Source organism: Schistocerca gregaria, unplaced genomic scaffold (assembly GCF_023897955.1).
Source record: "Schistocerca gregaria isolate iqSchGreg1 unplaced genomic scaffold, iqSchGreg1.2 ptg000256l, whole genome shotgun sequence".
Taxonomy (NCBI): Eukaryota; Metazoa; Arthropoda; class Insecta; order Orthoptera; family Acrididae; genus Schistocerca; species Schistocerca gregaria.
The window spans coordinates 8,077,694-8,149,782 of NW_026061762.1; positions in this window are offsets into that span (position 1 = coordinate 8,077,694).

Genomic DNA, 72,089 nt, shown 5'->3' on the forward strand with positions numbered 1-72,089 from the left:
CTGGCTATTACTTCAACATAGAAGCTTCTTCTGTGTTCTACTATAGTGCTTTTAGTGTTTCGGTATACTGCAGCACGCGACATAGCTTTGCAGACGATAAATGTAACCGTTTCAGAGAGAAGAACGGCCAATGTGACGATCTGGCTTTAAGTCGATTCGATAACAAATGACGAAAACGGACGGATTTATCAGGTTTTTATTACATATGAACAATTTTCACATTCTCCCGTGCAACGCGGCTGCTACTCCTCCTTTCATGCAAAATCTTAAGGTCCTAGGTCATGTCCAAGCCACCAAAGCAGGCTAAAAAGTGAATAATCGACAACTAAAACTTCAATTGTACTACTTCTTACTGGCTATTACTTCAACATAGAAGCTTCTTCTGTGTTCTACTATGGTGCTTTTAGTGTTTCCGCATACCGCAGCACGCGACATAGCTTTGCAGACGATAAATGTAACCGTTTCAGAGAGAAAAGCGGCCAATGTGACGATCTGGCTTTAAGTCGCGTCGATAACAAATGACGAAAACGGACGGATTTCTCAGGTTTTTACTACATATGAACACTTTTCATATTCTGCCTTGCAACGCGGCTGCAAGTCCTCCTTTCACGCAAAATCTTAAGGTCCTAGGTGATGTCCAAGCCACCAAAGCCGGCTAAAAAGTGAATAATCGACAACTAAAACTTGAATTGTACTACTTCTTACTGTCTATTACTTCAACATAGAAGCTTCTTCTGTGTTCTACTATGGTGATTTTAGTGTTTCCGCATACCGCAGCACGCGACATAGCTTTGCAGACGATAAATAAAACCGTTTCAGAGAGAAGAGCGGCCAATGTGACGATCTGGCTTTAAGTCGATTTGATAACAAATGACGAAAACGGACGGATTTCTCAGGTTTTTACTGCATATGAACACTTTTCACATTCTCCCGTGCAACGCAGCTGCTAGTCCTCCTTTCATGCAAAATCTTAAGGTCCTAGGTCATGCCCAAGCCACCAAAGCCGGCTAAAAAGTGAATAATCGACAACTAAAACTTGAATTGTACTACTTCTTACTGGCTATTGCTTCAACTTAGAAGCTTCTTCTGTGCTCTACTATGGTGCTTTTAGTGTCTCCGCATACCGCAGAACGCGACATAGCTTTGCAGACGATAAATGTAACCGTCTCAGAGAGAAAAGCGGCCAATGTGACGATCTGGCTTTAAGTCGATTCGATAACAAATGACGAAAACGGACTGATTTCTCAGGTTTTTACTACATATGAACACTTTTCACATTCTCCCTTGCAACGCGGCTGCTAGTCCTTCTTTCATGCAACATCTTAAAGTCCTAGGTCATGTCCAATCCACCAAAGCCGGCTAAAAAGTGAATAATCGACAACTAAAACTTGAATTGTACTACTTGTTACCTGCTATTACTTCAACACAGAAGCTTCTTCTGTGTTCTACTATGGTGCTTTTAGTGTTTCCGCATACCGCAGCACGCGACATAGCTTTGCAGACGATAAATGTAACCGTTTCAGAGAGAAGAGCGGCCAATGTGACGATCTGGCGTTAAGTCGATTCGATAACAAATGACGAAAACGTACGGATTTCTCAGGTTTTTACTACATATGAACACTTTTCACATTCTCCCTTGCAACGCGGGTGCAAGTCCTCCTTTCATGCAAAATCTTAAGGTCCTAGGTGATGTCCAAGCCACCAAAGCCGGCTAAAAAGTGAATAATCAATAACTAAAACTTCAATTATACTACTTCTTACTGGCTATTACTTCAACATAGAAGCTTCTTCTGTGTTCTACTATGGTGCTTTTAGTGTTTCCGCATACCGCAGCACGCGACATAGCTTTGCAGACGATAAATGTAACCGTTTCAGAGAGAAGAGCGGCCAATGTGACGAACTGGCTTTAAGTCGATTCGATAACAAATGACGAAAACGGACGGATTTCTCAGGTTTTTACTACATATGAACACTTTTCACTTTCTCCCATGCAACGCGGCTGCTAGTCCTCCTTTCATGCAAAATCTTAAGGTCCTAGGTCATGTCCAAGCCACCAAAGCAGGCTAAAAAGTGAATAATCGACAACTAAAACTTCAATTGTACTGCTTCTTACTGGCTATTACTTCAACATAGAAGCTTATTCTGTGTTCTACTCTGGTGCTTTTAGTGTTTCCGCATACCGCAGCACGCGACATAGCTTTGCAGACGATAAATGTAACCGTGTCAGAGAGAAGAGCGGCCAATGTGACGATCTGGCTTTAAGTCGATTCGATAACAAATGACGAAAACGGACGGATTTCTCAGGTTTTTACTACATATGAACACTTTTCACATTCTCGCGGGCAACGCGGCTGCTACTCCTCCTTTCATGCAAAATCTTAAGGTCCCAGGTCACGTCCAAGCCACCAAAGCCGGCTAAAAAGTGAATAATCGACAACTAAAACTTGAATTGTACTACTTCTTACTGTCTATTACTTCAACATAGAAGCTTCTTCTGTGTTCTGCTATGGTGATTTTAGTGTTTCCGCCTACCGCAGCACGCGACATAGCTTTGCAGACGATAAATGTAACCGTTTCAGAGAGAAGAGCGGCCAATGTGACGATCTGGCTTTAAGTCGATTTGATAACAAATGACGAAAACGGACGGATTTCTCAGGTTTTTACTGCATATGAACACTTTTCACATTCTCCCGTGCAACGCGGCTGCTAGTCCTCCTTTCATGCAAAATCTTAAGGTCCTAGGACATGTTCAAGCAACCAAAGACGGCTAAAAAGTGAATAATCGATAACTAAAACTTGAATTGTACTACTTCTTACTGGCTATTACTTCAACTTAGAAGCTTCTTCTGTGCTCTACTATGGTGCTTTTAGTGTCTCCGCATACCGCAGCACGCGACATAGCTTTGCAGACGATAAATGTAACCGTCTCAGAGAGAAAAGCGGCCAATGTGACGATCTGGCTTTAAGTCGATTCGATAACAAATGACGAAAACGGACTGATTTCTCAGGTTTTAACTACATATGAACACTTTTCACATTCTCCCAAGCAACGCGGCTGCTAGTCCTCCTTTCATGCAACATCTTAAAGTCCTAGGTCATGTCCAATCCACCAAAGCCGGCTAAAAAGTGAATAATCGACAACTAAAACTTGAATTGTACTACTTCTTACTGGCTATTACTTCAAATTAGAAGCTTCTTCTGTGTTCTACTATGGTGCTTTTAGTGTTTCGGTATACTGCAGCACGCGACGTAGCTTTGCAGACGATAAATGTAACCGTTTCAGAGAGAAGAGCGGCCAATGTGACGATCTAGCTTTAAGTCGATTCGATAACAAATGACGAAAACGTACGGATTTCTCAGGTTTTTACTGCATATGAACACTTTTCACATTCTCCCGTGCAACGCGGCTGCTAGTCCTCCTTTCATGCAAAATCTTAAGGTCCTAGGTCATGCCCAAGCCACCAAAGACGGCTAAAAAATGAATAATCGATAACTAAAACTTGAATTGTACTACTTCTTACTGGCTATTACTTCAACTTAGAAGCTTCTTCTGTGCTCTACTATGGTGCTTTTAGTGTCTCCGCATACCGCAGCACGCGACATAGCTTTGCAGACGATAAATGTAACCGTCTCAGAGAGAAAAGCGGCCAATGTGACGATCTGGCTTTAAGTCGATTCGATAACAAATGACGAAAACGGACTGATTTCTCAGGTTTTTACTACATATGAACACTTTTCACATTCTCCCATGCAACGCGGTTACTAGTCCTCCTTTCATGCAACATCTTAAAGTCCTAGGTCATGTCCAATCCACCAAAGCCGGCTAAAAAGTGAATAATCGACAACTAAAACTTGAATTGTACTACTTCTTACTGGCTATTACTTCAACATAGAAGCTTATTCTGTGTTCTACTATGGTTTATTTAGTGTTTCCGCATACCGCAGCACGCGGCATAGCCTTGCAGACGATAAATGTAACCGTTTCAGAGAGAAGAGCGGCCAATGTGACGATCTGTCTTTAAGTCGATTCGATAACAAATGACGAAAGCGGACGGATTTCTCAGGTTTTTACTACATATGAACACTTTTCTCATTCTCGCGGGCAACGCGGCTGCTACTCCTCCTTTCATGCAAAATCTTAAGGCCTTAGGTCATGTCCAAGCCACCAAAGCCGGCTAAAAAGTGATTAATCGACAACTAAAACTTGAATTGTACTACTTCTTACTGGCTATTACTTCAAATTAGAAGCTTCTTCTGTGTTCTGCTATGGTGCTTTTAGTGTTTCGGTATACTGCAGCACGCGACATAGCTTTGCAGACGATAAATGTAACCGTTTCAGAGAGAAGAACGGCCAATGTGACGATCTGGCTTTAAGTCGATTCGATAACAAATGACGAAAACGGACGGATCTATCAGGTTTTTACTACATATGAACACTTTTCACTTTCTCCCATGCAACGCGGCTGCTAGTCCTCCTTTCATGCAAAATCTTAAGGTCCTAGGTCATGTCCAAGCCACCAAAGCAGGCTAAAAAGTGAATAATCGACAACTAAAACTTCAATTGTACTGCTTCTTACTGGCTATTACTTCAACATAGAAGCTTATTCTGTGTTCTACTCTGGTGCTTTTAGTGTTTCCGCATACCGCAGCACGCGACATAGCTTTGCAGACGATAAATGTAACCGTGTCAGAGAGAAGAGCGGCCAATGTGACGATCTGGCTTTAAGTCGATTCGATAACAAATGACGAAAACGGACGGATTTCTCAGGTTTTTACTACATATGAACACTTTTCACATTCTCGCGGGCAACGCGGCTGCTACTCCTCCTTTCATGCAAAATCTTAAGGTCCTAGGTCATGTCCAAGCCACCAAAGCCGGCTAAAAAGTGAATAATCGACAACTAAAACTTGAATTGTACTACTTCTTACTGGCTATTACTTCAAATTAGAAGCTTCTTCTGTGTTCTACTATGGTGCTTTTAGTGTTTCGGTATACTGCAGCACGCGACGTAGCTTTGCAGACGATAAATGTAACCGTTTCAGAGAGAAGAGCGGCCAATGTGACGATCTAGCTTTAAGTCGATTCGATAACAAATGACGAAAACGTACGGATTTCTCAGGTTTTTACTGCATATGAACACTTTTCACATTCTCCCGTGCAACGCGGCTGCTAGTCCTCCTTTCATGCAAAATCTTAAGGTCCTAGGTCATGCCCAAGCCACCAAAGACGGCTAAAAAATGAATAATCGATAACTAAAACTTGAATTGTACTACTTCTTACTGGCTATTACTTCAACTTAGAAGCTTCTTCTGTGCTCTACTATGGTGCTTTTAGTGTCTCCGCATACCGCAGCACGCGACATAGCTTTGCAGACGATAAATGTAACCGTCTCAGAGAGAAAAGCGGCCAATGTGACGATCTGGCTTTAAGTCGATTCGATAACAAATGACGAAAACGGACTGATTTCTCAGGTTTTTACTACATATGAACACTTTTCACATTCTCCCATGCAACGCGGTTACTAGTCCTCCTTTCATGCAACATCTTAAAGTCCTAGGTCATGTCCAATCCACCAAAGCCGGCTAAAAAGTGAATAATCGACAACTAAAACTTGAATTGTACTACTTCTTACTGGCTATTACTTCAACATAGAAGCTTATTCTGTGTTCTACTATGGTTTATTTAGTGTTTCCGCATACCGCAGCACGCGGCATAGCCTTGCAGACGATAAATGTAACCGTTTCAGAGAGAAGAGCGGCCAATGTGACGATCTGTCTTTAAGTCGATTCGATAACAAATGACGAAAGCGGACGGATTTCTCAGGTTTTTACTACATATGAACACTTTTCTCATTCTCGCGGGCAACGCGGCTGCTACTCCTCCTTTCATGCAAAATCTTAAGGCCTTAGGTCATGTCCAAGCCACCAAAGCCGGCTAAAAAGTGATTAATCGACAACTAAAACTTGAATTGTACTACTTCTTACTGGCTATTACTTCAAATTAGAAGCTTCTTCTGTGTTCTACTATGGTGCTTTTAGTCTTTCGGTATACTGCAGCACGCGACATAGCTTTGCAGACGATAAATGTAACCGTTTCAGAGAGAAGAACGGCCAATGTGACGATCTGGCTTTAAGTCGATTCGATAACAAATGACGAAAACGGACGGATCTATCAGGTTTTTACTACATATGAACACTTTTCACTTTCTCCCATGCAACGCGGCTGCTAGTCCTCCTTTCATGCAAAATCTTAAGGTCCTAGGTCATGTCCAAGCCACCAAAGCAGGCTAAAAAGTGAATAATCGACAACTAAAACTTCAATTGTACTGCTTCTTACTGGCTATTACTTCAACATAGAAGCTTATTCTGTGTTCTACTCTGGTGCTTTTAGTGTTTCCGCATACCGCAGCACGCGACATAGCTTTGCAGACGATAAATGTAACCGTGTCAGAGAGAAGAGCGGCCAATGTGACGATCTGGCTTTAAGTCGATTCGATAACAAATGACGAAAACGGATTTCTCAGGTTTTTACTACATATGAACACTTTTCACATTCTCGCGGGCAACGCGGCTGCTACTCCTCCCTTCATGCAAAATCTTAAGGTCCCAGGTCATGTCCAAGCCACCAAAGCCGGCTAAAAAGTGAATAATCGACAACTAAAACTTGAATTGTACTACTTCTTACTGTCTATTACTTCAACATAGAAGCTTCTTCTGTGTTCTGCTATGGTGATTTTAGTGTTTCCGCCTACCGCAGCACGCGACATAGCTTTGCAGACGATAAATGTAACCGTTTCAGAGAGAAGAGCGGCCAATGTGACGATCTGGCTTTAAGTCGATTTGATAACAAATGACGAAAACGGACGGATTTCTCAGGTTTTTACTGCATATGAACACTTTTCACATTCTCCCGTGCAACGCGGCTGCTAGTCCTCCTTTCATGCAAAATCTTAAGGTCCTAGGACATGCCCAAGCCACCAAAGCCGGCTAAAAAGTGAATAATCGACAACTAAAACTTGAATTGTACTACTTCTTACTGGCTATTGCTTCAACTTAGAAGCTTCTTCTGTGTTCTACTATGGTGCTTTTAGTGTCTCCGCATACTGCAGCACGCGACATAGCTTTGCAGACGATAAATGTAACCGTTTCAGAGAGAAGAACGGCCAATGTGACGATCTGACTTTAAGTCGATTCGATAACAAGTGACGAAAGCGGACGGATTTCTCAGGTTTTTACTACATATGAACACTTTTCACATTCTCGCGGGCAACGCGGCTGCTACTCCTCCTTTCATGCAAAATCTTAAGGTCCTAGGTCATGTTCAAGCCACCAAAGACGCCTAAAAAGTGAATAATCGATAACTAAAACTTGAATTGTACTACTTCTTACTGGCTATTACTTCAACTTAGAAGCTTCTTCTGTGCTCTACTATGGTGCTTTTAGTGTCTCCGCATACCGCAGCACGCGACATAGCTTTGCAGACGATAAATGTAACCGTCTCAGCGAGAAAAGCGGCCAATGTGACGATCTGGCTTTAAGTCGATTCGATAACAAATGACGAAAACGGACTGATTTCTCAGGTTTTTACTACATATGAACACTTTTCACATTCTCCCAAGCAACGCGGCTGCTAGTCCTCCTTTCATGCAACATCTTAAAGTCCTAGGTCATGTCCAATCCACCAAAGCCGGCTAAAAAGTGAATAATCGACAACTAAAACTTGAATTGTACTACATGTTACTGGCTATTACTTCAACATAGAAGCTTCTTCTGTGTTCTACTATGGTGCTTTTAGTGTTTCCGCATACCGCAGCACGCGACATAGCTTTGCAGACGATAAATGTAACCATTTCAGAGAGAAGAGCGGCCAATGTGACGAACTGGCTTTAAGTCGATTCGATAACAAATGACGAAAACGGACGGATTTCTCAGGTTTTTACTACATATGAACACTATTCACTTTCTCCCATGCAACGCGGCTGCTAGTCCTCCTTTCATACAAAATCTTAAGGTCCTAGGTCATGTCCAAGCCACCAAAGCAGGCTAAAAAGTGAATAATCGACAACTGAAACTTCAATTGTACTGCTTCTTACTGGCTATTACTTCAACATAGAAGCTTCTTCTGTGTTCTACTATGGTGGTTTTAGTGTTTCCGCATACCGCAGCACGCGACATAGCTTTGCAGACGATAAATGTAACCGTTTCAGAGAGAAGAGCGGCCAATGTGACGATCTGTCTTTAAGTCGATTCGATAACAAATGACGAAAACGGACGGATCTATCAGGTTTTTACTACATATGAACACTTTTCACATTCTCCCGTGCAACGCGGCTGCTAGTCCTCCTTTCATGCAAAATCTTAAGGTCCTAGGTCATGTCCAAGCCACCAAAGCAGGCCAAAAAGTGAATAATCGACAACTAAAACTTCAATTGTACTACTTCTTACTGGCTATTACTTCAACATAGAATCTTCTTTTGTGTTCTACTATGGTGCTTTTAGTGTTTCCGCATACCGCAGCACGCGACATAGCTTTGCAGACTATAAATGTAACCGTTTCAGAGAGAAAAGCGGCCAATGTGACGAACTGGCTTTAAGTCGATTCGATAACAAATGACGAAAACGGACGGATTTCTCAGGTTTTTACTACATATGAACACTTTTCACTTTCTCCCATGCAACGCGGCTGCTAGTCCTCCTTTCATGCAAAATCGTAAGGTCCTAGGTCATGTCCAAGCCACCAAAGCAGGCTAAAAAGTGAATAATCGACAACTAAAACTTCAATTGTACTACTTCTTACTGGCTATTACTTCAACATAGAAGCTTCTTCTGTGTTCTACTATGGTGCTTTTAGTGTTTCCGCATACCGCAGCACGCGACATAGCTTTGCAGATGATAAATGTAACCGTTTCAAAGAGAAGAGCGGCCAATGTGACGATCTGGCTTTAAGTCGATTCGATAACAAATGACGACAACGGACGGATTTCTCAGGTTTTTACTACATATGAACACTTTTCACATTCTCCCTTGCAACGCGGCTGCAAGTCCTCCTTTCACGCAAAATCTTAAGGTCCTAGGTGATGTCCAAGCCACCAAAGCCGGCTAAAAAGTGAATAATCGACAACTAAAACTTGAATTGTACTACTTCATACTGGCTATTGCTTCAACTTAGAAGCTTCTTCTGTGCTCTACTATGGTGCTATTAGTGTCTCCGCATACCGCAGCACGCGACATAGCTTTGCAGACGATAAATGTAACCGTCTCAGAGAGAAGAACGGCCAATGTGACGATCTGGCTTTAAGTCGATTCGATAGCAAATGACGAAAACGGACGGATTTCTCAGGTTTTTACTACATATGAACACTTTTCACATTCTCCCTTGCAACGCGGGTGCAAGTCCTCCTTTCATGCAAAATCTTAAGGTCCTAGGTGATGTCCAAGCCACCAAAGCCGGCTAAAAAGTGAATAATCGATAACTAAAACTTGAATTCTACTACTTCTTACTGGCTATTACTTCAACTTAGAAGCTTCTTCTGTGTTCTACTATGGTACTTTTAGTGTCTCCGCATACCGCAGCACGTGACATAGCTTTGCAGACGATAAATGTAACCGTCTCAGAGAGAAAAGCGGCCAATGTGACGATCTGTCTTTAAATCGATTAGATAACAAATGACGAAAGCGGACGGATTTCTCAGGTTTTTACTACATAGGAACACTTTTCACACTCTCGCGGGCAACGCGGCTGCTACTCCTCCTTTCATGCAAAATCTTAAGGTCCTAGGTCATGTCCAAGCCACCAAAGCCGGCTAAAAAGTGATTAATCGACAACTAAAACTTGAATTGTACTACTTCTTACCGGCTATTACTTCAAATTAGAAGTTTCTTCTGTGTTCTACTATGGTTCTTTTAGTGTTTCCGCATACCGCAGCACGCGACATAGCTTTGCAGACTATAAATGTAACCGTTTCAGAGAGAAGAGCGGCCAATGTGACGAATTGGCTTTAAGTCGATTCGATAACAAATGACGAAAACGGACGGATTTCTCAGGTTTTTACTACATATGAACACTTTTCACTTTCTCCCATGCAACGCGGCTGCTAGTGATCCTTTCATGCAAAATCTTAAGGTCCTAGGTCATGTCCAAGCCACCAAAGCAGGCTAAAAAGTGAATAATCGACAACTAAAACTTCAATTGTACTACTTCTTACTGGCTATTACTTCAACATAGAAGCTTCTTCTGTGTTCTACTATGGTGCTTTTAGTGTTTCCGCATACCGCAGCACGCGACATAGCTTTGCAGACGATAAATGTAACCGTTTCAGAGAGAAGAGCGGCCAATGTGACGATCTGGCTTTAAGTCGATTCGATAACAAATGACGAAAACGGACGGATTTCTCAGGTTTTTACTACATATGAACACTTTTCACATTCTCCCGTGCAGCGCGGCTGCTAGTCCTCCTTTCATGCAAAACCTTAAGGTCCTAGGTCATGTCCAAGCCACCAAAGCAGGCCAAAAAGTGAATAATCGACAACTAAAACTTCAATTGTACTACTTCTTACTGGCTATTACTTCAACATAGAAGCTTCTTCTGTGTTCTACTATGGTGCTTTTAGTGTTTCGGTATACTGCAGCACGCGACATAGCTTTGCAGACGATAAATGTAACCGTTTCAGAGAGAAGAACGGCCAATGTGACGATCTGGCTTTAAGTCGATTCGATAACAAATGACGAAAACGGACGGATCTATCAGGTTTTTACTACATATGAACACTTTTCACATTCTCCCGTGCAACGCGGCTGCTAGTCCTCCTTTCATGCAAAATCTTAAGGTCCTAGGTCATGTCCAAGCCACCAAAGCAGGCCAAAAAGTGAATAATCGACAACTAAAACTTCAATTGTACTACTTCTTACTGGCTATTACTTCAACATAGAAGCTTCTTCTGTGTTCTACTATGGTGCTTTTAGTGTTTCCGCATACCGCAGCACGCGACATAGCTTTGCAGACGATAAATGTAACCGTTTCAGAGAGAAGAGCGGCCAATGTGACGATCTGGCTTTAAGTCGATTCGATAACAAATGACGAAAACGGACGGATTTCGCAGGTTTTTACTACATATGAACACTTTTCACATTCTCCCTTGCAACGCGGCTGCAAGTCCTCCTTTCACGCAAAATCTTAAGGTCCTAGGTGATGTCCAAGCCACCAAAGCCGGCTAAAAAGTGAATAATCGACAACTAAAACTTGAATTGTACTACTTCTTACTGGCTATTGCTTCAACTTAGAAGCTTCTTCTGTGCTCTACTATGGTGCTATCAGTGTCTCCGCATACCGCAGCACGCGACATAGCTTTGCAGACGATAAATGTAACCGTCTCAGAGAGAAGAACGGCCAATGTGACGATCTGGCTTTAAGTCGATTCGATAGCAAATGACGAAAACGGACGGATTTCTCAGGTTTTTACTACATATGAACACTTTTCACATTCTCCCTTGCAACGCGGGTGCAAGTCCTCCTTTCATGCAAAATCTTAAGGTCCTAGGTGATGTCCAAGCCACCAAAGCCGGCTAAAAAGTGAATAATCGATAACTAAAACTTGAATTGTACTACTTCTTACTGGCTATTGCTTCAACTTAGAAGCTTCTTCTGTGTTCTACTATGGTACTTTTAGTGTCCCCGCATACCGCAGCACGTGACATAGCTTTGCAGACGATAAATGTAACCGTCTCAGAGAGAAAAGCGGCCAATGTGACGATCTGTCTTTAAGTCGATTCGATAACAAATGACGAAAGCGGACGGATTTCTCAGGTTTTTACTACATATGAACACTTTTCACATTCTCGCGGGCAACGCGGCTGCTAGTCCTCCTTTCATGCAAAACCTTAAGGTCCTAGGTCATGTCCAAGCCACCAAAGCAGGCCAAAAAGTGAATAATCGACAACTAAAACTTCAATTGTACTACTTCTTACTGGCTATTACTTCAACATAGAAGCTTCTTCTGTGTTCTACTATGGTGCTTTTAGTGTTTCGGTATACTGCAGCACGCGACATAGCTTTGCAGACGATAAATGTAACCGTTTCAGAGAGAAGAACGGCCAATGTGACGATCTGGCTTTAAGTCGATTCGATAACAAATGACGAAAACGGACGGATCTATCAGGTTTTTACTACATATGAACACTTTTCACATTCTCCCGTGCAACGCGGCTGCTAGTCCTCCTTTCATGCAAAATCTTAAGGTCCTAGGTCATGTCCAAGCCACCAAAGCAGGCCAAAAAGTGAATAATCGACAACTAAAACTTCAATTGTACTACTTCTTACTGGCTATTACTTCAACATAGAAGCTTCTTCTGTGTTCTACTATGGTGCTTTTAGTGTTTCCGCATACCGCAGCACGCGACATAGCTTTGCAGACGATAAATGTAACCGTTTCAGAGAGAAGAGCGGCCAATGTGACGATCTGGCTTTAAGTCGATTCGATAACAAATGACGAAAACGGACGGATTTCGCAGGTTTTTACTACATATGAACACTTTTCACATTCTCCCTTGCAACGCGGCTGCAAGTCCTCCTTTCACGCAAAATCTTAAGGTCCTAGGTGATGTCCAAGCCACCAAAGCCGGCTAAAAAGTGAATAATCGACAACTAAAACTTGAATTGTACTACTTCTTACTGGCTATTGCTTCAACTTAGAAGCTTCTTCTGTGCTCTACTATGGTGCTATCAGTGTCTCCGCATACCGCAGCACGCGACATAGCTTTGCAGACGATAAATGTAACCGTCTCAGAGAGAAGAACGGCCAATGTGACGATCTGGCTTTAAGTCGATTCGATAGCAAATGACGAAAACGGACGGATTTCTCAGGTTTTTACTACATATGAACACTTTTCACATTCTCCCTTGCAACGCGGGTGCAAGTCCTCCTTTCATGCAAAATCTTAAGGTCCTAGGTGATGTCCAAGCCACCAAAGCCGGCTAAAAAGTGAATAATCGATAACTAAAACTTGAATTGTACTACTTCTTACTGGCTATTGCTTCAACTTAGAAGCTTCTTCTGTGTTCTACTATGGTACTTTTAGTGTCCCCGCATACCGCAGCACGTGACATAGCTTTGCAGACGATAAATGTAACCGTCTCAGAGAGAAAAGCGGCCAATGTGACGATCTGTCTTTAAGTCGATTCGATAACAAATGACGAAAGCGGACGGATTTCTCAGGTTTTTACTACATATGAACACTTTTCACATTCTCGCGGGCAACGCGGCTGCTACTCCTCCTTTCATGCAAAATCTTAAGGTCCTAGGTCATGTCCAAGCCACCAAAGCCGGCTAAAAAGTGATTAATCGACAAGTAAAACTTGAATTGTACTACTTCTTACTGGCTATTACTTCAAATTAGAAGCTTCTTCTGTGTTCTACTATGGTGCTTTTAGTGTTTTGGTATACTGCAGCAAGCGACATAGCTTTGCAGACGAGAAATGTAACCGTTTCAGAGAGAAGAACGGCCAATGTGACGATCTGGCTTTAAGTCGATTCGATAACAAATGACGAAAACGGACGGATCTATCAGGTTTTTACTACATATGAACACTTTTCACATTCTCCCGTGCAACGCGGCTGCTAGTCCTCCTTTCATGCTAAATCTTAAGGTCCTAGGTCATGTCCAAGCCACCAAAGCAGGCCAAAAAGTGAATAATCGACAACTAAAACTTCAATTGTACTACTTCTTACTGGCTATTACTTCAACATAGAAGCTTCTTCTGTGTTCTACTATGGTGCTTTTAGTGTTTCCGCATACCGCAGCACGCGACATAGCTTTGCAGACTATAAATGTAACCGTTTCAGAGAGAAGAGCGGCCAATGTGACGAACTGGCTTTAAGTCGATTCGATAACAAATGACGAAAACGGACGGATTTCTCAGGTTTTTACTACATATGAACACTTTTCACTTTCTCCCATGCAACGCGGCTGCTAGTCCTCCTTTCATGCAAAATCTTAAGGTCCTAGGTCATGTCCAAGCCACCAAAGCAGGCTAAAAAGTGAATAATCGACAACTAAAACTTCAATTGTACTACTCCTTACTGGCTATTACTTCAACATAGAAGCTTCTTCTGTGTTCTACTATGGTGCTTTTAGTGTTTCCGCATACCGCAGCACGCGACATAGCTTTGCAGACGATAAATGTAACCGTTTCAGAGAGAAGAACGGCCAATGTGACGATCTGGCTTTAAGTCGATTCGATAACAAATGACGAAAACGGACGGATTTCTCAGGTTTTTACTACATATGAACACTTTTCACATTCTCCCTTGCAACGCGGCTGCAAGTCTTCCTTTCACGCTAAATCTTAAGGTCCTTGGTGATGTCCAAGCCACCAAAGCCGGCTAAAAAGTGAATAATCGACAACTAAAACTTGAATTGTACTACTTTTTACTGGCTATTGCTTCAACTTAGAAGCTTCTTCTGTGCTCTACTATGGTGCTATTAGTGTCTCCGCATACCGCAGCACGCGACATAGCTTTGCAGACGATAAATGTAACCGTCTCAGAGAGAAGAACGGCCAATGTGACGATCTAGCTTTAAGTCGATTCGATAACAAATGACGAAAACGGACGGATCTATCAGGTTTTTACTACATATGAACACTTTTCACATTCTCCCATGCAACGCGGCTGCTAGTCCTCCTTTCATGCAACATCTTAAGGTCCTAGGTCATGTCCAAGCCGGTATAGCCGGCTAAAAAGTGAATAATCGAAAACTAAAACTTGATTTGTACTACTTCTTACTGGCTTTTACTTCAAATTAGAAGCTTCTTCTTTGTTCTACTATGGTGCTTTCAGTGTTTCGGTATACTGCAGCACGCGACATAGCTTTGCAGACGATAAATGTAACCGTTTCAGAGAGAAGAACGGCCAATGTGACGATCTGGCTTTAAGTCGATTCGATAACGAATGACGAAAACGGACGGATTTATCAGGTTTTTACTACATATGAACACTTTTCACATTCTCCCGTGCAACGCGGCTGCTAGTCCTCCTTTGATGCAAAATCTTAAGGTCCTAGGTCATGCACAAGCCACCAAAGCCGGCTAAAAAGTGATTAATCGACAAGTAAAACTTGAATTGTACTACTTCTTACTGGCTATTACTTCAAATTAGAAGCTTCTTCTGTGTTCTACTATGGTGCTTTTAGTGTTTTGGTATAGTGCAGCAAGCGACATAGCTTTGCAGACGAGAAATGTAACCGTTTCAGAGAGAAGAACGGCCAATGTGACGATCTGGCTTTAAGTCGATTCGATAACAAATGACGAAAACGGACGGATTTCTCAGGTTTTTACTACATATGAACACTTTTCACATTCTCCCATGCAACGCGGCTGCTAGTCCTCCTTTCATGCAACATCTTAAAGTCCTAGGTCATGTCCAATCCACCAAAGCCGGCTAAAAAGTGAATAATCGATAACTAAAACTTGAATTGCACTACTTCTTACTGGCTATTGCTTCAACTTAGAAACTTCTTCTGTGTTCTACTATGGTGCTTTTAGTGTCTCCGCATACCGCAGCACGTGACATAGCTTTGCAGACGATAAATGTAACCGTCTCAGAGAGAAAAGCGGCCAATGTGACGATCTGTCTTTAAGACGATTCGATAACAAATGACGAAAGCGGACGGATTTCTCAGGTTTTTACTACATATGAACACTTTTCACATTCTCGCGGGCAACGCGGCTGCTACTCCTCCTTTCATGCAAAATCTTAAGGTCCTAGGTCATGTCCAAGCCACCAAAGCCGGCTAAAAAGTGAATAATCGACAACTAAAACTTGAATTGTACTACTTCTTACTGGCTATTACTTCAACATAGAAGCTTCTTCTGTGTTCTACTATGGTGCTTTTAGTCTTTCGGTATACTGCAGCGCGCGACATAGCTTTGCAGACGATAAATGTAACCGTTTCAGAGAGAAGAACGGCCAATGTGACGATCTGGCTTTAAGTCGATTCGATAACAAATGACGAGAACGGACGGATTTATCAGGTTTTTACTACATATGAACACTTTTCACATTCTCCCGTGCAACGCGTCTGCTAGTCCTCCTTTCATGCAAAATCTTAAGGTCCTAGGTCATGTCCAAGCCACCAAAGCAGGCTAAAAAGTGAATAATCGACAACTAAAACTTCAATTGTACTACTTCTTACTGGCTATTTTTTCTACATAGAAGCTTCTTCTGTATTCTACTATGGTGCTTTTAGTGTTTCCGCATACCGCAGCACGCGACATAGCTTTGCAGACTATAAATGTAACCGTTTCAGAGAGAAGAGCGGCCAATGTGACGATCTGGCTTTAAGTCGATTCGATAACAAATGACGAAAACGGACGGATTTCTCAGGTTTTTACTACATATGAACACTTTTCACTTTCTCCCATGCAACGCGGCTGCTAGTCCTCCTTTCATGCAAAATCTTAAGGTCCTAGGTCATGTCCAAGCCACCAAAGCAGGCTAAAAAGTGAATAATCGACAACTAAAACTTCAATTGTACTACTCCTTACTGGCTATTACTTCAACATAGAAGCTTCTTCTGTGTTCTACTATGGTGCTTTTAGTGTTTCCGCATACCGCAGCAAGCGACATAGCTTTGCAGACGATAAATGTAACCGTTTCAGAGAGAAGAGCGGCCAATGTGACGATCTGGCTTTAAGTCGATTCGATAACAAATGACGAAAACGGACGGATTTCTCAGGTTTTTACTACATATGAACACTTTTCACATTCTCCCTTGCAACGCGGCTGCAAGTCCTCCTTTCACGCAAAATCTTAAGGTCCTAGGTCATGTCCAAGCCACCAAAGCCGGCTAAAAAGTGAATAATCGACAACTAAAACTTGAATTGTACTACTTCTTACTGGCTATTGCTTCAACTTAGAAGCTTCTTCTGTGCTCTACTATGGTGCTATCAGTGTCTCCGCATACCGCAGCACGCGACATAGCTTTGCAGACGATAAATGTAACCGTCTCACAGAGAAGAACGGCCAATGTGACGATCTGGCTTTAAGTCGATTCGATAGCAAATGACGAAAACGGACGGATTTCTCAGGTTTTTACTACATATGAACACTTTTCACATTCTCCCTTGCAACGCGGGTGCAAGTCCTCCTTTCATGCAAAATCTTAAGGTCCTAGGTGATGTCCAAGCCACCAAAGCCGGCTAAAAAGTGAATAATCGATAACTAAAACTTGAATTGTACTACTTCGTACTGGCTATTGTTTAAACTTAGAAGCTTCTTCTGTGTTCTACTATGGTACTTTTAGTGTCTCCGCATACCGCAGCACGTGACATAGCTTTGCAGACGATAAATGTAACCGTCTCAGAGAGAAAAGCGGCCAATGTGACGATCTGTCTTTAAGTCGATTCGATAACAAATGACGAAAGCGGACGGATTTCTCAGGTTTTTACTACATATGAACACTTTTCACATTCTCGCGGGCAACGCGGCTGCTACTCCTCCTTTCATGCAAAATCTTAAGGTCCTAGGTCATGTCCAAGCCACCAAAGCCGGCTAAAAAGTGATTAATCGACAACTAAAACTTGAATTGTACTACTTCTTACTGGCTATTACTTCAAATTAGAAGCTTCTTCTGTGTTCTACTATGGTGCTTTTAGTGTTTTGGTATACTGCAGCACGCGACACAGCTTTGCAGACGAGAAATGTAACCGTTTCAGAGAGAAGAACGGCCAATGTGACGATCTGGCTTTAAGTCGATTCGATAACAAATGACGAAAACGGACGGATCTATCAGGTTTTTACTACATATGAACACTTTTCACATTCTCCCATGCAACGCGGCTGCTAGTCCTCCTTTCATGCAAAATCTTATGGTCCGAGGTCATGTCCAAGCCTCCAAAGACGGCTAAAAAGTGAATAATCGATAACTAAAACTTGAATTGTACTACTTCTTACTGGCTATTACTTCAACTTAGAATCTTTTTCTGTGTTCTACTATGGTGCTTTTAGTGTCTCCGCATACCGCAGCACGCGACATAGCTTTGCAGAGGATAAATGTAACCGTCTCAGAAAGAAAAGCGGCCAATGTGACGATCTGGCTTTAAGTCGATTCGATAACAAATGACGAAAACGGACGGATTTCTCAGGTTTTTACTACATATGAACACTTTTCACTTTCTCCCATGCAACGCGGCTGCTACTCCTCCTTTCATGCAAAATCTTAAGGTCCTAGGTCATGTCCAAGCCACCAAAGCAGGCTAAAAAGTGAATAATCGACAACTAAAACTTCAATTGTACTACTCCTTACTGGCTATTACTTCAACATAGAAGCTTCTTCTGTGTTCTACTATGGTGCTTTTAGTGTTTCCGCATACCGCAGCATGCGACATAGCTTTGCAGACGATAAATGTAACCGTTTCAGAGAGAAGAACGGCCAATGTGACGATCTGGCTTTAAGTCGATTCGATAACAAATGACGAAAACGGACGGATTTCTCAGGTTTTTACTACATATGAACACTTTTCACATTCTCCCTTGCAACGCGGCTGCAAGTCTTCCTTTCACGCAAAATCTTAAGGTCCTTGGTGATGTCCAAGCCACCAAAGCCGGCTAAAAAGTGAATAATCGACAACTAAAACTTGAATTGTACTACTTTTTACTGGCTATTGCTTCAACTTAGAAGCTTCTTCTGTGCTCTACTATGGTGCTATTAGTGTCTCCGCATACCGCAGCACGCGACATAGCTTTGCAGACGATAAATGTAACCGTCTCAGAGAGAAGAACGGCCAATGTGACGATCTAGCTTTAAGTCGATTCGATAACAAATGACGAAAACGGACGGATTTCTCAGGTTTTTACTACATATGAACACTTTTCACATTCTCCCGTGCAACGCGGCTGCTAGTCCTCCTTTCATGCAACATCTTAAGGTCCTAGGTCATGTCCAAGCCACCATATCCGGCTAAAAAGTGAATAATCGAAAACTAAAACTTGATTTGTACTACTTCTTACTGGCTTTTACTTCAAATTAGAAGCTTCTTCTTTGTTCTACTATGGTGCTTTCAGTGTTTCGGTATACTGCAGCACGCGACATAGCTTTGCAGACGATAAATGTAACCGTTTCAGAGAGAAGAACGGCCAATGTGACGATCTGGGTTTAAGTCGATTCGATAACGAATGACGAAAACGGACGGATTTATCAGGTTTTTACTACATATGAACACTTTTCACATTCTCCCGTGCAACGCGGCTGCTAGTCCTCCTTTGATGCAAAATCTTAAGGTCCTAGGTCATGCACAAGCCACCAAAGCCGGCTAAAAAGTGAATAATCGACAACTAAAACTTGAATTGTACTACTTCTTACTGGCTATTGCTTCAACTTAGAAGCTTCTTCTGTGTTCTACTATGGTGCTTTTAGTGTCTCCGCATACCGCAGCACGCGACATAGCTTTGCAGACGATAAATGTAACCGTCTCAGAGAGAAAAGCGGCCAATGTGACGATCTGGCTTTAAGTCGATTCGATAACAAATGACGAAAACGGACTCATTTCTCAGGTTTTTACTACATATGAACACTTTTCACATTCTCCCATGCAACGCGGCTGCTAGTCCTCCTTTCATGCAACATCTTAAAGTCCTAGGTCATGTCCAATCCACCAAACCCGGCTAAAAAGTGAATAATCGACAACTAAAACTTGAATTGTACTACTTCTTACTGGCTATTACTTCAACATAGAAGCTTCTTCTGTGTTCTACTATGGTGCTTTTAGTGTTTCCGCATACCGCAGCACGCGACATAGCTTTGCAGACGATAAATGTAACCGTTTCAGAGAGAAGAGCGGCCAATGTGACGATCTGGCTTTAAGTCGATTCGATAACAAATGACGAAAACGGACGGATTTCTCAGGTTTTTACTACATATGAACACTTTTCACATTCTCCCTTGCAACGTGGGTGCAAGTCCTCCTTTCATGCAAAATCCTAAGGTCCTAGGTGATGTCCAAGCCACCAAAGCCGGCTAAAAAGTGAATAATCGATAACTAAAACTTGAATTGCACTACTTCTTACTGGCTATTGCTTCAACTTAGAAGCTTCTTCTGTGTTCTACTATGGTGCTTTTAGTGTCTCCGCATACCGCAGCACGTGACATAGCTTTGCAGACGATAAATGTAACCGTCTCAGAGAGAAAAGCGGCCAATGTGACGATCTGTCTTTAAGACGATTCGATAACAAATGACGAAAGCGGACGGATTTCTCAGGTTTTTACTACATATGAACACTTTTCACATTCTCGCGGGCAACGCGGCTGCTACTCCTCCTTTCATGCAAAATCTTAAGGTCCTAGGTCATGTCCAAGCCACCAAAGCCGGCTAAAAAGTGAATAATCGACAACTAAAACTTGAATTGTACTACTTCTTACTGGCTATTACTTCAAATTAGAAGCTTCTTCTGTGTTCTACTATGGTGCTTTTAGTGTCTCCGCATACCGCAGCACGCGACATAGCTTTGCAGACGATAAATGTAACCGTCTCAGAGAGAAAAGCGGCCAATGTGACGATCTGGCTTTAAGTCGATTCGATAACAAATGACGAAAACGGACTCATTTCTCAGGTTTTTACTACATATGAACACTTTTCACATTCTCCCATGCAACGCGGCTGCTAGTCCTCCTTTCATGCAACATCTTAAGGTCCTAGGTCATGTCCAAGCCACCATAGCCGGCTAAAAAGTGAATAATCGAAAACTAAAACTTGATTTGTACTACTTCTTACTGGCTTTTACTTCAAATTAGAAGCTTCTTCTTTGTTCAACTATGGTGCTTTCAGTGTTTCGGTATACTGCAGCACGCGACATAGCTTTGCAGACGATAAATGTAACCGTTTCAGAGAGAAGAACGGCCAATGTGACGATCTGGCTTTAAGTCGATTCGATAACGAATGACGAAAACGGACGGATTTATCAGGTTTTTACTACATATGAACACTTTTCACATTCTCCCGTGCAACGCGGCTGCTAGTCCTCCTTTGATGCAAAATCTTAAGGTCCTAGGTCATGCACAAGCCACCAAAGCCGGCTAAAAAGTGAATAATCGACAACTAAAACTTGAATTGTACTACTTCTTACTGGCTATTGCTTCAACTTAGAAGCTTCTTCTGTGTTCTACTATGGTGCTTTTAGTGTCTCCGCATACCGCAGCACGCGACATAGCTTTGCAGACGATAAATGTAACCGTCTCAGAGAGAAAAGCGGCCAATGTGACGATCTGGCTTTAAGTCGATTCGATAACAAATAACGAAAACGGACTCATTTCTCAGGTTTTTACTACATATGAACACTTTTCACATTCTCCCATGCAACGCGGCTGCTAGTCCTCCTTTCATGCAACATCTTAAAGTCCTAGGTCATGTCCAATCCACCAAAGCCGGCTAAAAAGTGAATAATCGACAACTAAAACTTGAATTGTACTACTTCTTGCTGGCTATTACTTCAACATAGAAGCTTCTTCTGTGTTCTACTATGGTGCTTTTAGTGTTTCCGCATACCGCAGCACGCGACATAGCTTTGCAGACGATAAATGTAACCGTTTCAGAGAGAAGAGCGGCCAATGTGACGATCTGGCTTTAAGTCGATTCGATAACAAATGACGAAAACGGACGGATTTCTCAGGTTTTTACTACATATGAACACTTTTCACATTCTCCCTTGCAACGTGGGTGCAATTCCTCCTTTCATGCAAAATCTTAAGGTCCTAGGTGATGTCCAAGCCACCAAAGCCGGCTAAAAAGTGAATAATCGATAACTAAAACTTGAATTGCACTACTTCTTACTGGCTATTGCTTCAACTTAGAAGCTTCTTCTGTGTTCTACTATGGTGCTTTTAGTGTCTCCGCATACCGCAGCACGTGACATAGCTTTGCAGACGATAAATGTAACCGTCTCAGAGAGAAAAGCGGCCAATGTAACGATCTGTCTTTAAGACGATTCGATAACAAATGACGAAAGCGGACGGATTTCTCAGGTTTTTACTATATATGAACACTTTTCACATTCTCCCGTGCAACGCGGCTGCTAGTCCTCCTTTCATGCAAAATCTTAAGGTCCTAGGTCATGTCCAAGCCACCAAAGCAGGCTAAAAAGTGAATAATCGACAACTAAAACTTCAATTGTACTACTTCTTACTGGCTATTACTTCAACATAGAAGCTTCTTCTGTGTTCTACTATGGTGCTTTTAGTGTTTCCGCATACCGCAGCACGCGACATAGCTTTGCAGACGATAAATGTAACCGTTTCAGAGAGAAGAGCGGCCAATGTGACGAACTGGCTTTAAGTCGATTCGATAACAAATGACGAAAACGGACGGATTTCTGAGGTTTTTACTACATATGAACACTTTTCACTTTCTCCCATGCAACGCGGCTGCTAGTCCTCCTTTCATGCAACATCTTAAGGTCCTAGGTCATGTCCAAGCCACCAAAGCAGGCTAAAAAGTGAATAATCGGCAACTAAAACTTCAATTGTACTACTTCTTACTGGCTATTACTTCAACATAGAAGCTTCATCTGTGTTCTACTATGGTGCTTTTAGTGTTTCCGCATACCGCAGCACGCGACATAGCTTTGCAGACGATAAATGTAACCGTTTCAGGGAGAAGAGCGGCCAATGTGACGATCTGGCTTTAAGTCGATTCGATAACAAATGACGAAAACGGACGGATTTCTCAGGTTTTTACTATATATGAACACTTTTCACATTCTCCCTTGCAACGCGGCTGCAAGTCCTCCTTTCACGCAAAATCTTAAGGTCCTAGGTGATGTCCAAGCCACAAAAGCCGGCTAAAAAGTGAATAATCGACAACTAAAACTTGAATTGTACTACTTCTTACTGGCTATTGCTTCAACTTAGAAGCTTCTTCTGTGCTCTACTATGGTGCTTTTAGTGTCTCCGCATACCGCAGCACGCGACGTAGCTTTGCAGACGATAAATGTAACCGTCTCAGAGAGAAGAACGGCCAATGTGACGATCTGGCTTTAAGACGATTCGATAACAAATGACGAAAACGGACGGATTTCTCAGGTTTTTACTACATATGAACACTTTTCACTTTCTCCCATGCAACGCGGCTGCTAGTCCTCCTTTCATGCAACATCTTAAGGTCCTAGGTGATGTCCAAGCCACCAAAGCCGGCTAAAAAGTGAATAATCGAAAACTAAGACTTGAATTGTACTACTTCTTACTGGCTATTACTTCAAATTAGAAGCTTCTTCTGTGTTCTACTATGGTGCTTTTAGTGTTTCGGTATACTGCAGCACGCGACATAGCTTTGCAGACGATAAATGTCACCGTTTCAGAGAGAAGAACGGCCAATGTGACGATCTGGCTTTAAGTCGATTCGATAACGAATGACGAAAACGGACGGATTTATCAGGTTTTTTCTACATATGAACACTTTTCAGTGTCTCCGCATACCGCAGCACGCGACATAGCTTTGCATACGATAAATGTAACCGTCTCAGAGAGAAAAGCGGCCAATGTGACGATCTGACTTTAAGTCGATTCGATAACAAGTGACGAAAGCGGACGGATTTCTCAGGTTTTTACTACATATGAACACTTTTCACATTCTCGCGGGCAACGCTGCTGCTACTCCTCCTTTCATGCAAAATCTTAAGGTCCTAGGTCATGTCCAAGCCACCAAAGACGGCTAAAAAGTGAATAATCGATAACTAAAACTTGAATTGTACTACTTCTTACTGGCTATTACTTCAACTTAGAAGCTTCTTCTGTGCTCTACTATGGTGCTTTTAGTGTCTCCGCATACCGCAGCACGCGACATAGCTTTGCAGACGATAAATGTAACCGTCTCAGAGAGAAAAGCGGCCAATGTGACGATCTGGCTTTAAGTCGATTCGATAACAAATGACGAAAACGGACTGATTTCTCAGGTTTTTACTACATATGAACACTTTTCACATTCTCCCATGCAACGCGGCTGCTACTCCTCCTTTCATGCAACATCTTAAAGTCCTAGGTCATGTCCAATCCACCAAAGCCTGCTAAAAAGTGAATAATCGAAAACTAAAACTTGAATTGTACTACTTCTTACTGGCTATTACTTCAAATTAGAAGCTTCTTCTGTGTTCTACTATGGTGCTTTTAGTGTTTCGGTATACTGCAGCACGCGACATAGCTTTGCAGACGATAAATGTAACCGTTTCAGAGAGAAGAACGGCCAATGTGACGATCTGGCTTTTAGTCGATTCGATAACAAATGACGAAAACGGACGGATTTATCAGGTTTTTACTACATATGAACACTTTTCACATTCTCCCGTGCAACGCGGCTGCTAGTCCTCCTTTCATGCAAAATCTTAAGGTCCTAGGTCATGTCCAAGCCACCAAAGCAGGCTAAAAAGTGAATAATCGACAACTAAAACTTCAATTGTACTACTTCTTACTGGCTATTACTTCAACATAGAAGCTTCATCTGTGTTCTACTATGGTGCTTTTAGTGTTTCCGCATACCGCAGCACGCGACATAGCTTTGCAGACGATAAATGTAACCGTTTCAGAGAGAAGAGCGGCCAATGTGACGAACTGGCTTTAAGTCGATTCGATAACAAATGACGAAAACGGACGGATTTCTCAGGTTTTTACTACATATGAACACTTTTCACTTTCTCCCATGCAACGCGGCTGCTAGTCCTCCTTTCATGCAAAATCTTAAGGTCCTAGGTCATGTCCAAGCCACCAAAGCAGCCTAAAAAGTGAATAATCGACAACTAAAACTTCAATTGTACTACTTCTTACTGGCTATTACTTCAACATAGAAGCTTCTTCTGTGTTCTACTATGGTGCTTTTAGTGTTTCCGCATACCGCAGCACGCGACATAGCTTTGCAGACGATAAATGTAACCGTCTCAGAGAGAAAAGCGGCCAATGTGACGATCTGTCTTTAAGGCGATTCGATAACAAATTACGAAAGCGGACGGATTTCTCACGTTTTTACTACATATGAACACTTTTCACAATCTCGTGGGCAACGCGGCTGCTACTCCTCCTTTCATGCAAAATCTTAAGGTCCTAGGTCATGTCCAAGCCACCAAAGCCGGCTAAAAAGTGAATAATCGACAACTAAAACTTGAATTGTACTACTTCTTACTGGCTATTACTTCAAATTAGAAGCTTCTTCTGTGTTCTACTATGGTGCTTTTAGTGTTTCGGTATACTGCAGCGCGCGACATAGCTTTGCAGACGATAAATGTAACCGTTTCAGAGAGAAGAACGGCCAATGTGACGATCTGGCTTTAAGTCGATTCGATAACAAATGACGAGAACGGACGGATTTATCAGGTTTTTACTACATATGAACACTTTTCACATTCTCGCGGGCAACGCGGCTGCTACTCCTCCTTTCATGCAAAATCTTAAGGTCCTAGGTCATGTCCAAGCCACCAAAGCAGGCTAAAAAGTGAATAATCGACAACTAAAACTTCAATTGTACTACTTCTTACTGGCTATTACTTCAACATAGAAGCTTCTTCTGTGTTCTTCTATGGTGCTTTTAGTGTTTCCGCATACCGCAGCACGCGACATAGCTTAGCAGACGATAAATGTAACCGTTTCAGAGAGAAGAGCGGCCAATGTGACGAACTGGCTTTAAGTCGATTCGATAACAAATGACGAAAACGGACGGATTTCTCAGGTTTTTACTACATATGAACACTTTTCACTTTCTCCCATGCAACGCGGCTGCTAGTCCTCCTTTCATGCAACATCTTAAGGTCCTAGGTCATGTCCAAGCCACCAAAGCAGGCTAAAAAGTGAATAATCGAAAACTAAGACTTGAATTGTACTACTTCTTACTGGCTATTACTTCAAATTAGAAGCTTCTTCTGTGTTCTACTATGGTGCTTTTAGTGTTTCGGTATACTGCAGCACGCGACATAGCTTTGCAGACGATAAATGTAACCGTTTCAGAGAGAAGAACGGCCAATGTGACGATCTGGCTTTAAGTCGATTCGATAACGAATGACGAAAACGGACGGATTTATCAGGTTTTTTCTACATATGAACACTTTTTAGTGTCTCCGCATACCGCAGCACGCGACATAGCTTTGCAGACGATAAATGTAACCGTCTCAGAGAGAAGAACGGCCAATGTGACGATCTGGCTTTAAGACGATTCGATAACAAATGACGAAAACGGACGGATTTCTCAGGTTTTTACTACATATGAACACTTTTCACATTCTCCCATGCAACGCGGCTGCTAGTCCTCCTTTCATGCAACATCTTAAGGTCCTAGGTCATGTCCAAGCCACCAAAGCCGGCTAAAAAGTGAATAATCGAAAACTAAGACTTGAATTGTACTACTTCTTACTGGCTATTACTTCAAATTAGAAGCTTCTTCTGTGTTCTACTATGGTGCTTTTAGTGTTTCGGTATACTGCAGCACGCGACATAGCTTTGCAGACGATAAATGTAACCGTTTCAGAGAGAAGAACGGCCAATGTGACGATCTGGCTTTAAGTCGATTCGATAACGAATGACGAAAACGGACGGATTTATCAGGTTTTTTCTACATATGAACACTTTTCAGTGTCTCCGCATACCGCAGCACGCGACATAGCTTTGCATACGATAAATGTAACCGTCTCAGAGAGAAAAGCGGCCAATGTGACGATCTGTCTTTAAGGCGATTCGATAACAAATGACGAAAGCGGACGGATTTCTCACGTTTTTACTACATATGAACACTTTTCACAATCTCGTGGGTAACGCGGCTGCTACTCCTCCTTTCATGCAAAATCTTAAGGTCCTAGGTCATGTCCAAGCCACCAATGCCGGCTAAAAAGTGAATAATCGACAACTAAAACTTGAATTGTACTACTCCTTACTGGCTATTACTTCAAATTAGAAGCTTCTTCTGTGTTCTACTATGGTGCTTTTAGTGTTTCCGCATACCGCAGCACGCGACATAGCTTTGCAGACGATAAATGTAACCGTTTCAGAGAGAAGAGCGGCCAATGTGACGAACTGGCTTTAAGTCGATTCGATAACAAATGACGAAAACGGACGGATTTCTCAGGTTTTTACTACATATGAACACTTTTCACTTTCTCCCATGCAACGCGGCTGCTAGTCCTCCTTTCATGCATCATCTTAAGGTCCTAGGTCATGTCCAAGCCACCAAAGCAGGCTAAAAAGTGAATAATCGGCAACTAAAACTTCAATTGTACTACTTCTTACTGGCTATTACTTCAACATAGAAGCTTCATCTGTGTTCTACTATGGTGCTTTTAGTGTTTCCGCATACCGCAGCACGCGACATAGCTTTGCAGACGATAAATGTAACCGTTTCAGAGAGAAGAGCGGCCAATGTGACGATCTGGCTTTAAGTCGATTCGATAACAAATGACGAAAACGGACGGATTTCTCAGGTTTTGACTATATATGAACACTTTTCACATTCTCCCTTGCAACGCGGCTGCAAGTCCTCCTTTCACGCAAAATCTTAAGGTCCTAGGTGATGTCCAAGCCACCAAAGCCGGCTAAAAAGTGAATAATCGACAACTAAAACTTGAATTGTACTACTTCTTACTGGCTATTGCTTCAACTTAGAAGCTTCTTCAGTGCTCTACTATGGTGATTTTAGTGTCTCCGCATACCGCAGCACGCGACATAGCTTTGCAGACGATAAATGTAACCGTTTCAGAGAGAAGAGCGGCCAATGTGACGAACTGGCTTTAAGTCGATTCGATAACAAATGACGAAAACGGACGGATTTCTCAGGTTTTTACTACATATGAACACTTTTCACTTTCTCCCATGCAACGCGGCTGCTAGTCCTCCTTTCATGCAAAATCTTAAGGTCCTAGGTCATGTCCAAGCCACCAAAGCAGGCTAAAAAGTGAATAATCGACAACTAAAACTTCAATTGTACTACTTCTTACTGGCTATTACTTCAACATAGAAGCTTCTTCTGTGTTCTACTATGGTGCTTTTAGTGTTTCCGCATACCGCAGCACGCGACATAGCTTTGCAGACGATAAATGTAACCGTCTCAGAGAGAAAAGCGGCCAATGTGACGATCTGTCTTTAAGGCGATTCGATAACAAATGACGAAAGCGGACGGATTTCTCACATTTTTACTACATATGAACACTTTTCACAATCTCGTGGGCAACGCGGCTGCTACTCCTCCTTTCATGCAAAATCTTAAGGTCCTAGGTCATGTCCAAGCCACCAAAGCCGGCTAAAAAGTGAATAATCGACAACTAAAACTTCAATTGTACTACTTCTTACTGGCTATTACTTCAAATTAGAAGCTTCTTCTGTGTTCTACTATGGTGCTTTTAGTGTTTCGGTATACTGCAGCGCGCGACATAGCTTTGCAGACGATAAATGTAACCGTTTCAGAGAGAAGAACGGCCAATGTGACGATCTGTCTTTAAGGCGATTCGATAACAAATGACGAAAGCGGACGGATTTCTCACGTTTTTACTACATATGAACACTTTTCACAATCTCGTAGGCAACGCGGCTGCTACTCCTCCTTTCATGCAAAATCTTAAGGTCCTAGGTCATGTCCAAGCCACCAAAGCCGGCTAAAAAGTGAATAATCGACAACTAAAACTTGAATTGTACTACTTCTTACTGGCTATTACTTCAAATTAGAAGCTTCTTCTGTGTTCTACTATGGTGCTTTTAGTGTTTCGGTATACTGCAGCGCGCGACATAGCTTTGCAGACGATAAATGTAACCGTTTCAGAGAGAAGAACGGCCAATGTGACGATCTGGCTTTAAGTCGATTCGATAACAAATGACGAGAACGGACGGATTTCTCAGGTTTTTACTACATATGAACACTTTTCACATTCTCCCGTGCAACGCGGCTGCTACTCCTCCTTTCATGCAAAATCTTAAGGTCCTAGGTCATGTCCAAGCCACCAAAGCAGGCTAAAAAGTGAATAATCGACAACTAAAACTTCAATTGTACTACTTCTTACTGGCTATTACTTCAACATAGAAGCTTCTTCTGTGTTCTACTATGGTGCTTTTAGTGTTTCCGCATACCGCAGCACGCGACATAGCTTTGCAGACGATAAATGTAACCGTTTCAGAGAGAAGAGCGGCCAATGTGACGAACTGGCTTTAAGTCGATTCGATAACAAATGACGAAAACGGACGGATTTCTCAGGTTTTTACTACATATGAACACTTTTCACATTCTCCCGTGCAACGCGGCTGCTACTCCTCCTTTCATGCAAAATATTAAGGTTCCACCTAATGTCCAAGCCACCAAAGCCGGCTAAAAAGTGAATAATCGACAACTAAAACTTGAATTGTACTACTTCTTACTGGCTATTACTTCAAATTAGAAGCTTCTTCTGTGTTCTACTATGGTGCTTTTAGTGTTTCGGCATACCGCAGCACGCGACATAGCTTTGCAGACGATAAATGTAACCGTTTCAGAGAGAAGAACGGCCAATGTGACGATCTGGCTTTAAGTCGATTCGATAACAAATGAAGAAAACGGACGGATTTCTCAGGTTTTTACTACATATAAATACTTTTCACATTCTCCCATGCAACGCGGCTGCTAGTCCTAATTTCATGAACATCTTAAGGTCCTAGGTCATGTCCAAGCCACCAAAGCCGGCTAAAAAGTGAATAATCGACAACTAAAACTTGAATTGTACTACTTCTTACTGGCTATTACTTCAGATTAGAAGCTTCTTCTGTGTTCTACTATGGTGCTTTTAGTGTTTCGGTATACTGCAGCACGCGACATAGCTTTGCAGACGATAAATGTAACCGTTTCAGAGAGAAGAACGGCCAATGTGACGATCTGGCTTTAAGTCGATTCGATAACGAATGACGAAAACGGACGGATTTCTCAGGTTTTTACTACATATGAACACTTTTCACATTCTCCCGTGCAACGCGGCTGCTAGTCCTCCTTTCATGCAAAATCTTAAGGTCCAAGGTCATGCCCAATCCACCAAAGCCGGCTAAAAAGTGAATAATCGACAACTAAAACTTGAATTGTACTACTTCTTACTGGCTATTACTTCAAATTAGAAGCTTCTTCTGTGTTCTACTAAGGTGCTTTTAGTGTTTCGGCATACCGCAGCACGCGACATAGCTTTGCAGACGATAAATGTAACCGTTTCAGAGAGAATAGCGGCCAATGTGACGAACTGGCTTTAAGTCGATTCGATAACAAATGACGAAAACGGACGGATTTCTCAGGTTTTTACTACATATGAACACTTTTCACTTTCTCCCATGCAACGCGGCTGCTAGTCCTCCTTTCATGCAACATCTTAAGGTCCTAGGTCATGTCCAAGCCACCAAAGCAGGCTAAAAAGTGAATAATCGACAACTAAAACTTCAATTGTACTACTTCTTACTGGCTATTACTTCAACATAGAAGCTTCTTCTGTGTTCTGCTATGGTGCTTTTACTGTTTCCGCATACCGCAGCACGCGACATAGCTTTGCAGACGATAAATGTAACCGTTTCAGAGAGAAGAGCGGCCAATGTGACGATCTGGCTTTAAGTCGATTCGATAACAAATGACGAAAACGGACGGATTTCTCAGTTTTTTACTACATATGAACACTTTTCACATTCTCCCTTGCAACGCGGCTGCAAGTCCTCCTTTCACGCAAAATCTTAAGGTCCTAGGTGATGTCCAAGCCACCAAAGCCGGCTAAAAAGTGAATAATCGACAACTAAAACTTGAATTGTACTACTTCTTACTGGCTATTGCTTCAACTTAGAAGCTTCTTCTGTGCTCTACTATGGTGCTTTTAGTGTCTCCGCATACCGCAGCACGCGACATAGCTTTGCAGACGATAAATGTAACCGTCTCAGAGAGAAGAACGGCCAATGTGACGATCTGGCTTTAAGACGATTCGATAACAAATGACGAAAACGGACGGATTTCTCAGGTTTTTACTACATATGAACACTTTTCACATTCTCCCATGCAACGCGGCTGCTAGTCCTCCTTTCATGCAAAATCTTAAGGTCCTAGGTCATGTCCAAGCCACCAAAGCCGGCTAAAAAGTGAATAATCGAAAACTAAAACTTGAATTGTACTACTTCTTACTGGCTATTACTTCAAATTAGAAGCTTCTTCTATGTTCTACTATGGTGCTTTTAGTGTTTCGGTATACTGCAGCACGCGACATAGCTTTGCAGACGATAAATGTAACCGTTTCAGAGAGAAGAACGGCCAATGTGACGATCTGCCTTTTATGTCGATTCGATAACGAATGACGAAAACGGACGGATTTATCAGGTTTTTACTACATATGAACACTTTTCACATTCTTCCGTGCAACGCGGCTGCTAGTCCTCCTTTCATGCAAAGTCTTAAGGTCCTAGGTCATGCCCAAGCCACCAAAGCCGGCTAAAAAGTGAATAATCGACAACTAAAACTTGAATTGTACTACTTCTTACTGGCTATTGCTTCAACGTAGAAGCTTCTTCTGTGTTCTACTATGGTGCTTTTAGTGTCTCCGCATACCGCAGCACGCGACATAGCTTTGCATACGATAAATGTAACCGTCTCAGAGAGAAAAGCGGCCAATGTGACGATCTGACTTTAAGTCGACTCGATAACAAGTGACGAAAGCGGACGGATTTCTCAGGTTTTTACTACATATGAACACTTTTCACATTCTCGCGGGCAACGCTGCTGCTACTCCTCCTTTCATGCAAAATCTTAAGGTCCTAGGTCATGTCCAAGCCACCAAAGACGGCTAAAAAGTGAATAATCGATAACTAAAACTTGAATTGTACTACTTCTTACTGGCTATTGCTTCAACTTAGAAGCTTCTTCTGTGTTCTACTATGGTGCTTTTAGTGTCTCCGCATACCGCAGCACGTGACATAGCTTTGCAGACGATAAATGTAACCGTCTCAGAGAGAAAAGCGGCCAATGTGACGATCTGTCTTTAAGGCGATTCGATAACAAATGACGAAAGCGGACGGATTTCTCAGGTTTTTACTACATATGAACACTTTTCACATTCTCCCGTGCAACGCGGCTGCTACTCCTCCTTTCATGCAAAATATTAAGGTTCCACCTAATGTCCAAGCCACCAAAGCCGGCTAAAAAGTGAATAATCGACAACTAAAACTTGATTTGTACTATTTCTTACTGGCTATTACTTCAAATTAGAAGCTTCTTCTGTGTTCTACTATGGTGCTTTTAGTGTTTCGGTATACTGCAGCACGCGACATAGCTTTGCAGACGATAAATGTAACCGTCTCAGAGAGAAAAGCGGCCAATGTGACGATCTGGCTTTAAGTCGATTCGATAACAAATGACGAAAACGGACTGATTTCTCAGGTTTTTACTACATATGAACACTTTTCACATTCTCCCATGCAACGCGGCTGCTAGTCCTCCTTTCATGCAACATCTTAAAGTCCTAGGTCATGTCCAATCCACCAAAGCCGGCTAAAAAGTGAATAATCGACAACTAAAACTTGAATTGTACTACTTCTTACTGGCTATTACTTCAACATAGAAGCTTCTTCTGTGTTCTACTATGGTGCTTTTAGTGTTTCCGCATACCGCAGCACGCGACATAGCTTTGCAGACGATAAATGTAACCGTTTCAGAGAGAAGAGCGGCCAATGTGACGATCTGGCTTTAAGTCGATTCGATAACAAATGACGAAAACGGACGGATTTCTCAGGTTTTTACTACATATGAACACTTTTCACATTCTCCCTTGCAACGCGGGTGCAAGTCCTCCTTTCATGCAAAATCTTAAGGTCCTAGGTGATGTCCAAGCCACCAAAGCCGCCTAAAAAGTGAATAATCGATAACTAAAACTTGAATTGTACTACTTCTTACTGGCTATTGCTTCAACTTAGAAGCTTCTTCTGTGTTCTACTATGGTGCTTTTAGTGTCTCCGCATACCGCAGCACGTGACATAGCTTTGCAGACGATAAATGTAACCGTCTCAGAGAGAAAAGCGGCCAATGTGACGATCTGTCTTTAAGGCGATTCGATAACAAATGACGAAAGCGGACGGATTTCTCAGGTTTTTACTACATATGAACACTTTTCACATTCTCGCGGGCAACGCGGCTGCTACTCCTCCTATCATGCAAAATCTTAAGGTCCTAGGTCATGTCCAAGCCACCAAAGCCGGCTAAAAAGTGAATAATCGACAACTAAAACTTGAATTGTACTACTTCTTACTGGCTATTACTTCAAATTAGAAGCTTCTTCTGTGTTCTACTATGGTGCTTTTAGTGTTTCGGTATACTGCAGCACGCGACATAGCTTTGCAGACGATAAATGTAACCGTTTCAGAGAGAAGAACGGCCAATGTGACGATCTGGCTTTAAGTCGATTCGATAACGAATGACGAAAACGGACGGATTTATCAGGTTTTTTCTACATATGAACACTTTTCAGTGTCTCCGCATACCGCAGCACGCGACATAGCTTTGCATACGATAAATGTAACCGTCTCAGAGAGAAAAGCGGCCAATGTGACGATCTGTCTTTAAGGCGATTCGATAACAAATGACGAAAGCGGACGGATTTCTCACGTTTTTACTACATATGAACACTTTTCACAATCTCGTGGGTAACGCGGCTGCTACTCCTCCTTTCATGCAAAATCTTAAGGTCCTAGGTCATGTCCAAGCCACCAATGCCGGCTAAAAAGTGAATAATCGACAACTAAAACTTGAATTGTACTACTCCTTACTGGCTATTACTTCAAATTAGAAGCTTCTTCTGTGTTCTACTATGGTGCTTTTAGTGTTTCCGCATACCGCAGCACGCGACATAGCTTTGCAGACGATAAATGTAACCGTTTCAGAGAGAAGAGCGGCCAATGTGACGAACTGGCTTTAAGTCGATTCGATAACAAATGACGAAAACGGACGGATTTCTCAGGTTTTTACTACATATGAACACTTTTCACTTTCTCCCATGCAACGCGGCTGCTAGTCCTCCTTTCATGCAACATCTTAAGGTCCTAGGTCATGTCCAAGCCACCAAAGCAGGCTAAAAAGTGAATAATCGGCAACTAAAACTTCAATTGTACTACTTCTTACTGGCTATTACTTCAACATAGAAGCTTCATCTGTGTTCTACTATGGTGCTTTTAGTGTTTCCGCATACCGCAGCACGCGACATAGCTTTGCAGACGATAAATGTAACCGTTTCAGAGAGAAGAGCGGCCAATGTGACGATCTGGCTTTAAGTCGATTCGATAACAAATGACGAAAACGGACGGATTTCTCAGGTTTTTACTATATATGAACACTTTTCACATTCTCCCTTGCAACGCGGCTGCAAGTCCTCCTTTCACGCAAAATCTTAAGGTCCTAGGTGATGTCCAAGCCACCAAAGCCGGCTAAAAAGTGAATAATCGACAACTAAAACTTGAATTGTACTACTTCTTACTGGCTATTGCTTCAACTTAGAAGCTTCTTCTGTGCTCTACTATGGTGATTTTAGTGTCTCCGCATACCGCAGCACGCGACATAGCTTTGCAGACGATAAATGTAACCGTTTCAGAGAGAAGAGCGGCCAATGTGACGAACTGGCTTTAAGTCGATTCGATAACAAATGACGAAAACGGACGGATTTCTCAGGTTTTTACTACATATGAACACTTTTCACTTTCTCCCATGCAACGCGGCTGCTAGTCCTCCTTTCATGCAAAATCTTAAGGTCCTAGGTCATGTCCAAGCCACCAAAGCAGGCTAAAAAGTGAATAATCGACAACTAAAACTTCAATTGTACTACTTCTTACTGGCTATTACTTCAACATAGAAGCTTCTTCTGTGTTCTACTATGGTGCTTTTAGTGTTTCCGCATACCGCAGCACGCGACATAGCTTTGCAGACGATAAATGTAACCGTCTCAGAGAGAAAAGCGGCCAATGTGACGATCTGTCTTTAAGGCGATACGATAACAAATGACGAAAGCGGACGGATTTCTCACGTTTTTACTACATATGAACACTTTTCACAATCTCGTGGGCAACGCGGCTGCTACTCCTCCTTTCATGCAAAATCTTAAGGTCCTAGGTCATGTCCAAGCCACCAAAGCCGGCTAAAAAGTGAATAATCGACAACTAAAACTTGAATTGTACTACTTCTTACTGGCTATTACTTCAAATTAGAAGCTTCTTCTGTGTTCTACTATGGTGCTTTTAGTGTTTCGGTATACTGCAGCGCGCGACATAGCTTTGCAGACGATAAATGTAACCGTTTCAGAGAGAAGAACGGCCAATGTGACGATCTGTCTTTAAGGCGATTCGATAACAAATGACGAAAGCGGACGGATTTCTCACGTTTTTACTACATATGAACACTTTTCACAATCTCGTAGGCAACGCGGCTGCTACTCCTCCTTTCATGCAAAATCTTAAGGTCCTAGGTCATGTCCAAGCCACCAAAGCCGGCTAAAAAGTGAATAATCGACAACTAAAACTTGAATTGTACTACTTCTTACTGGCTATTACTTCAAATTAGAAGCTTCTTCTGTGTTCTACTATGGTGCTTTTAGTGTTTCGGTATACTGCAGCGCGCGACATAGCTTTGCAGACGATAAATGTAACCGTTTCAGAGAGAAGAACGGCCAATGTGACGATCTGGCTTTAAGTCGATTCGATAACAAATGACGAGAACGGACGGATTTATCAGGTTTTTACTACATATGAACACTTTTCACATTCTCCCGTGCAACGCGGCTGCTACTCCTCCTTTCATGCAAAATCTTAAGGTCCTAGGTCATGTCCAAGCCACCAAAGCAGGCTAAAAAGTGAATAATCGACAACTAAAACTTCAATTGTACTACTTCTTACTGGCTATTACTTCAACATAGAAGCTTCTTCTGTGTTCTACTATGGTGCTTTTAGTGTTTCCGCATACCGCAGCACGCGACATAGCTTAGCAGACGATAAATGTAACCGTTTCAGAGAGAAGAGCGGCCAATGTGACGAACTGGCTTTAAGTCGATTCGATAACAAATGACGAAAACGGACGGATTTCTCAGGTTTTTACTACATATGAACACTTTTCACTTTCTCCCATGCAACGCGGCTGCTAGTCCTCCTTTCATGCAACATCTTAAGGTCCTAGGTCATGTCCAAGCCACCAAAGCAGGCTAAAAAGTGAATAATCGGCAACTAAAACTTCAATTGTACTACTTCTTACTGGCTATTACTTCAACATAGAAGCTTCATCTGTGTTCTACTATGGTGCTTTTAGTGTTTCCGCATACCGCAGCACGCGACATAGCTTTGCAGACGATAAATGTAACCGTTTCAGAGAGAAGAGCGGCCAATGTGACGATCTGGCTTTAAGTCGATTCGATAACAAATGACGAAAACGGACGGATTTCTCAGGTTTTTACTATATATGAACACTTTTCACATTCTCCCTTGCAACGCGGCTGCAAGTCCTCCTTTCACGCAAAATCTTAAGGTCCTAGGTGATGTCCAAGCCACCAAAGCCGGCTAAAAAGTGAATAATCGACAACTAAAACTTGAATTGTACTACTTCTTACTGGCTATTGCTTCAACTTAGAAGCTTCTTCTGTGCTCTACTATGGTGCTTTTAGTGTCACCGCATACCGCAGCACGCGACATAGCTTTGCATACGATAAATGTAACCGTCTCAGAGAGAAGAACGGCCAATGTGACGATCTGGCTTTAAGACGATTCGATAACAAATGACGAAAACGGACGGATTTCTCAGGTTTTTACTACATATGAACACTTTTCACATTCTCCCATGCAACGCGGCTGCTAGTCCTCCTTTCATGCAACATCTTAAGGTCCTAGGTCATGTCCAAGCCACCAAAGCCGGCTAAAAAGTGAATAATCGAAAACTAAGACTTGAATTGTACTACTTCTTACTGGCTATTACTTCAAATTAGAAGCTTCTTCTGTGTTCTACTATGGTGCTTTTAGTGTTTCGGTATACTGCAGCACGCGACATAGCTTTGCAGACGATAAATGTAACCGTTTCAGAGAGAAGAACGGCCAATGTGACGATCTGGCTTTAAGTCGATTCGATAACGAATGACGAAAACGGACGGATTTATCAGGTTTTTTCTACATATGAACACTTTTCAGTGTCTCCGCATACCGCAGCACGCGACATAGCTTTGCATACGATAAATGTAACCGTCTCAGAGAGAAAAGCGGCCAATGTGACGATCTGACTTTAAGTCGATTCGATAACAAGTGACGAAAGCGGACGGATTTCTCAGGTTTTTACTACATATGAACACTTTTCACATTCTCGCGGGCAACGCTGCTGCTACTCCTCCTTTCATGCAAAATCTTAAGGTCCTAGGTCATGTCCAAGCCACCAAAGACGGCTAAAAAGTGAATAATCGATAACTAAAACTTGAATTGTACTACTTCTTACTGGCTATTACTTCAACTTAGAAGCTTCTTCTGTGCTCTACTATGGTGCTTTTAGTGTCTCCGCATACCGCAGCACGCGACATAGCTTTGCAGACGATAAATGTAACCGTTTCAGAGAGAAGAACGGCCAATGTGACGATCTGGCTTTAAGTCGATTCGATAACAAATGACGAAAACGGACTGATTTCTCAGGTTTTTACTACATATGAAGACTTTTCACATTCTCCCATGCAACGCGGCTGCTAGTCCTCCTTTCATGCAAAATCTTAAGGTCCTAGGTCATGTCCAAGCCACCAAAGCAGGCTAAAAAGTGAATAATCGACAACTAAAACTTCAATTGTACTACTTCTTACTGGCTATTACTTCAACATAGAAGCTTCTTCTGTGTTCTACTATGGTGCTTTTAGTGTTTCCGCATACCGCAGCACGCGACATAGCTTTGCAGACGATAAATGTAACCGTCTCAGAGAGAAAAGCGGCCAATGTGACGATCTGTCTTTAAGGCGATTCGATAACAAATGACGAAAGCGGACGGATTTCTCACGTTTTTACTACATATGAACACTTTTCACAATCTCGTGGGCAACGTGGCTGCTACTCCTCCTTTCATGCAAAATCTTAAGGTCCTAGGTCATGTCCAAGCCACCAATGCCGGCTAAAAAGTGAATAATCGACAACTAAAACTTGAATTGTACTACTCCTTACTGGCTATTACTTCAAATTAGAAGCTTCTTCTGTGTTCTACTATGGTGCTTTTAGTGTTTCCGCATACCGCAGCACGCGACATAGCTTTGCAGACGATAAATGTAACCGTTTCAGAGAGAAGAGCGGCCAATGTGACGAACTGGCTTTAAGTCGATTCGATAACAAATGACGAAAACGGACGGATTTCTCAGGTTTTTACTACATATGAACACTTTTCACTTTCTCCCATGCAACGCGGCTGCTAGTCCTCCTTTCATGCAACATCTTAAGGTCCTAGGTCATGTCCAAGCCACCAAAGCAGGCTAAAAAGTGAATAATCGGCAACTAAAACTTCAATTGTACTACTTCTTACTGGCTATTACTTCAACATAGAAGCTTCATCTGTGTTCTACTATGGTGCTTTTAGTGTTTCCGCATACCGCAGCACGCGACATAGCTTTGCAGACGATAAATGTAACCGTTTCAGAGAGAAGAGCGGCCAATGTGACGATCTGGCTTTAAGTCGATTCGATAACAAATGACGAAAACGGACGGATTTCTCAGGTTTTTACTATATATGAACACTTTTCACATTCTCCCTTGCAACGCGGCTGCAAGTCCTCCTTTGACGTAAAATCTTAAGGTCCTAGGTGATGTCCAAGCCACCAAAGCCGGCTAAAAAGTGAATAATCGACAACTAAAACTTGAATTGTACTACTTCTTACTGGCTATTGCTTCAACTTAGAAGCTTCTTCTGTGCTCTACTATGGTGATTTTAGTGTCTCCGCATACCGCAGCACGCGACATAGCTTTGCAGACGATAAATGTAACCGTTTCAGAGAGAAGAGCGGCCAATGTGACGAACTGGCTTTAAGTCGATTCGATAACAAATGACGAAAACGGACGGATTTCTCAGGTTTTTACTACATATGAACACTTTTCACTTTCTCCCATGCAACGCGGCTGCTAGTCCTCCTTTCATGCAAAATCTTAAGGTCCTAGGTCATGTCCAAGCCACCAAAGCAGGCTAAAAAGTGAATAATCGACAACTAAAACTTCAATTGTACTACTTCTTACTGGCTATTACTTCAACATAGAAGCTTCTTCTGTGTTCTACTATGGTGCTTTTAGTGTTTCCGCATACCGCAGCACGCGACATAGCTTTGCAGACGATAAATGTAACCGTCTCAGAGAGAAAAGCGGCCAATGTGACGATCTGTCTTTAAGGCGATTCGATAACAAATGACGAAAGCGGACGGATTTCTCACGTTTTTACTACATATGAACACTTTTCACAATCTCGTGGGCAACGCGGCTGCTACTCCTCCTTTCATGCAAAATCTTAAGGTCCTAGGTCATGTCCAAGCCACCAAAGCCGGCTAAAAAGTGAATAATCGACAACTAAAACTTGAATTGTACTACTTCTTACTGGCTATTACTTCAAATTAGAAGCTTCTTCTGTGTTCTACTATGGTGCTTTTAGTGTTTCGGTATACTGCAGCGCGCGACATAGCTTTGCAGACGATAAATGTAACCGTTTCAGAGAGAAGAACGGCCAATGTGACGATCTGTCTTTAAGGCGATTCGATAACAAATGACGAAAGCGGACGGATTTCTCACGTTTTTACTACATATGAACACTTTTCACAATCTCGTAGGCAACGCGGCTGCTACTCCTCCTTTCATGCAAAATCTTAAGGTCCTAGGTCATGTCCAAGCCACCAAAGCCGGCTAAAAAGTGAATAATCGACAACTAAAACTTGAATTGTACTACTTCTTACTGGCTATTACTTCAAATTAGAAGCTTCTTCTGTGTTCTACTATGGTGCTTTTAGTGTTTCGGTATACTGCAGCGCGCGACATAGCTTTGCAGACGATAAATGTAACCGTTTCAGAGAGAAGAACGGCCAATGTGACGATCTGGCTTTAAGTCGATTCGATAACAAATGACGAGAACGGACGGATTTATCAGGTTTTTACTACATATGAACACTTTTCACATTCTCCCGTGCAACGCGGCTGCTACTCCTCCTTTCATGCAAAATCTTAAGGTCCTAGGTCATGTCCAAGCCACCAAAGCAGGCTAAAAAGTGAATAATCGACAACTAAAACTTCAATTGTACTACTTCTTACTGGCTATTACTTCAACATAGAAGCTTCTTCTGTGTTCTACTATGGTGCTTTTAGTGTTTCCGCATACCGCAGCACGCGACATAGCTTAGCAGACGATAAATGTAACCGTTTCAGAGAGAAGAGCGGCCAATGTGACGAACTGGCTTTAAGTCGATTCGATAACAAATGACGAAAACGGACGGATTTCTCAGGTTTTTACTACATATGAACACTTTTCACTTTCTCCCATGCAACGCGGCTGCTAGTCCTCCTTTCATGCAACATCTTAAGGTCCTAGGTCATGTCCAAGCCACCAAAGCAGGCTAAAAAGTGAATAATCGGCAACTAAAACTTCAATTGTACTACTTCTTACTGGCTATTACTTCAACATAGAAGCTTCATCTGTGTTCTACTATGGTGCTTTTAGTGTTTCCGCATACCGCAGCACGCGACATAGCTTTGCAGACGATAAATGTAACCGTTTCAGAGAGAAGAGCGGCCAATGTGACGATCTGGCTTTAAGTCGATTCGATAACAAATGACGAAAACGGACGGATTTCTCAGGTTTTTACTATATATGAACACTTTTCACATTCTCCCTTGCAACGCGGCTGCAAGTCCTCCTTTCACGCAAAATCTTAAGGTCCTAGGTGATGTCCAAGCCACCAAAGCCGGCTAAAAAGTGAATAATCGACAACTAAAACTTGAATTGTACTACTTCTTACTGGCTATTGCTTCAACTTAGAAGCTTCTTCTGTGCTCTACTATGGTGCTTTTAGTGTCACCGCATACCGCAGCACGCGACATAGCTTTGCATACGATAAATGTAACCGTCTCAGAGAGAAGAACGGCCAATGTGACGATCTGGCTTTAAGACGATTCGATAACAAATGACGAAAACGGACGGATTTCTCAGGTTTTTACTACATATGAACACTTTTCACATTCTCCCATGCAACGCGGCTGCTAGTCCTCCTTTCATGCAACATCTTAAGGTCCTAGGTCATGTCCAAGCCACCAAAGCCGGCTAAAAAGTGAATAATCGAAAACTAAGACTTGAATTGTACTACTTCTTACTGGCTATTACTTCAAATTAGAAGCTTCTTCTGTGTTCTACTATGGTGCTTTTAGTGTTTCGGTATACTGCAGCACGCGACATAGCTTTGCAGACGATAAATGTAACCGTTTCAGAGAGAAGAACGGCCAATGTGACGATCTGGCTTTAAGTCGATTCGATAACGAATGACGAAAACGGACGGATTTATCAGGTTTTTTCTACATATGAACACTTTTCAGTGTTTCCGCATACCGCAGCACGCGACATAGCTTTGCATACGATAAATGTAACCGTCTCAGAGAGAAAAGCGGCCAATGTGACGATCTGACTTTAAGTCGATTCGATAACAAGTGACGAAAGCGGACGGATTTCTCAGGTTTTTACTACATATGAACACTTTTCACATTCTCGCGGGCAACGCTGCTGCTACTCCTCCTTTCATGCAAAATCTTAAGGTCCTAGGTCATGTCCAAGCCACCAAAGACGGCTAAAAAGTGAATAATCGATAACTAAAACTTGAATTGTACTACTTCTTACTGGCTATTACTTCTACTTAGAAGCTTCTTCTGTGCTCTACTATGGTGCTTTTAGTGTCTCCGCATACCGCAGCACGCGACATAGCTTTGCAGACGATAAATGTAACCGTCTCAGAGAGAAAAGCGGCCAATGTGACGATCTGGCTTTAAGTCGATTCGATAACAAATGACGAAAACGGACTGATTTCTCAGGTTTTTACTACATATGACGACTTTTCACATTCTCCCATGCAACGCGGCTGCTAGTCCTCCTTTCATGCAAAATCTTAAGGTCCTAGGTCATGTCCAAGCCACCAAAGCAGGCTAAAAAGTGAATAATCGACAACTAAAACTTCAATTGTACTACTTCTTACTGGCTATTACTTCAACATAGAAGCTTCTTCTGTGTTCTACTATGGTGCTTTTAGTGTTTCCGCATACCGCAGCACGCGACATAGCTTTGCAGACGATAAATGTAACCGTCTCAGAGAGAAAAGCGGCCAATGTGACGATCTGTCTTTAAGGCGATTCGATAACAAATGACGAAAGCGGACGGATTTCTCACGTTTTTACTACATATGAACACTTTTCACAATCTCGTGGGCAACGTGGCTGCTACTCCTCCTTTCATGCAAAATCTTAAGGTCCTAGGTCATGTCCAAGCCACCAAAGCCGGCTAAAAAGTGAATAATCGACAACTAAAACTTGAATTGTACTACTCCTTACTGGCTATTACTACAAATTAGAAGCTTCTTCTGTGTTCTACTATGGTGCTTTTAGTGTTTCGGTATACTGCAGCACGCGACATAGCTTTGCAGACGATAAATGTAACCGTTTCAGAGAGAAGAACGGCCAATGTGACGATCTGGCTTTAAGTCGATTCGATAACAAATGACGAAAACGGACGGATTTATCAGGTTTTTACTACATATGAACACTTTTCACATTCTCTCGTGCAACGCGGCTGCTAGTCCTCCTTTCATGCAAAATCTTAAGGTCCTAGGTCATGTCCAAGCCACAATAGCAGGCTAAAAAGTGAATAATCGACAACTAAAACTTCAATTGTACTACTTCTTACTGGCTATTACTTCAACATAGAAGCTTCTTCTGTGTTCTACTATGGTGCTTTTAGTGTTTCCGCATACCGCAGCACGCGACATAGCTTTGCAGACGATAAATGTAACCGTTTCAGAGAGAAGAGCGGCCAATGTGACGAACTGGCTTTAAGTCGATTCGATAACAAATGACGAAAACGGACGGATTTCTCAGGTTTTTACTACATATGAACACTTTTCACATTCTCCCGTGCAACGCGGCTGCTACTCCTCCTTTCATGCAAAATATTAAGGTTCCACCTAATGTCCAAGCCACCAAAGCCGGCTAAAAAGTGAATAATCGACAACTAAAACTTGAATTGTACTACTTCTTACTGGCTATTACTTCAAATTAGAAGCTTCTTCTGTGTTCTACTATGGTGCTTTTAGTGTTTCGGCATACCGCAGCACGCGACATAGCTTTGCAGACGATAAATGTAACCGTTTCAGAGAGAAGAACGGCCAATGTGACGATCTGGCTTTAAGTCGATTCGATAACAAATGAAGAAAACGGACGGATTTCTCAGGTTTTTACTACATATAAATACTTTTCACATTCTCCCATGCAACGTGGCTGCTAGTCCTAATTTCATGAACATCTTAAGGTCCTAGGTCATGTCCAAGCCACCAAAGCCGGCTAAAAAGTGAATAATCGAAAACTAAAACTTGAATTGTACTACTTCTTACTGGCTATTACTTCAGATTAGAAGCTTCTTCTGTGTTCTACTATGGTGCTTTTAGTGTTTCGGTATACTGCAGCACGCGACATAGCTTTGCAGACGATAAATGTAACCGTTTCAGAGAGAAGAACGGCCAATGTGACGATCTGGCTTTAAGTCGATTCGATAACGAATGACGAAAACGGACGAATTTATCAGGTTTTTACTACATATGAACACTTTTCACATTCTCCCGTGCAACGCGGCTGCTAGTCCTCCTTTCATGCAAAATCTTAAGGTCCAAGGTCATGCCCAATCCACCAAAGCCGGCTAAAAAGTGAATAATCGACAACTAAAACTTGAATTGTACTACTTCTTACTGGCTATTACTTCAAATTAGAAGCTTCTTCTGTGTTCTACTAAGGTGCTTTTAGTGTTTCGGCATACCGCAGCACGCGACATAGCTTTGCAGACGATAAATGTAACCGTTTCAGAGAGAATAGCGGCCAATGTGACGAACTGGCTTTAAGTCGATTCGATAACAAATGACGAAAACGGACGGATTTCTCAGGTTTTTACTACATATGAACACTTTTCACTTTCTCCCATGCAACGCGGCTGCTAGTCCTCCTTTCATGCAACATCTTAAGGTCCTAGGTCATGTCCAAGCCACCAAAGCAGGCTAAAAAGTGAATAATCGACAACTAAAACTTCAATTGTACTACTTCTTACTGGCTATTACTTCAACATAGAAGCTTCTTCTGTGTTCTGCTATGGTGCTTTTACTGTTTCCGCATACCGCAGCACGCGACATAGCTTTGCAGACGATAAATGTAACCGTTTCAGAGAGAAGAGCGGCCAATGTGACGATCTGGCTTTAAGTCGATTCGATAACAAATGACGAAAACGGACGGATTTCTCAGGTTTTTACTACATATGAACACTTTTCACATTCTCCCTTGCAACGCGGCTGCAAGTCCTCCTTTCACGCAAAATCTTAAGGTCCTAGGTGATGTCCAAGCCACCAAAGCCGGCTAAAAAGTGAATAATCGACAACTAAAACTTGAATTGTACTACTTCTTACTGGCTATTGCTTCAACTTAGAAGCTTCTTCTGTGCTCTACTATGGTGCTTTTAGTGTCTCCGCATACCGCAGCACGCGACATAGCTTTGCAGACGATAAATGTAACCGTCTCAGAGAGAAGAACGGCCAATGTGACGATCTGGCTTTAAGACGATTCGATAACAAATGACGAAAACGGACGGATTTCTCAGGTTTTTACTACATATGAACACTTTTCACATTCTCACATGCAACGCGGCTGCTAGTCCTCCTTTCATGCAACATCTTAAGGTCCTAGGTCATGTCCAAGCCACCAAAGCCGGCTAAAAAGTGAATAATCGAAAACTAAAACTTGAATTGTACTACTTCTTACTGGCTATTACTTCAAATTAGAAGCTTCCTCTATGTTCTACTATGGTGCTTTTAGTGTTTCGGTATACTGCAGCACGCGACATAGCTTTGCAGACGATAAATGTAACCGTTTCAGAGAGAAGAACGGCCAATGTGACGATCTGCCTTTTATGTCGATTCGATAGCGAAAGACGAAAACGGACGGATTTATCAGGTTTTTACTACATATGAACACTTTTCACATTCTTCCGTGCAACGCGGCTGCTAGTCCTCCTTTCATGCAAAGTCTTAAGGTCCTAGGTCATGCCCAAGCCACCAAAGCCGGCTAAAAAGTGAATAATCGACAACTAAAACTTGAATTGTACTACTTCTTACTGGCTATTGCTTCAACGTAGAAGCTTCTTCTGTGTTCTACTATGGTGCTTTTAGTGTCTCCGCATACCGCAGCACGCGACATAGCTTTGCATACGATAAATGTAACCGTCTCAGAGAGAAAAGCGGCCAATGTGACGATCTGACTTTAAGTCGACTCGATAACAAGTGACGAAAGCGGACGGATTTCTCAGGTTTTTACTACATATGAACACTTTTCACATTCTCGCGGGCAACGCTGCTGCTACTCCTCCTGTCATGCAAAATCTTAAGGTCCTAGGTCATGTCCAAGCCACCAAAGACGGCTAAAAAGTGAATAATCGATAACTAAAACTTGAATTGTACTACTTCTTACTGGCTATTGCTTCAACTTAGAAGCTTCTTCTGTGTTCTACTATGGTGCTTTTAGTGTCTCCGCATACCGCAGCACGTGACATAGCTTTGCAGACGATAAATGTAACCGTCTCAGAGAGAAAAGCGGCCAATGTGACGATCTGTCTTTAAGGCGATTCGATAACAAATGACGAAAGCGGACGGATTTCTCAGGTTTTTACTACATATGAACACTTTTCACATTCTCCCGTGCAACGCGGCTGCTACTCCTCCTTTCATGCAAAATATTAAGGTTCCACCTAATGTCCAAGCCACCAAAGCCGGCTAAAAAATGAATAATCGACAACTAAAACTTGATTTGTACTATTTCTTACTGGCTATTACTTCAAATTAGAAGCTTCTTCTGTGTTCTACTATGGTGCTTTTAGTGTTTCGGTATACTGCAGCACGCGACATAGCTTTGCAGACGATAAATGTAACCGTCTCAGAGAGAAAAGCGGCCAATGTGACGATCTGGCTTTAAGTCGATTCGATAACAAATGACGAAAACGGACTGATTTCTCAGGTTTTTACTACATATGAACACTTTTCACATTCTCCCATGCAACGCGGCTGCTAGTCCTCCTTTCATGCAACATCTTAAAGTCCTAGGTCATGTCCAATCCACCAAAGCCGGCTAAAAAGTGAATAATCGACAACTAAAACTTGAATTGTACTACTTCTTACTGGCTATTACTTCAACATAGAAGCTTCTTCTGTGTTCTACTATGGTGCTTTTAGTGTTTCCGCATACCGCAGCACGCGACATAGCTTTGCAGACGATAAATGTAACCGTTTCAGAGAGAAGAGCGGCCAATGTGACGATCTGGCTTTAAGTCGATTCGATAACAAATGACGAAAACGGACGGATTTCTCAGGTTTTTACTACATATGAACACTTTTCACATTCTCCCTTGCAACGCGGGTGCAAGTCCTCCTTTCATGCAAAATCTTAAGGTCCTAGGTGATGTCCAAGCCACCAAAGCCGCCTAAAAAGTGAATAATCGATAACTAAAACTTGAATTGTACTACTTCTTACTGGCTATTGCTTCAACTTAGAAGCTTCTTCTGTGTTCTACTATGGTGCTTTTAGTGTCTCCGCATACCGCAGCACGTGACATAGCTTTGCAGACGATAAATGTAACCGTCTCAGAGAGAAAAGCGGCCAATGTGACGATCTGTCTTTAAGGCGATTCGATAACAAATGACGAAAGCGGACGGATTTCTCAGGTTTTTACTACATATGAACACTTTTCACATTCTCGCGGGCAACGCGGCTGCTACTCCTCCTATCATGCAAAATCTTAAGGTCCTAGGTCATGTCCAAGCCACCAAAGCCGGCTAAAAAGTGAATAATCGACAACTAAAACTTGAATTGTACTACTTCTTACTGGCTATTACTTCAAATTAGAAGCTTCTTCTGTGTTCTACTATGGTGCTTTTAGTGTTTCGGTATACTGCAGCACGCGACATAGCTTTGCAGACGATAAATGTAACCGTTTCAGAGAGAAGAACGGCCAATGTGACGATCTGGCTTTAAGTCGATTCGATAACAAATGACGAAAACGGACGGATTTATCAGGTTTTTACTACATATGAACACATTTCACATTCTCCCGTGCAACGCGGCTGCTAGTCCTCCTTTCATGCAAAATCTTAAGGTCCTAGGTCATGTCCAAGCCACCAAAGCAGGCTAAAAAGTGAATAATCGACAACTAAAACTTGAATTGTACTACTTCTTACTGGCTATTACTTCAACATAGAAGCTTCTTCTGTGTTCTACTATGGTGCTTTTAGTGTTTTCGCATACCGCAGCACGCGACATAGCTTTGCAGACGATAAATGTAACCGTTTCAGAGGGAAGAGCGGCCAATGTGACGAACTGGCTTTAAGTCGATTCGATAACAAATGACGAAAACGGACGGATTTCTCAGGTTTTTACTACATATGAACACTTTTCACATTCTCCCGTGCAACGCGGCTGCTACTCCTCCTTTCATGCAAAATATTAAGGTTCCACCTAATGTCCAAGCCACCAAAGCCGGCTAAAAAGTGAATAATCGACAACTAAAACTTGAATTGTACTACTTCTTACTGGCTATTACTTCAAATTAGAAGCTTCTTCTGTGTTCTACTAAGGTGCTTTTAGTGTTTCGGCATACCGCAGCACGCGACATAGCTTTGCAGACGATAAATGTAACCGTTTCAGAGAGAAGAGCGGCCAATGTGACGAACTGGCTTTAAGTCGATTCGATAACAAATGACGAAAACGGACGGATTTCTCAGGTTTTTATTACATATGAACACGTTTCACTTTCTCCCATGCAACGCGGCTGCTAGTCCTCCTTTCATGCAACATCTTAAGGTCCTAGGTGATGTCCAAGCCACCAAAGCAGGCAAAAAAGTGAATAATCGACAACTAAAACTTCAATTGTACTACTTCTTGCTGGCTATTACTTCAACATAGAAGCTTCTTCTGTGCTCTACTATGGTGCTTTTAGTGTCTCCGCATACCGCAGCACGCGACATAGCTTTGCAGACGATAAATGTAACCGTCTCAGAGAGAAGAATGGCCAATGTGACGATCTGGCTTTAAGACGATTCGATAACAAATGACGAAAACGGACGGATTTCTCAGGTTTTTACTACATATGAACACTTTTCACATTCTCCCATGCAACGCGGCTGCTAGTCCTCCTTTCATGCAACATCTTAAGGTCCTAGGTCATGTCCAAGCCACCAAAGCCGGCTAAAAAGTGAGTAATCGACAACTAAAACTTGAATTGTACTACTTCTTACTGGCTATTACTTCAAATTAGAAGCTTCTTCTGTGTTCTACTATGGTGCTTTTAGTGTTTCGGTATACTGCAGCACGCGACATAGCTTTGCAGACGATAAATGTAACCGTTTCAGAGAGAAGAACGGCCAATGTGACGATCTGGCTTTAAGTCGATTCGATAACGAATGACGAAAACGGACGGATTTATCAGGTTTTTACTACATATGAACACTTTTCACATTCTCCCGTGCAACGCGGCTGCTAGTCCTCCTTTCATGCAAAATCTTAAGGTCCTAGGTCATGCCCAAGCCACCAAAGCCGGCTAAAAAGTGAATAATCGACAACTAAAACTTGAATTGTACTACTTCTTACTGGCTATTGCTTCAACGTAGAAGCTTCTTCTGTGTTCTACTATGGTGCTTTTAGTGTCTCCGCATACCGCAGCACGCGACATAGCTTTGCATACGATAAATGTAACCGTCTCAGAGAGAAAAGCGGCCAATGTGACGATCTGACTTTAAGTCGGTTCGATAACAAGTGACGAAAGCGGACGGATTTCTCAGGTTTTTACTACATATGAACACTTTTCACATTCTCGCGGGCAACGCTGCTGCTACTCCTCCTTTCATGCAAAATCTTAAGGTCCTAGGTCATGTCCAAGCCACCAAGGACGGCTAAAAAGTGGATAATCGATAACTAAAACTTGAATTGTACTACTTCTTACTGGCTATTACTTCAACTTAGAAGCTTCTTCTGTGCTCTACTATGGTGCTTTTAGTGTCTCCGCATACCGCAGCACGCGACATAGCTTTGCAGACGATAAATGTAACCGTCTCAGAGAGAAAAGCGGCCAATGTGACGATCTGGCTTTAAGTCGATTCGATAACAAATGACGAAAACGGACGGATTTCTCAGGTTTTTACTACATATGAACACTTTTCACATTCTCCCTTGCAACGCGGCTGCAAGTCCTCCTTTCACGCAAAATCTTAAGGTCCTAGGTGATGTCCAAGCCACCAAAGCCGGCTAAAAAGTGAACAATCGACAACTAAAACTTGAATTGTACTACTTCTTACTGGCTATTGCTTCAACTTAGAAGCTTCTTCTGTGCTCTACTATGGTGCTTTTAGTGTCTCCGCAAACCGCAGCACGCGACATAGCTTTGCAGACGATAAATGTAACCGTCTCAGAGAGAAAGCGGCCAATGTGACGATCTGGCTTTAAGTCGATTCGATAACAAATGACGAAAACGGACGGATTTCTCAGGTTTTTACTACATATGAACACTTTTCACATTCTCCCATGCAACGCGGCTGCTAGTCCTCCTTTCATGCAACATCTTAACTTCCTAGGTCACGTCCAAGCCACCATAGCCGGCTAAAAAGTGAATAATCGACAACTAAAACTTGAATTGTACTACTTCTTACTGGCTATTACTTCAAATTAGAAGCTTCTTCTGTGTTCTACTATGGTGCTTTTAGTGTTTCGGTATACTGCAGCACGCGACATAGCTTTGCAGACGATAAATGTAACCGTTTCAGAGAGAAGAACGGCCAATGTGACGATCTGGCTTTAAGTCGATTCGATAACAAGAGACGAAAGCGGACGTATTTCTCAGGTTTTTACTACATATGAACACTTTTCACATTCTCCCGTGCAACGCGGCTGCTAGTCCTCCTCTCATGCAAAATCTTAAGGTCCTAGGTCATGTCCAAGCCACCAAAGCAGGCTAAAAAGTGAATAATCGACAACTAAAACTTCAATTGTACTACTTCTTACTGGCTATTACTTCAACATAGAAGCTTCTTCTGTGTTCTACTATGGTTCTTTTAGTGTTTCCGCATACCGCAGCACGCGACATAGCTTTGCAGACGATAAATGTAACCGTTTCAGAGAGAAGAGCGGCCAATGTGACGAACTGGCTTTAAGTCGATTCGATAACAAATGACGAAAACGGACGGATTTCTCAGGTTTTTACTACATATGAACACTTTTCACATTCTCCCGTGCAACGCGGCTGCTACTCCTCCTTCCATGCAAAATATTAAGGTTCCACCTAATGTCCAAGCCACCAAAGCCGGCTAAAAAGTGAATAATCGACAACTAAAACTTGAATTGTACTACTTCTTACTGGCTATTACTTCAAATTAGAAGCTTCTTCTGTGTTCTACTAAGGTGCTTTTAGTGTTTCGGCATACCGCAGCACGCGACAGAGCTTTGCAGACGATAAATGTAACCGTTTCAGAGAGAAGAACGGCCAATGTGACGATCTGGCTTTAAGTCGATTCGATAACGAATGACGAAAACGGACGGATTTCTCAGGTTTTTACTACATATGAACACTTTTCACATTCTCCCGTGCAACGCGGCTGCTAGTCCTCCTTTCATGCAAAATCTTAAGGTCCTAGGTCATGCCCAATCCACCAAAGCCGGCTAAAAAGTGAATAATCGATAACTAAAACTTGAATTGTACTACTTCTTACTGGCTATTGTTTCAACTTAGAAGCTTCTTCTGTGTTCTACTATGGTGCTTTTAGTGTCTCCGCATACCGCAGCACGCGACATAGCTTTGCATACGATAAATGTAACCGTCTCTGAGAGAAAAGCGGCCAATGTGACGATCTGACTTTAAGTCCATTCGATAACAAGAGACGAAAGCGGACGGATTTCTCAGGTTTTTACTACATATGAACACTTTTCACATTCTCGCGGGCAACGCGGCTGCTACTCCTCCTTTCATGCAAAATCTTAAGGTCCTAGGTGATGTCCAAGCCACCAAAGCCGGCTAAAAAGTGAATAATCGATAACTAAAACTTGAATTGTACTACTTCTTACTGGCTATTGCTTCAACTTAGAAGCTTCCTCTGTGTTCTACTATGGTGCTTTTAGTGTCTCCGCATACCGCAGCACGTGACATAGCTTTGCAGACGATAAATGTAACCGTCTCAGAGAGAAAAGCGGCCAATGTGACGATCTGTCTTTAAGTCGATTCCATAACAAATGACGAAAGCGGACGGATTTCTCAGGTTTTTACTACATATGAACACTTTTCACATTCTCGCGGGCAACGCGGCTGCTACTCCTCCTTTCATGCAAAATCTTAAGGTCCTAGGTCATGTCCAAGCCACCAAAGCCGGCTAAAAAGTGAATAATCGACAACTAAAACTTGATTTGTACTACCTCTTACTGCATATTACTTCAAATTAGAAGCTTCTTCTGTGTTCTACTATGGTGCTTTTAGTGTTTCGGTATACTGCAGCACGCGACATAGCTTTGCAGACGATAAATGTAACCGTTTCAGAGAGAAGAACGGCCAATGTGACGATCTGGCTTTAAGTCGATTCGATAACAAATGACGAAAACGGACGGATTTATCAGGTTTATACTACATATGAACACTTTTCACATTCTCCCGTGCAACGCGGCTGCTAGTCCTCCTTTCATGCAAAATCTTAAGGTCCTAGGTCATGTCCAAGCCACCAAAGCAGGCTAAAAAGTGAATAATCGACAACTAAAACTTCAATTGTACTACTTCTTACTAGCTATTACTTCAACATAGAAGCTTATTCTGTTTTCTACTATGGTGCTTTTAGTGTTTCCGCATACCGCAGCACATGACATAGCTTTGCAGACGATAAATGTAACCGTTTCAGAGAGAAGAGCGGCCAATGTGACGAACTGGCTTTAAGTCGATTCGATAACAAATGACGAAAACGGACGGATTTCTCAGGTTTTTACTACATATGAACACTTTTCACTTTCTCCCATGCAACGCGGCTGTTAGTCCTCCTTTCATGCAAAATCTTAAGGTCCTAGGTCATGTCCAAGCCACCAAATCAGGCTAAACAGTGAATAATCGACAACTAAAACTTCAATTGTACTACTTCTTACTGGCTATTACTTCAACATAGAAGCTTCTTCTGTGTTCTACTATGGTGCTTTTAGTGTTTCCGCATACCGCAGCACGCGACATAGCTTTGCAGACGATAAATGTAACCGTTTCAGAGAGAACAGCGGCCAATGTGACGATCTGGCTTTAAGTCGATTCAATAACAAATGACGAAAACGGACGGATTTCTCAGGTTTTTACTACATATGAACACTTTTCACAATCTCCCTTGCAACGCGGCTGCAAGTCCTCCTTTCACGCAAAATCTTAAGGTCCTAGGTGATGTCCAAGCCACCAAAGACGGCTAAAAAGTGAATAATCGACAACTAAAACTTGAATTGTACTACTTCTTACTGGCTATTGCTTCAACTTAGAAGCTTCTTCTGTGCTCTACTATGGTGCTTTTAGTGTCTCCGCATACCGCAGCGCGCGACATAGCTTTGCAGACGATAAATGTAACCGTCTCAGAGAGAAGAACGGCCAATGTGACGATCTGGCTTTAAGTCGATTCGATAACAAATGACGATAACGGACGGATTTATCAGGTTTTTACTACATATGAACACTTTTCACATTCTCCCATGCAACGCGGCTGCTAGTCCCCCTTTCATGCAACATCTTAAGGTCCTAGGTCATGTCCAAGCCACCAAAGCCGGCTAAAAAGTGAATAATCGAAAACTAAAACTTGAATTGTACTACTTCTTATTGGCTATTACTTCAACTTAGAAGCTTCTTCTGTGTTCTACTATGGTGCTTTTAGTATCTCCGCATACCGCAGCACGCGACATAGCTTTGCAGACGATAAATGTAACCGTCTCAGAGAGAAAAGCGGCCAATGTGACGATCTGGCTTTAAGTCGATTCGATAACAAATGACTAAAGCGGACGGATTTCTCAGGTTTTTACTACATATGAACACTTTTCACATTCTCCCGTGCAACGCGGCTGCTAGTCCTCCTTTCATGCAAAATCTTAAGGTCCTAGGTCATGCCCAAGCCACCAAAGCCGGCTAAAAAGTGAATAATCGACAACTAAAACTTGAATTGTACTACTTCTTACTGGCTATTGCTTCAACGTAGAAGCTTCTTCTGTGTTCTACTATGGTGCTTTTAGTGTCTCCGCATACCGCAGCACGCGACATAGCTTTGCATACGATAAATGTAACCGTCTCAGAGAGAAAAGCGGCCAATGTGACGATCTGACTTTAAGTCGGTTCGATAACAAGTGACGAAAGCGGACGGATTTCTTAGGTTTTTACTACATATGAACACTTTTCACATTCTCGCGGGCAACGCTGCTGCTACTCCTCCTTTCATGCAAAATCTTAAGGTCCTAGGTCATGTCCAAGCCACCAAGGACGGCTAAAAAGTGGATAATCGATAACTAAAACTTGAATTGTACTACTTCTTACTGTCTATTACTTCAACTTAGAAGCTTCTTCTGTGCTCTACTATGGTGCTTTTAGTGTCTCCGCATACCGCAGCACGCGACATAGCTTTGCAGACGATAAATGTAACCGTCTCAGAGAGAAAAGCGGCCAATGTGACGATCTGGCTTTAAGTCGATTCGATAACAAATGACGAAAACGGACTGATTTCTCAGGTTTTTACTACATATGAACACTTTTCACATTCTCCCATGCAACGCGGCTGCTAGTCCTCCTTTCATGCAACATCTTAAAGTCCTAGGACATGTCCAATCCACCAAAGCCGGCTAAAAAGTGAATAATCGACAACTAAAACTTGAATTGTACTACATCTTACTGGCTATTACTTCAACATAGAAGCTTCTTCTGTGTTCTACTATGGTGCTTTTAGTGTTTCCGCATACCGCAGCACGCGACATAGCTTTGCAGACGATAAATGTAACCGTTTCAGAGAGAAGAGCGGCCAATGTGACGAACTGGCTTAAAGTCGATTCGATAACAAATGACGAAAACGGACGGATTTCTCAGGTTTTTACTACATATGAACACTTTTCACTTTCTCCCATGCAACGCGGCTGCTAGTCCTCCTTTCATGCAAAATCTTAAGGTCCTAGGTCATGTCCAAGCCACCAAAGCAGGCTAAAAAGTGAATAATCGACAACTAAAACTTGAATTGTACTACTTCTTACTGGCTATTACTTCAAATTAGAAGTTTCTTCTGTGTTCTACTATGATGCTTTTAGTGTTTCGGCATACCGCAGCACGCGACATAGCTTTGCAGACGATAAATGTAACCGTTTCAGAGAGAAGAGCGGCCAATGTGACGATCTGGCTTTAAGTCGATTCGATAACAAATGACGAAAACGGACGGATTTCTCAGGTTTTTACTACATATGAACACTTTTCACATTCTCCCTTGCAACGCGGCTGCAAGTCCTCCTTTCACGCAAAATCTTAAGGTCCTAGGTGATGTCCAAGCCACCAAAGCCGGCTAAAAAGTGAACAATCGACAACTAAAACTTGAATTGTACTACTTCTTACTGGCTATTGCTTCAACTTAGAAGCTTCTTCTGTGCTCTACTATGGTGCTTTTAGTGTCTCCGCAAACCGCAGCACGCGACATAGCTTTGCAGACGATAAATGTAACCGTCTCAGAGAGAAAGCGGCCAATGTGACGATCTGGCTTTAAGTCGATTCGATAACAAATGACGAAAACGGACGGATTTCTCAGGTTTTTACTACATATGAACACTTTTCACATTCTCCCATGCAACGCGGCTGCTAGTCCTCCTTTCATGCAACATCTTAACTTCCTAGGTCACGTCCAAGCCACCATAGCCGGCTAAAAAGTGAATAATCGACAACTAAAACTTGAATTGTACTACTTCTTACTGGCTATTACTTCAAATTAGAAGCTTCTTCTGTGTTCTACTATGGTGCTTTTAGTGTTTCGGTATACTGCAGCACGCGACATAGCTTTGCAGACGATAAATGTAACCGTTTCAGAGAGAAGAACGGCCAATGTGACGATCTGGCTTTAAGTCGATTCGATAACAAGAGACGAAAGCGGACGTATTTCTCAGGTTTTTACTACATATGAACACTTTTCACATTCTCCCGTGCAACGCGGCTGCTAGTCCTCCTCTCATGCAAAATCTTAAGGTCCTAGGTCATGTCCAAGCCACCAAAGCAGGCTAAAAAGTGAATAATCGACAACTAAAACTTCAATTGTACTACTTCTTACTGGCTATTACTTCAACATAGAAGCTTCTTCTGTGTTCTACTATGGTTCTTTTAGTGTTTCCGCATACCGCAGCACGCGACATAGCTTTGCAGACGATAAATGTAACCGTTTCAGAGAGAAGAGCGGCCAATGTGACGAACTGGCTTTAAGTCGATTCGATAACAAATGACGAAAACGGACGGATTTCTCAGGTTTTTACTACATATGAACACTTTTCACATTCTCCCGTGCAACGCGGCTGCTACTCCTCCTTCCATGCAAAATATTAAGGTTCCACCTAATGTCCAAGCCACCAAAGCCGGCTAAAAAGTGAATAATCGACAACTAAAACTTGAATTGTACTACTTCTTACTGGCTATTACTTCAAATTAGAAGCTTCTTCTGTGTTCTACTAAGGTGCTTTTAGTGTTTCGGCATACCGCAGCACGCGACAGAGCTTTGCAGACGATAAATGTAACCGTTTCAGAGAGAAGAACGGCCAATGTGACGATCTGGCTTTAAGTCGATTCGATAACGAATGACGAAAACGGACGGATTTCTCAGGTTTTTACTACATATGAACACTTTTCACATTCTCCCGTGCAACGCGGCTGCTAGTCCTCCTTTCATGCAAAATCTTAAGGTCCTAGGTCATGCCCAATCCACCAAAGCCGGCTAAAAAGTGAATAATCGATAACTAAAACTTGAATTGTACTACTTCTTACTGGCTATTGTTTCAACTTAGAAGCTTCTTCTGTGTTCTACTATGGTGCTTTTAGTGTCTCCGCATACCGCAGCACGCGACATAGCTTTGCATACGATAAATGTAACCGTCTCTGAGAGAAAAGCGGCCAATGTGACGATCTGACTTTAAGTCGATTCGATAACAAGAGACGAAAGCGGACGGATTTCTCAGGTTTTTACTACATATGAACACTTTTCACATTCTCGCGGGCAACGCGGCTGCTACTCCTCCTTTCATGCAAAATCTTAAGGTCCTAGGTGATGTCCAAGCCACCAAAGCCGGCTAAAAAGTGAATAATCGATAACTAAAACTTGAATTGTACTACTTCTTACTGGCTATTGCTTCAACTTAGAAGCTTCCTCTGTGTTCTACTATGGTGCTTTTAGTGTCTCCGCATACCGCAGCACGTGACATAGCTTTGCAGACGATAAATGTAACCGTCTCAGAGAGAAAAGCGGCCAATGTGACGATCTGTCTTTAAGTCGATTCCATAACAAATGACGAAAGCGGACGGATTTCTCAGGTTTTTACTACATATGAACACTTTTCACATTCTCGCGGGCAACGCGGCTGCTACTCCTCCTTTCATGCAAAATCTTAAGGTCCTAGGTCATGTCCAAGCCACCAAAGCCGGCTAAAAAGTGAATAATCGACAACTAAAACTTGATTTGTACTACCTCTTACTGGCTATTGCTTCAACTTAGATGCTTCTTCTGTGCTCTACTATGGTGCTTTTAGTGTCTCCGCATACCGCAGCGCGCGACATAGCTTTGCAGACGATAAATGTAACCGTCTCAGAGAGAAGAACGGCCAATGTGACGATCTGGCTTTAAGTCGATTCGATAACAAATGACGATAACGGACGGATTTATCAGGTTTTTACTACATATGAACACTTTTCACATTCTCCCATGCAACGCGGCTGCTAGTCCCCCTTTCATGCAACATCTTAAGGTCCTAGGTCATGTCCAAGCCACCAAAGCCGGCTAAAAAGTGAATAATCGAAAACTAAAACTTGAATTGTACTACTTCTTATTGGCTATTACTTCAAATTAGAAGCTTCTTCTGTGTTCTACTACGGTGCTTTTAGTGTTTCGGTATACTGCAGCACGCGACATAGCTTTGCAGACGATAAATGTAACCGTTTCAGAGAGAAGAACGGCCAATGTGACGATCTGGCTTTAAGTCCATTCGATAACAAATGACGAAAACGGACGGATTTCTCAGGTTTTTACTACATATGAACACTTTTCACTTTCTCCCATGCAACGCGGCTGCTAGTCCTCCTTTGATGCAAAATCTTAAGGTCCTTGGTAATGTCCAAGCCACCAAAGCAGGCTAAAAAGTGAATAATCGACAACTAAAACTTGAATTGTACTACTTCTTACTGGCTATTACTTCAACATAGAAGCTTCTTCTGTGTTCTACAATGGTGCTTTTAGTGTTTCCGCATACCGCAGCACGCGACATAGCTTTGCAGACGATAAATGTAACCATTTCAGAGAGAAGAGCGGCCAATGTGACGATCTGGCTTTAAGTCGATTCGATAACAAATGACGAAAACGGACGGATTTCTCAGGTTTTTACTACATATGAACACTTTTCACATTCTCCCGGGCAACGCGGCTGCAAGTCCTCCTTTCACGCAAAATCTTAAGGTCCTAGGTGATGTCCAAGCCACCAAAGCCGGCTAAAAAGTGAATAATCGACAACTAAAACTTGAATTGTACTACTTCTTACTGGCTATTGCTTCAACGTAGAAGCTTCTTCTGTGTTCTACTATGGTGCTTTTAGTGTCTCCGCATACCGCAGCACGCGACATAGCTTTGCATACGATAAATGTAACCGTCTCAGGGAGAAAAGCGGTTAATGTGACGATCTGACTTTAAGTCGATTCGATAACAAGTGACGAAAGCGGACGGATTTCTCAGGTTTTTACTACATATGAACACTTTTCACATTCTCCCATGCAACGCGGCAGCTAGTCCTCCTTTCATGCAACATCTTAAAGTCCTAGGTCATGTCCAATCCACCAAAGCCGGCTAAAAAGTGAATAATCGACAACTAAAACTTGAATTGTACTACTTCTTACTGTCTATTACTTCAACATAGAAGCTTGTTCTGTGTTCTACTATGGTGCTTTTAGTGTTTCCGCATACCGCAGCACGCGACATAGCTTTGTAGACGATAAATGTAACCGTTTCAGAGAAAAGAGCGGCCAATGTGACGATCTGGCTTTAAGTCGATTCGATAACAAGTGACGAAAACGGACGGATTTCTCAGGTTTTTACTGCATATGAACACTTTTCACATTCTCCCGTGCAACGCGGCTGCTAGTCCTCCTTTCATGCAACATGTTAAGGTCCTAGGTCATGCCCAAGCCACCAAAGCCGGCTAAAAAGTGAATAATCGACAACTAAAACTTGAATTGTACTACTTCTTACTGGCTATTGCTTCAACTTAGAAGCTTCTTCTGTGTTCTACAATGGTGCTTTTAGTGTAGCCGCATACCGCAGCACGCGACATAGCTTTGCATACGATAAATGTAACCGTCTCAGAGAGATAAGCGGCCAATGTGACGATCTGACTTTAAGTCGATTCGATAACAAGTGACGAAAGCGACGGATTTCTCACGTTTTTACTACATATGAACACTTTTCACATTCTCGCGGGCAACGCGGCTGCTACTCCTCCTTTCATGCAAAATCTTATGGTCCTAGGTCATGTCAAAGCCACCAAAGACGGCTAAAAAGTGAATAATCGATAACTAAAACTTGAATTGTACTACTTCTTACTGGCTATTACTTCAACTTAGAAGCTTCTTCTGTGCTCTACTATGGTGCTTTTAGTGTCTCCGCATACCGCAGCACGCGACATAGCTTTGCAGACGATAAATGTAACCGTCTCAGAGAGATAAGCGGCCAATGTGACGATCTGACTTTAAGTCGATTCGATAACAAGTGACGAAAGCGACGGATTTCTCACGTTTTTACTACATATGAACACTTTTCACTTTCTCCCATGCAACGCGGCTGTTAGTCCTCCTTTCATGCAAAATCTTAAGGTCCTAGGTCATGTCCAAGCCACCAAATCAGGCTAAAAAGTGAATAATCGACAACTAAAACTTCAATTGTACTACTTCTTACTGGCTATTACTTCAACATAGAAGCTTCTTCTGTGTTCTACTATGGTGCTTTTAGTGTTTCCGCATACCGCAGCACGCGACATAGCTTTGCAGACGATAAATGTAACCGTTTCAGAGAGAACAGCGGCCAATGTGACGATCTGGCTTTAAGTCGATTCAATAACAAATGACGAAAACGGACGGATTTCTCAGGTTTTTACTACATATGAACACTTTTCACAATCTCCCTTGCAACGCGGCTGCAAGTCCTCCTTTCACGCAAAATCTTAAGGTCCTAGGTGATGTCCAAGCCACCAAAGACGGCTAAAAAGTGAATAATCGAAAACTAAAACTTGAATTGTACTACTTCTTACTGGCTATTGCTTCAACTTAGAAGCTTCTTCTGTGCTCTACTATGGTGCTTTTAGTGTCTCCGCATACCGCAGCGCGCGACATAGCTTTGCAGACGATAAATGTAACCGTCTCAGAGAGAAGAACGGCCAATGTGACGATCTGGCTTTAAGTCGATTCGATAACAAATGACGATAACGGACGGATTTATCAGGTTTTTACTACATATGAACACTTTTCACATTCTCCCATGCAACGCGGCTGCTAGTCCCCCTTTCATGCAACATCTTAAGGTCCTAGGTCATGTCCAAGCCACCAAAGCCGGCTAAAAAGTGAATAATCGAAAACTAAAACTTGAATTGTACTACTTCTTATTGGCTATTACTTCAAATTAGAAGCTTCTTCTGTGTTCTACTACGGTGCTTTTAGTGTTTCGGTATACTGCAGCACGCGACATAGCTTTGCAGACGATAAATGTAACCGTTTCAGAGAGAAGAACGGCCAATGTGACGATCTGGCTTTAAGTCCATTCGATAACAAATGACGAAAACGGACGGATTTCTCAGGTTTTTACTACATATGAACACTTTTCACTTTCTCCCATGCAACGCGGCTGCTAGTCCTCCTTTGATGCAAAATCTTAAGGTCCTTGGTAATGTCCAAGCCACCAAAGCAGGCTAAAAAGTGAATAATCGACAACTAAAACTTGAATTGTACTACTTCTTACTGGCTATTACTTCAACATAGAAGCTTCTTCTGTGTTCTACAATGGTGCTTTTAGTGTTTCCGCATACCGCAGCACGCGACATAGCTTTGCAGACGATAAATGTAACCATTTCAGAGAGAAGAGCGGCCAATGTGACGATCTGGCTTTAAGTCGATTCGATAACAAATGACGAAAACGGACGGATTTCTCAGGTTTTTACTACATATGAACACTTTTCACATTCTCCCGGGCAACGCGGCTGCAAGTCCTCCTTTCACGCAAAATCTTAAGGTCCTAGGTGATGTCCAAGCCACCAAAGCCGGCTAAAAAGTGAATAATCGACAACTAAAACTTGAATTGTACTACTTCTTACTGGCTATTGCTTCAACGTAGAAGCTTCTTCTGTGTTCTACTATGGTGCTTTTAGTGTCTCCGCATACCGCAGCACGCGACATAGCTTTGCATACGATAAATGTAACCGTCTCAGAGAGAAAAGCGGTTAATGTGACGATCTGACTTTAAGTCGATTCGATAACAAGTGACGAAAGCGGACGGATTTCTCAGGTTTTTACTACATATGAACACTTTTCACATTCTCCCATGCAACGCGGCAGCTAGTCCTCCTTTCATGCAACATCTTAAAGTCCTAGGTCATGTCCTATCCACCAAAGCCGGCTAAAAAGTGAATAATCGACAACTAAAACTTGAATTGTACTACTTCTTACTGTCTATTACTTCAACATAGAAGCTTGTTCTGTGTTCTACTATGGTGCTTTTAGTGTTTCCGCATACCGCAGCACGCGACATAGCTTTGTAGACGATAAATGTAACCGTTTCAGAGAAAAGAGCGGCCAATGTGACGATCTGGCTTTAAGTCGATTCGATAACAAGTGACGAAAACGGACGGATTTCTCAGGTTTTTACTGCATATGAACACTTTTCACATTCTCCCGTGCAACGCGGCTGCTAGTCCTCCTTTCATGCAACATGTTAAGGTCCTAGGTCATGCCCAAGCCACCAAAGCCGGCTAAAAAGTGAATAATCGACAACTAAAACTTGAATTGTACTACTTCTTACTGGCTATTGCTTCAACTTAGAAGCTTCTTCTGTGTTCTACAATGGTGCTTTTAGTGTAGCCGCATACCGCAGCACGCGACATAGCTTTGCATACGATAAATGTAACCGTCTCAGAGAGATAAGCGGCCAATGTGACGATCTGACTTTAAGTCGATTCGATAACAAGTGACGAAAGCGACGGATTTCTCACGTTTTTACTACATATGAACACTTTTCACATTCTCGCGGGCAACGCGGCTGCTACTCCTCCTTTCATGCAAAATCTTATGGTCCTAGGTCATGTCAAAGCCACCAAAGACGGCTAAAAAGTGAATAATCGATAACTAAAACTTGAATTGTACTACTTCTTACTGGCTATTACTTCAACTTAGAAGCTTCTTCTGTGCTCTACTATGGTGCTTTTAGTGTCTCCGCATACCGCAGCACGCGACATAGCTTTGCAGACGATAAATGTAACCGTCTCAGAGAGAAAAGCGGCCAATGTGACGATCTGGCTTTAAGTCGATTCGATAACAAATGACGAAAACGGACTGATTTCTCAGGTTTTTACTACATATGAACACTTCTCACATTCTCCCATGCAACGCGGCTGCTAGTCCTCCTTTCATGCAACATCTTAAAGACCTAGGTCATGTCCAAGCCACCAAAGCCGGCTAAAAAGTGAATAATCGACAACTAAAACTTGAATTTTACTACTTCTTACTGGCTATTAGTTCAACTTAGAAGCTTCTTCTGTGTTCTACTATGGTGCTTTTTGCGTCTAAGCATACCGCAGCAAGCGACATAGATTTGCAGACGATAAATGTAACCGTTTCAGACAGAAAAGGGGCCAATGTGACGATCTGGCTTTAAGTCGATTCGACAACAAGTGACGAAAACGAACGGATTTCTAAGGTTTTTTCTACATATGAACACTTTCCACATTCTCCCATGCAACGCGTCTGCTAGTCCTCCTTTCATGCAAAATCTTAAGGTCCTTGGTAATGTCCAAGCCACCAAAGCAGGCTAAAAAGTGAATAATCGACAACTAAAACTTCAATTGTACTACTTCTTACTGGCTATTACTTCAACATAGAAGCTTCTTCTGTGTTCTACTATGGTGCTTTTAGTGTTTCCGCATACCGCAGCACGCGACATAGCTTTGTAGACGATAAATGTAACCATTTCAGAGAGAAGAGCGGCCAATGTGACGATCTGGCTTTAAGTCGATTCGATAACAAATGACGAAAACGGACGGATTTCTCAGGTTTTTACTACATATGAACACTTTTCACATTCTCCCGGGGAACGCGGCTGCAAGTCCTCCTTTCACGCAAAATCTTATGGTCCTAGGTGATGTCCAAGCCACCAAAGCCGGCTAAAAAGTGAATAATCGACAACTAAAACTTGAATTGTACTACTTCTTACTGGCTATTGCTTCAACTTAGAAGCTTCTTCTGTGTTCTACTATGGTGCTTTTAGTGTAGCCGCATACCGCAGCACGCGACATAGCTTTGCATACGATAAATGTAACCGTCTCAGAGAGATAAGCGGCCAATGTGACGATCTGACTTTAAGTCGATTCGATAACAAGTGACGAAAGCGACGGATTTCTCACGTTTTTACTACATATGAACACTTTTCACATGCTCCCGGGCAACGCGGCTGCTACTCCTCCTTTCATGCAAAATCTTAAGGTCCTAGGTCATGACCAAGCCACCAAAGACGGCTAAAAAGTGAATAATCGATAACTAAAACTTGAATTGTACTACTTCTTACTGGCTATTACTTCAACTTAGAAGCTTCTTCTGTGCTCTACTATGGTGCTTTTAGTGTCTCCGCATACCGCAGCACGCGACATAGCTTTGCAGACGATAAATGTAACCGTCTCAGAGAGAAAAGCGGCCAATGTGACGATCTGGCTTTAAGTCGATTCGATAACAAATGACGAAAACGGACTGATTTCTCAGGTTTTTACTACATATGAACACTTTTCACATTCTCCCATGCAACGCGGCTGCTAGTCCTCCTTCCATGCAACATCTTAAAGACCTAGGTCATGTCCAAGCCAACAAAGCCGGCTAAAAAGTGAATAATCGACAACTAAAACTTGAATTTTACTACTTCTTACTGGCTATTAGTTCATCTTAGAAGCTTCTTCTGTGTTCTACTATGGTGCTTTTTGCGTCTAAGCATACCGCAGCAAGCGACATAGATTTGCAGACGATAAATGTAACCGTTTCAGACAGAAAAGCGGCCAATGTGACGATCTGGCTTTAAGTCGATTCGGCAACAAGTGACGAAAACGAACGGATTTCTAAGGTTTTTAATACATATGAACACTTTCCACATTCTCCCATGCAACGCGTCTGCTAGTCCTCCTTTCATGCAACATCTTAAAGTCCTAGGTCATGTCCAATCCACCAAAGCCGGCTAAAAAGTGAATAATCGACAACTAAAACTTGAATTGTATTACTTCTTACTGTCTATTACTTCAACATAAAAGCTTCTTCTGTGTTCTACTATGGTGCTTTTAGTGTTTCCGCATACCGCAGTACGTGACATAGCTTTGCAGACGATAAATGTAACCGTTTCAGTGAGAAGAGCGGCCAATGTGACGATCTGGCTTTAAGTCGATTCGATAACAAATGACGAATACGGACGGATTTCTCAGGTTTTTACTGCATATGAACACTTTTCACATTCTCCCATGCAACGCGGCTGCTAGTCCCCCTTTCATGCAACATCTTAAGGTCCTAGGTCATGTCCAAGCCACCAAAGCCGGCTAAAAAGTGAATAATCGAAAACTAAAACTTGAATTGTACTACTTCTTATTGGCTATTACTTCAAATTAGAAGCTTCTTCTGTGTTCTACTACGGTGCTTTTAGTGTTTCGGTATACTGCAGCACGCGACATAGCTTTGCAGACGATAAATGTAACCGTTTCAGAGAGAAGAACGGCCAATGTGACGATCTGGCTTTAAGTCCATTCGATAACAAATGACGAAAACGGACGGATTTCTCAGGTTTTTACTACATATGAACACTTTTCACTTTCTCCCATGCAACGCGGCTGCTAGTCCTCCTTTCATGCAAAATCTTAAGGTCCTTGGTAATGTCCAAGCCACCAAAGCAGGCTAAAAAGTGAATAATCGACAACTAAAACTTCAATTGTACTACTTCTTACTGGCTATTACTTCAACATAGAAGCTTCTTCTATGTTCTACTATGGTGCTTTTAGTGTTTCCGCATACCGCAGCACGCGACATAGCTTTGCAGACGATAAATGTAACCATTTCAGAGAGAAGAGCGGCCAATGTGACGATCTGGCTTTAAGTCGATTCGATAACAAATGACGAAAACGGACGGATTTCTCAGGTTTTTACTACATATTAACACTTTTCACATTCTCCCGGGCAACGCGGCTGCAAGTCCTCCTTTCACGCAAAATCTTAAGGTCCTAGGTGATGTCCAAGCCACCAAAGCCGGCTAAAAAGTGAATAATCGACAACTAAAACTTGAATTGTACTACTTCTTACTGGCTATTGCTTCAACGTAGAAGCTTCTTCTGTGTTCTACTATGGTGCTTTTAGTGTCTCCGCATACCGCAGCACGCGACATAGCTTTGCATACGATAAATGTAACCGTCTCAGAGAGAAAAGCGGTTAATGTGACGATCTGACTTTAAGTCGATTCGATAACAAGTGACGAAAGCGGACGGATTTCTCAGGTTTTTACTACATATGAACACTTTTCACATTCTCCCATGCAACGCGGCAGCTAGTCCCCCTTTCATGCAACATCTTAAAGTCCTAGGTCATGTCCAATCCACCAAAGCCGGCTAAAAAGTGAATAATCGACAACTAAAACTTGAATTGTACTACTTCTTACTGTCTATTACTTCAACATAGAAGCTTGTTCTGTGTTCTACTATGGTGCTTTTAGTGTTTCCGCATACCGCAGCACGCGACATAGCTTTGTAGACGATAAATGTAACCGTTTCAGAGAAAAGAGCGGCCAATGTGACGATCTGGCTTTAAGTCGATTCGATAACAAGTGACGAAAACGGACGGATTTCTCAGGTTTTTACTGCATATGAACACTTTTCACATTCTCCCGTGCAACGCGGCTGCTAGTCCTCCTTTCATGCAACATGTTAAGGTCCTAGGTCATGCCCAAGCCACCAAAGCCGGCTAAAAAGTGAATAATCGACAACTAAAACTTGAATTGTACTACTTCTTACTGGCTATTGCTTCAACTTAGAAGCTTCTTCTGTGTTCTACTATGGTGCTTTTAGTGTAGCCGCATACCGCAGCACGCGACATAGCTTTGCATACGATAAATGTAACCGTCTCAGAGAGATAAGCGGCCAATGTGACGATCTGACTTTAAGTCGATTCGATAACAAGTGACGAAAGCGACGGAATTCTCACGTTTTTACTACATATGAACACTTTTCACATTCTCGCGGGCAACGCGGCTGCTACTCCTCCTTTCATGCAAAATATTAAGGTCCTAGGTCATGTCCAAGCCACCAAAGACGGCTAAAAAGTGAATAATCGATAACTAAAACTTGAATTGTACTACTTCTTACTGGCTATTACTTCAACTTAGAAGCTTCTTCTGTGCTCTACTATGGTGCTTTTAGTGTCTCCGCATACCGCAGCACGCGACATAGCTTTGCAGACGATAAATGTAACCGTCTCAGAGAGAAAAGCGGCCAATGTGACGATCTGGCTTTAAGTCGATTCGATAACAAATGACGAAAACGGACTGATTTCTCAGGTTTTTACTACATATGAACACTTTTCACATTCTCCCATGCAACGCGGCTGCTAGTCCTCCTTTCATGCAACATCTTAAAGACCTAGGTCATGTCCAAGCCATCAAAGCCGGCTAAAAAGTGAATAATCGACAACTAAAACTTGAATTTTACTTCTTCTTACTGGCTATTAGTTCAACTTAGAAGCTTCTTCTGTGTTCTACTATGGTGCTTTTTGCGTGTAATCATACCGCAGCAAGCGACATAGATTTGCAGACGATAAATGTAACCGTTTCAGACAGAAAAGGGGCCAATGTGACGATCTGGCTTTAAGTCGATTCGACAACAAGTGACGAAAACGAACGGATTTCTAAGGTTTTTACTACATATGAACACTTTCCACATTCTCCCATGCAACGCGTCTGCTAGTCCTCCTTTCATGCAACATCTTAAAGTCCTAGGTCATGTCCAATCCACCAAAGCCGGCTAAAAAGTGAATAATCGACAACTAAAACTTGAATTGTATTACTTCTTACTGTCTATTACTTCAACATAGAAGCTTCTTCTGTGTTCTACTATGGTGCTTTTAGTGTTTCCGCATACCGCAGCACGTGACATAGCTTTGCAGACGATAAATGTAACCGTTTCAGTGAGAAGAGCGGCCAATGTGACGATCTGGCTTTAAGTCGATTCGATAACAAATGACGAATACGGACGGATTTCTCAGGTTTTTACTGCATATGAACACTTTTCACATCCCGCGTGCAAAGCGGCTGCTAGTCCTCCTTTCATGCAAAATCTTAAGGTCCTAGGTCATGCCCAAGCCACCAAAGTCGGCTAAAAAGTGAATAATCGACAACTGAAACTTGAATTGTACTACTTCTCACTGGCTATTACTTCAACATAGAAGCTTCTTCTGTGTTCTACTATGGTGCTTTTAGTGTCTCCGCATACCGCAGCACGCGACATAGCTTTGCATACGATAAATGTAACCGTCTCAGACAGAAAAGCGGCCAATGTGACGATCTGACTTTAAGTCGATTCGATAACAAGTGACGAAAGAGGACGGATTTCTCAGGTTTTTACTACATATGAACACTTTTCACATTCTCGCGTGCAACGCGGCAGCTTGTCCTCCTTTCATGCAAAATCTTAAGGTTCCACCTAATGTCAAAGCCACCAAAGCCGGCTAAAAAGTGAATAATCGACAACTAAAACTTGAATTGTACTACTTCTTACTGGCTATTACTTCAACATAGAAGCTTCTTCTGTGTTCTACTATGGTGCTTTTAGTGTTTCCGCATACCGCAGCACGCAACATAGCTTTGCAGACGATAAATGTAACCGTTTCAGAGAGAAGAGCGGCCAATGTGACAATCTGGCTTTAAGTCGATTCGATAACGAATGACGAAAACGGACGGATTTCTCAGGTTTTTACTGCATATGAACACTTTTCACATTCTCCCGGGCAACGCGGCTGCTAGTCCTCCTTTCATGCAAAATCTTAAGGTCCTAGGTCATGTCCAAGCCACCAAAGCCGGCTAAAAAGTGAATAATCGACAACTTAAACTTCAATTGTACTACTTCTTGCTGGCTATTACTTCAACATAGAAGCTTCTTCTGTGTTCTACTATGGTGCTTTTAGTGTTTCCGCATACCGCAGCACGCGACATAGCTTTGCAGACAATAAATGTAACCGTTTTAGAGAGAAGAGCAGCCAATGTGACGATCTGGCTTTAAGTCAATTCGATAACAAATGACGAAAGCGGACGGATTTCTCAGGTTTTTACCACATATGAACACTTTTCACATTCTCGCGTGCAACGCGGCAGCTTGTCCTCCTTTCATGCTAAATCTTAAGGTTCCACCTAATGTCAAAGCCACCAAAGCCGGCTAAAAAGTGAATAATCGACAACTAAAACTTGAATTGTACTACATCTTACTGGCTATTACTTCAAATTAGAAGCTTCTTCTGTGTTCTACTATGGTGCTTTTAGTGTTTCCGCATACTGCAGCACGCGACATAACTTTGCAGACGATAAATGTAACCGTTTCAGAGAGAAGAGCGGCCAATGTGACGATCTGGCTTTATGTCGATTCGATAACAAATGACAAAAACGGACGGATTTCTCAGGTTTTTCTACATATGAACACTTTTCACATTCTCCCGTGCAACGCGGCTGCTACTCCTCCTTTCATGCAAAATATTAAGGTTCCACCTAATGTCGAAGACACCAAAGCCGGCAAAAAAGTGAATAATCGACAACTAAAACTTGAATTGTACTACTTCTTACTGGCTATTACTTCAAATTAGAAGCTTCTTCTGTGTTCTACTATGATGCTTTTAGTGTTTCGGCATACCGCAGCACGCGACATAGCTTTGCAGACGATAAATGTAACCGTTTCAGAGAGAAGAACGGCCAATGTGACGATCTGGCTTTAAGTCGATTCGATAACAAATGACGAAACGGACGGATTTATCAGGTTTGTACTACATATGAACACTTTTCACATTCTCCCGTGCAACGCGGCTGCTAGTCCTCCTTTCATGCAAATTCTTAAGGTGCTAGGTCATGTCCAAGCCACCAAAGCCGGCTAAAATGTGAATAATCGACAACTAAAACTTGAATTGTACTACTTCTTACTGGCTATTACTTCAACTTAGAAGCTTCTTCTGTGTTCTACTATGGTGCTTTAAGTGTTTCCGCATACCGCAGCACGCGACATAGCTTTGCAGACGATAAATGTAACCGTCTCAGAAAGAAAAGCGGCCAATGTGACGATCTGGCTTTAAGTCGATTCGATAACAAATGACGAAAACGGACGGATTTCTCAGGTTTTTACTACATATGAACACATTTCACATTCTCCCATGCAACGCGGCTGCTAGTCCTCCTTTCATGCAAAATCTTAAGGTCATAGGTCATGTCCAAGCCACCAAAGCAGGCTAAAAAGTGAATAATCAACAACTAAAACTTCAATTGTACTACTTCTTACTGGCTATTACTTCAACATAGAAGCTTCTTCTGTGTTCTACTATGGTGCTTTTAGTGTTTCCGCATACCGCAGCACGCGACATAGCTTTGCAGACGATAAATGTAACCGTTTCAGAGAGAAAAGCGGCCAATGTGACGATCTGGCTTTAAGTCGATTCGATAACAAATGACGAAAACGGACGGATTTCTCAGGTTTTTGCTACATATGAACACTTTTCACATTCTCCCGTGCAACGCGGCTGCTACTCCTCCTTTCATGCAAAATATTAAGGTTCCACCTAATGTCGAAGACACCAAAGCCGGCTAAAAAGTGAATAATCGAAAACTAAAACTTGAATTGTACTACTTCTTACTGGCTATTACTTCAAATTAGAAGCTTCTTCTGTGTTCTACTATGGTGCTTTTAGTGTTTCCGCATACCGCAGCACGCGACATAGCTTTGTAGACGATAAATGTAACCGTTTCAGAGAGAAGAGCGGCCAATGTGACAATCTGGCTTTAAGTAGATTCGATAACAAATGACGAAAACGGACGGATTTCTCAGGTTTTTACTACATATGAACACTTTTCACATTCTCCCATGCAACTCGGCTGCTAGTCCTCCTTTCATGCAAAATCTTAAGGTCCTAGGGCATGTTCAAGCCAACAAAGGCGGCTAAAAGTGAATAATTGACAACTCAAAACTTCAATTGTACTACTTCTTACTGGCTATTACTTCAACTTAGAAGCTTCTTCTGTGTTCTCCTATGGTGCTTTTAGTGTTTCCGCATACCGCAGCACGCGACATAGCTTTGTAGACGATAAATGTACCATTTCAGAGAGAAGAGCGGCCAATGTGACGATCTGGCTTTAAGTCGATTCGATAACAAATGATGAAAACGGACGGATTTCTCAGGTTTGTACTACATATGAACACTTTTCACATTCTCCCGTGCAACGCGGCTGCTAGTCCTCCTTTCATGCAAAATCTTATGATCCTAGGTCATGTCATAGCCACCAAAGCCGTCTAAAAAGTGAACAATCGACAACTAAAACTTGAATTGTACTACTTCTTACTGGCTTTTACTTCAACTTAGAAGCTTCTTCTGTGTTCTACTATCGTGCTTTTAGTGTCTCCGCATACCGCAGCACGCGACATAGCTTTGCAGACGATAAATGTGACCGTCTCAGAGAGAAAAGCGGCCAATGTGACGATCTGGCTTTAAGTCGATTCGATAACAAATGACGAAAACGGACGGATTTCTCAGGTTTTTACTACATATGAACACTTTTCACATTCTCCCGTGCAACGCGGCTGCTAGTCCTCCTTTCATGCAAAATCTTAAGGTTCCACCTCACGTCCAAGCCACCAAAGCCGGCTAAAAAGTGAATAATCAATAACTAAAACTTGAATTGTACTACTTCTTACTGGCTATTACTTCAACTTAGAAGCATCTTCTGTGTTCTTCTATGGTACTTTTAGTGTCTCCGCATACCGCAGCACGTGACATAGCTTTGCAGACGATAAATGTGACCGTCTCAGAGAGAAAAGCGGCCAATGTGACGATCTGGCTTTAAGTCGATTCGATAACAAATGACGAAAACGGACAGATTTCTTATGTTTTTACTACATATGAACACTTTTCACATTCTCCCGTGCAACGCGGCTGCTAGTTCTCCTTTCATGCTAAATCTTAACGTCCTAGGTGATGTCCAAGCCACCAAAGCCGGCTAAAAAGTGAAAAATCGACAACTAAAACTTGAATTGTACTACTTCTTACTGGCTATTGCTTCAACTTAGAAGCTTCTTCTGTGCTCTACTATGGTGCTTTTAGTGTCTCCGCATACCGCAGCACGCGACATAGCTTTGCAGGCGATAAATGTAACCGTCTCAGAGAGAAAAGCGGCCAATGTGACGATCTGGCTTTAAGTCGATTCGATAACAAATGACGAAAACGGACGGATTTCTCAGGTTTTTACTACATATGAACACTTTTCACATTCTCCCGTGCAACGCGGCTGCTAGTCCTCCTTTCATGCAAAATCTTAAGGTCCTAGGTCATGTCCAAGCCACCAAAGCCGGCTAAAGAGTAAATAATCGACAACTAAAACTTGAATTGAACTACTTCCTACTGGCTTTTACTTCAACTTAGAAGCATCTTCTGTGTTCTACTATCGTGCTTTTAGTGTCTCCGGATACCGCAGCACGCGACATAGCTTTGCAGACGATAAATGTAACCGTCTCAGAGAGAAGAGCGACCAATGTGACGATCTGGCTTTAAGTCGATTCAATAACAAAGACGAAACCGGACAGATTTCTCAGGTTTTTACTACATATGAACACTTTTCACATTCTCCCAAGCAACGCGGCTTCTAGTCTTCCTTTCATGCAAAATCTTAAGGACCTAGGTCATGTCCAAGCCACCAAAGCCGGCTAAAAAGTGAATAATCAATACCTAAAACTTAAATTGTACTACTTCTTACTGGCTATTGCTTCAACTTAGAAGCATGTTCTGTGTTCTACTATGGTGCTTTTATTGTCTCCGCATACCGCAGCACGCGACATAGCGTTAAAGACGATAAATGTAACCGTCTCAGAGAGAAAAGCGGCCAATGTGACGATCTGGCTTTAAGTCGATTCGATAACAAATGACGAAAACGGACGCATTTATCAGGTTTTTACCACATATGAACACTTTTCACATTCTCCCGTGCAACGCGGCTGCTAGTCCTCCTTTCATGCAAAATCTTAAGGTCCTAGGTCATGTCCAAGCCACCAAAGCCGGCTAAAAAGTGATTTATCGACAACTAAAACTTGAATTTTACTATTTCTTACTGGCTATTAC